This window comes from Scyliorhinus torazame, chromosome 7, assembly GCF_047496885.1.
Source record: "Scyliorhinus torazame isolate Kashiwa2021f chromosome 7, sScyTor2.1, whole genome shotgun sequence".
Lineage (NCBI taxonomy): Eukaryota > Metazoa > Chordata > Chondrichthyes > Carcharhiniformes > Scyliorhinidae > Scyliorhinus > Scyliorhinus torazame.
Genome location: NC_092713.1, coordinates 306,486,668 through 306,558,756, shown reverse-complemented (window position 1 = coordinate 306,558,756; position 72,089 = coordinate 306,486,668). Strand labels below are relative to the sequence as shown.

At 50.5% G+C, this 72,089-nt stretch overlaps 1 protein-coding gene across 1 annotated transcript; it reads left to right on the top strand.

Moving 5' to 3' along the window:
* Positions 1 to 27,894: 27,894 nt before the first annotated feature.
* LOC140427155 (arylsulfatase I-like) lies at positions 27,895 to 51,203 on the top strand. The gene is given in 3 exon segments (XM_072512708.1): positions 27,895 to 28,456; positions 49,621 to 50,218; positions 50,220 to 51,203. Coding segments are annotated over 3 exon segments (1,707 nt in total). The 5' UTR covers positions 27,895 to 28,145; the 3' UTR covers positions 51,018 to 51,203.
* The last annotated feature ends 20,886 nt before the right edge of the window (positions 51,204 to 72,089 follow it).

The window sequence follows — 72,089 nt, the reverse complement described above, 5'->3', positions numbered from 1 at the left end:
TACCACCCCTTACTGTGTGCGGCCTCGCGACCCTTAAGGTCGACCTACCTACCCTTTTTACAAACCTAACCCCGGATTGCAAACCCGTCACCACCAGGAGCTGACGGTACAGCGCCCAGGACAGGACCTTCATCAGGTCTGAAGTCCAGCGGCTGCTTCGGGAAGGCATCATCGAGGCCAGCAACAGCTCCTGGAGAGCCCCTGGAGTGGTCAAAACTGGGGAGAAGCACAGGATGGTCGTTGACTACAGTCAGACCATCAATCGGTACATGCAGCTCGACGCGTACCCCCTCCCACGCATATCTGATATGGTCAATCAGATTGCACAGTACCGGGTCTTCTCGACAGTAGACCTGAAATCTGCCTACCGCCAGCTCCCCATCCGCAAGGCGGACCGCCCATACACTGCACTCGAGGCACACGGCCACCTTTACCACTTTCTTAGGGTTCCCTTCGGCGTCACCAACGGGGTCTCGGTCTTCCAACGGGAGATGGACCGAATGGTTGACCGGTACGGGCTGCGGGCCACTTTCCCGTACCTGGACAATGTCACCATATGCGGCCACGATCAGCAGGACCATGACGCCAACCTTGCCAAATTTCTCCACACCGCCTCTCTCCTCAACCTCACGTATAACAAGAAGTGTGTGTTCAGCACAAACCGCTTAGCCATCCTCGGCTATGTGGTCACAAACGGAGCTCTGGGGCCCGACCCCGATCTCATGCACCCCCTCATGGAACTCCCCCTCCCCCACTGCGCCTAGGCCCTCAAACGATGCCTGGGGTTCTTTTCGTATTACGCCCAGTGGGTCACAAACTATGCGGACAAGGCCCGCCCACTCATTCAATCCACTGTTTTTCCTCTGACAGCCAAGGCTCACCAGGCCTTTAACCATATCAAGACCGACATCGCCAAGGCCGCGATGCACGCGGTCGACGAGACGCTCCCCTTCCAAGGCGAGAGCAATGCATCAGACGTCGCTCTGGCCGCCACCCTCAACCAGGCAGGCAGGCCCGTGGCATTCTTTTCCCGCACCCTCTATGCCTCCAACATTCGGCACTCCTCCGTTGAAAAAGAGGCCCAAGCCATTGTTGAAGCTGTGCGGCATTGGAGGCATTATCTGGCCGGCAGGAGATTCACTCTCCTCACTGACCAACGGGCGGTTGCCTTCATGTTTAACAACACACAGCGGGGCAAGATCAAAAACGATAAAATCTTGAGGTGGAGGATCGAGCTCTCCACCTACAATTACGAGATTTTGTATCGCCCTGGTAACCCAACGAGCCCCCCGATGCCCTATCCCGAGGTACATGTGCCAGCGCACAAGTGGACCGACTCCGGACCCTGCACGACAACCTCTGTCACCCAGGGGTCACACGGTTGTACCATTTCATTAAGGCCCGCAACCTGCCCTATTCCATCGAGGAAGTCAGGGCTATTACCAAAGACTGCCAGGTCTGCGCAGAGTGCAAACTGCACTTCTACCAGCCAGATCGTGCGCGCCTGGTGAAGGCCTCCCACCCCGTTGAATGCCTCAGCGTGGACGTCAAAGGGCCCCTCCCCTCCACCGACCGCAACACGTACTTTCTCAGTGTGGTCGATGAATATTCCCGATTCCCCTTCGCCATCCCATGCCCCGGCATGACGTCTGCTACCGTCATCTAAGCCCTCAGCACCATCTTCGCTGTGTTTGGTTTCCCCGCCTACATCCACAGCGACCGGGGATCCTCATTCCTGAGCGATGAGCTGCGCCAGTACCTGCTCAACAGGGGCATTGCCTCCAGCAGGACGACCAGCTACAACCCCAGGGGAAACGGGCAGGTGGAGAGGGAGAATGGGACGGTCTGGCGGGCCGTCCAGCTGGCCCTACGGTCCAGAAATCTCCCGGCCTCCCGCTGGCAGGAGGTCCTCCCCGACGCACTTCACTCCATTCGGTCGCTCCTGTGCACCGCGACAATGAAACCCCCCATGAACGTCTCTTTGCCTTCCCCAGGAAGTCCACTCCCAACATGGCTGGCAGCTCCAGGGCTCGCTCTCCTCCGTAGACACGTTTGACTCCACAAGGCGGACCCGTTGGTTGGGAGGGTACAGCTACTTCACGCCAACCCGCAATACGCCTACGTAGCGAACCCCAACGGCCGCCAAGACACAGTCTCCCTCAGGGACCTTGCACCAGCTGGTTCCACACACACACCCCCTCTGACGCGACGCCACCCTCCCTCCCCCTGGCGCACCCCGCCGCAGCCGCCGCTCCGAGACAACCCGTCCTCCCCTTGCTCACGCCCGGGGATGAAGAGGATTTCAACACGCTCCCGGAGTCACCGAAGACCAAGCCGCCGCCGGAGTCGCCACCAGCACTGCGGCGATCTCACCGACAGATCAAGGCACCGGACCGCCTGAATGTGTAATATTATCTGTACTTTTAAAACACAACTTTCTGTATATAGTTCTCCACCACCCCCGCCGGACTCATTTTTTTAACAGGGGTGAATGTGGTAGTCACCACTGATGTATATATTGTATATATAGGATGTTGAAATAGGTGCTTTACGGTAAGGTCCCTGTACTACAGGTATGGGGGTAGATCCCTGCCTGCTGGGCCCGCCATTCCATCAGCTGCTGTAGGAGGCCACACATCTCAGTGTAATAAAGCCTCGATTACATCCTACTCTCATCTTTGTGCAATTGATCGTGCATCACAGTGTGTTGCAGCTGAAGCCAGACAGAACAGGTGTACTGTTGATCTCTCTGCCATGAAGGACTATCTCTTGATCATTTGGTGAATTCAGAATTATAAATGTTCTCAGTAGTGAATGTAAACTCTGATGTGCTTCTGTTTAAAGGTTTGTTAAGTCTTCTGGGTGTTAAAAGGACAGCATACAGGTTACTTAGTGTTGTATTCTTTGGGGGGGGTGTTTGATTTACTGGCTGCTAAGATGTTCACTGTTTGTTTTAGAAAGGTTAACTTGAGTTCATAAAATAAACATTGTTTTGTTTTAAAAAATACTTTTCCATTTCTGCTGTACCACACCTGTAGAGTGGGCCGTGTGCTCCCCATACCACAATCTATGAAACGTTGTGGGTCAGGTGAACTCCGTGATACACTTTGGGGTTCTCTAAACCCTGGCCCATAACAATTATGAAGGGAGGCTGACGGGCCTGATCATTTGTGGAGCAAGTATTGTGGGCTCATAGAATTTCCCAGAAAATTTGAGTCGATTTCGGCGGGAGTGGAGCTAGTGAGTCAGTTTCAGCGGGAGCATTGCGGAAGGAGGTTGCTGGGAGGTAAGTCAACCTTTGAAAGCACTTGTCTTTGCAGGGGCAGGCCAGTCGATTTCGGCGTGAGAACAGCTGGTGAGTCAGTTTCAGCGGGAGCATTGCGGAAGGAGGTTGCTGGGAGGTAAGTCAACCTTTAACAGCACTTGTCTTTGCAGGGGCAGGCCAGTCGATTTGGGCGTGAGAACAGCTGGTGAGTCAGTTTCAGCGGGAGCATTGCGGAAGGAGGTTGCTGGGAGGTAAGTCAACCTTTGAAAGCACTTGTCTTTGCAGGGGCAGGCCAGTCGATTTGGGCGTGAGAACAGCTGGTGAGTCAGTTTCAGCGGGAGCATTGCGGAAGGAGGTTGCTGGGAGGTAAGTCAACCTTTAAAAGCACTTGTCTTTGCAGGGGCAGGCCAGTCGATTTCGGCGTGAGAACAGCTGGTGAGTCAGTTTCAGCGGGAGCATTGCGGAAGGAGGTTGCTGGGAGGTAAGTCAACCTTTAAAAGCACTTGTCTTTGCAGGGGCAGGCCAGTCGATTTCGGCGGGAGTGGAGCTGGCTGGTTAGTCAATTTCAGCAGGAGCTGAGAATTTTTCTTCTTTTTTTTAAATTAGTTTTTTAGGCGGGAACAGGAAGTCGACCCGCGGACGTCTGGGAAGACCCTCACCAATAAATTCTGGTGGAGAGGAAACCCGAGACACTACACGTGTAGTGTCTCCCACCCACCCTCCTCCTCTAACCTAATAATAAAACCCATTGGTCTGAGTTAAGTACCATATTTTATTATATTATTATTATTTTTTATAAAGATTTAATTTAGTTTTTAGCCAGATCTTGGTAGAAAGTTAGAGGAATGGCAGGGAAGGGAGTGCAATGTTCCTCCTGCAGGATGTTTGAGGTGAGGGATGCAGTTAGTGTCCCTGCTGATTTTACCTGCAGGAAGTGCTGCCATCTCCAGCTCCTCCAAGACCGAGTTAGGGAACTGGAGCTGGAGTTGGAAGAACTTCGGATCATTCGGGAGGCAGAAGGGGTCATAGATAGCAGCTTCAGGGAATTAGTTACACAAAAGATTGGAGATAGGTGGGTAACTGTAAGAGGGACTGGGAAAAAGCAGTCAGTGCAGGGATCCCCTGCGGTCGTTCCCCTGAGAAACAAGTATACCGCTTTGGATACTTGTGGGGGGGACGACTTACCAGGGGTAAGCCATGGGGTACGGGCCTCTGGCACGGAGTCTGTCCCTGTTGCTCAGAAGGGAAGGGGGGAGAGGAGCAGAGCATTAGTAATTGGGGACTCTATAGTCAGGGGCACAGATAGGAGATTTTGTGGGAGCGTGAGAGACTCGCGTTTGGTATGTTGCCTCCCAGGTGCAAGGGTACGCAATGTCTCGGATCGTGTTTTCCGGGTCCTTAGGGGGGAGGGGGAGCAGCCCCAAGTCGTGGTCCACATTGGCACTAACGACATAGGTAGGAAAGGGGACAAGGATGTCAGGCAGGCTTTCAGGGAGCTAGGATGGAAGCTCAGAACTAGAACAAACAGACTTGTTATCTCTGGGTTGTTGCCCGTGCCACGTGATAGTGAGATGAGGAATAGGGAGAGAGAGCATTTAAACACGTGGCTACAGGGATGGTGCAGGCGGGAGGGATTCAGATTTTTGGAGAACTGGGGCTCTTTCTGGGGAAGGTGGGACCTCTACAGACAGGATGGTCTACATCTGAACCTGAGGGGCACAAATATCCTGGGGGGGAGATTTGTTAGTGCTCTTTGGGGGGGTTTAAACTAATGCAGCAGGGGCATGGGAACCTGGATTGTAGTTTTAGGGTAAGGGAGAATGAGAGTATAGAGGTCAGGAGCACAGATTTGACGTCGCAGGAGGGGGCCAGTGTTCAGGTAGGTGGTTTGAAGTGTGTCTACTTCAATGCCAGGAGTATACGAAACAAGGTAGGGGAACTGGCAGCATGGGTTGGTACCTGGGACTTCGATGTTGTGGCCATTTCGGAGACATGGATAGAGCAGGGACAGGAATGGATGTTGCAGGTTCCGGGGTTTAGGTGTTTTAGTAAGCTCAGAGAAGGAGGCAAAAGAGGGGGAGGTGTGGCGCTGCTAGTCAAGAGCAGTATTACGGTGGCGGAGAGGATGCTAGATGGGGACTCTTCTTCCGAGGTAGTATGGGCTGAAGTTAGAAACAGGAAAGGAGAGGTCACCCTGTTGGGAGTTTTTTATAGGCCTCCTAATAGTTCTAGGGATGTAGAGGAAAGGATGGCGAAGATGATTCTGGATATGAGCGAAAGTAACAGGGTAGTTATTATGGGAGACTTTAACTTTCCAAATATTGACTGGAAAAGATATAGTTCGAGTACAATAGATGGGTCGTTTTTTGTACAGTGTGTGCAGGAGGGTTTCCTGAAACAATATGTTGACAGGCCAACAAGAGGCGAGGCCACGTTGGATTTGGTTTTGGGTAATGAACCAGGCCAGGTGTTGGATTTGGAGGTAGGAGAGCACTTTGGGGACAGTGACCACAATTCGGTGACGTTTACGTTAATGATGGAAAGGGATAAGTATACACCGCAGGGCAAGAGTTATAGCTGGGGGAAGGGCAATTATGATGCCATTAGACGTGACTTGGGGGGGATAAGGTGGAGAAGTAGGCTGCAAGTGTTGGGCACACTGGATAAGTGGGGCTTGTTCAAGGATCAGCTACTGCGTGTTCTTGATAAGTATGTACCGGTCAGACAGGGAGGAAGGCGTCGAGCGAGGGAACCGTGGTTTACCAAGGAAGTGGAATCTCTTGTTAAGAGGAAGAAGAAGGCCTATGTGAAGATGAAGTGTGAAGTTTCGGTTGGGGCGATGGATAGTTACAAGGTAGCGAGGAAGGATCTAAAGAGAGAGCTAAGACGAGCAAGGAGGGGACATGAGAAGTATTTGGCAGGGAGGATCAAGGAAAACCCAAAAGCTTTCTATAGGTATGTCAGGAATAAGCGAATGACTAGGGAAAGAGTAGGACCAGTCAAGGACAGGGATGGGAAATTGTGTGTGGAGTCTGAAGAGATAGGCGAGATACTAAATGAATATTTTTCGTCAGTATTCACTCAGGAAAAAGATAATGTTGTGGAGGAGAATGCTGAGCCCCAGGCTAATAGAATAGATGGCATTGAGGTACATAGGGAAGAGGTGTTGGCAATTCTGGACAGGCTGAAAATAGATAATTCCCCGGGACCTGATGGGATTTATCCTAGGATTCTCTGGGAGGCCAGGGAAGAGATTGCTGGACCTTTGGCTTTGATTTTTATGTCATCATTGGCTACAGGAATAGTGCCAAAGGACTGGAGGACAGCAAATGTGGTCCCTTTGTTCAAAAAGGGGAGCAGAGACAACCCCGGCAACTATAGACCGGTGAGCCTCACGTCTGTAGTGGGTAAAGTCTTGGAGGGGATTATAAGAGACAAGATTTATAATCATCTAGATAGGAATAATATGATCAGGGATAGTCAGCATGGCTTTGTGAAGGGTAGGTCATGCCTCACAAACCTTATTGAGTTCTTTGAGAAGGTGACTGAACAGGTAGACGAGGGTAGAGCAGTTGATGTGGTGTATATGGATTTCAGCAAAGCGTTTGATAAGGTTCCCCACGGTAGGCTATTGCAAAAAATACGGAGGCTGGGGATTGAGGGTGATTTAGAGATGTGGATCAGAAATTGGCTAGCTGAAAGAAGACAGAGGGTGGTGGTTGATGGGATATGTTCAGAATGGAGTACAGTCACAAGTGGAGTACCACAAGGATCTGTTCTGGGGCCGTTGCTGTTTGTCATTTTTATCAATGACCTAGAGGAAGGCGCAGAAGGGTGGGTGAGTAAATTTGCAGACGATACTAAAGTCGGTGGTGTTGTCGATAGTGTGGAAGGATGTAGCAGGTTACAGAGGGATATAGATAAGCTGCAGAGCTGGGCTGAGAGGTGGCAAATGGAGTTTAATGTAGAGAAGTGTGAGGTGATTCACTTTGGAAGGAATAACAGGAATGCGGAATATTTGGCTAATGGTAAAGTTCTTGAAAGTGTGGATGAGCAGAGGGATCTAGGTGTCCATGTACATAGATCCCTGAAAGTTGCCACCCAGGTTGATAGGGTTGTGAAGAAGGCCTATGGAGTGTTGGCCTTTATTGGTAGAGGGATTGAGTTCCGGAGTCGGGAGGTCATGTTGCAGCTGTACAGAACTCTGGTACGGCCGCATTTGGAGTATTGCGTACAGTTCAGGTCACCGCATTATAGGAAGGACGTGGAGGCTTTGGAGCGGGTGCAGAGGAGATTTACCAGGATGTTGCCTGGTATGGAGGGAAAATCTTATGAGGAAAGGCTGATGGACTTGAGGTTGTTTTCGTTGGAGAGAAGAAGGTTAAGAGGAGACTTAATAGAGGCATACAAAATGATCAGGGGGTTGGATAGGGTGGACAGTGAGAGCCTTCTCCCGCGGATGGATATGGCTGGCACGAGGGGACATAACTTTAAACTGAGGGGTAATAGATATAGGACAGAGGTCAGAGGTAGGTTCTTTACGCAAAGAGTAGTGAGGCCGTGGAATGCCCTACCTGCTACAGTAGTGAACTCGCCAACATTGAGGGCATTTAAAAGTTTATTGGATAAACATATGGATGATAATGGCATAATGTAGGTTAGATGGCTTTTGTTTCGGTGCAACATCGTGGGCCGAAGGGCCTGTACTGCGCTGTATTGTTCTATGTTCTATGTTCTAATATCACAAAGCTCAGCATTATGCCGGCCATGGGCGGGAGTTTTAATCATGCACGCACACATTGGAAATAGTCAAAGCACATTGAGATTTTGAGCTGCACAAGGGATTATCGGAAAGGCTCAATATCAATTAATTCAAGAGAATTAAGCTTACACACAAAATTGCTTAAAGTTTGAAAGACATTCTCGAGCATGGTTAATGTCCGGTAATTTGTTGTTTCTTTCTGCTTCATTAAAAAAAAGGTCGTTCTCAGGATGTCTCTCGCAAGGCCGACATTTATTGCCCGCCCCTCGATGCCCCGGGAAGGTGCTGATAGAAAATGAGTTACTGATTCGGACATTGAAATGAAATGAATGAAATGAAAATCGCTTATTGTCACAAGTAGGCTTCAAATGAAGTTACTGTGAAAAGCCCCTAGTCGCCACATTCCGGCGCCTGTTCGGGGAGGCTGTTGCTGAAGACAACTGAGCGTCGACCATGTTGGCATGGGACTGGAGTCCCACGAACGCCCATATCCCGTAAGGAGGTGGGTTACCTTCCCCACAGGAAATGAGTGGACTAGTTCCGAGCTGGCATTGTTGGTCATCAAGAGTGGCAGTGAAGGGGTCACATGAGGTGGAAAGGTCGAGGGAGTGGCTGCAAATAGGGTTGGAGGGTTTACGTGGTAGGAAGGTGTAGAAAGGATAATGAATTCAGAGCAGAGGGCCCCAAGGAGGAGCTGATATAGAAATTGATGACGTGTGACTTAGGACAAAGGATGAGGGTGGAAAGGAGAGATTGTGGGCGGGATTCTCCCAACGGGAGTCTAAGTGCCGATGCCGGAGTAAAAACCGGAGTGTTTTAATCCTCCCCCAGGCCGCCCTGCACAAACATGGCGGATGGATCCAGGCTCGCCGGCGGAAGAAAGGAGTCCCGCCAACAGAGGCCGGCCCGCCGACCGGTTGGTCCCGATCGCGTACCAGGCCACTCCGGAGGCCCCCCCCCCCCCCGGGATCGGAGCCTCCCCCCCTCAGGCCGCCCCCCCCCCCCCCCAAGCCTTTGCGACGAGTGCCCGCCGGCAGCGACCAGGTGTGGACGGTGCCGGTGGGACTAGGCCGTTTACGCGCGGCCGCTCGGACCATCCGGGCCGGAGAATCGCCGCTCGCTCGCCGTTTGCGGCGATTCTCCGAGCGGTTCGGCGCGATTCGCGCGGCGCTGGTTTCGGGGTGGGGGGTGGGAGAATCGCGTGCGGGGTTTGGGTCGGCGTGGCGTGGTTCGCGCGGCGCCCCGGCGATTCTCCCACCCAGCGGGGGGGGGGGGGGGGGGGGGGGAGAATATCGCCCAATGTCCGAGTGAAAAACTTTGGGCGAAATTCTCCTACCCGCCCCGCCACATTTCTGCGCCGACCGGCCGGCGGGAGTCTCCGTAACACCGGCCGGTCAATGGGGTTTCCCATTGTGAGGCAGCCCCACGCCGTCGGGAAACCTCCAAGCGCCGGCAGAACGGAGACTCCCGCCGGCGGAGAATGACGCCCTTTGTGTAAGGTTTGACCGTGTAGTAGACAACGAAGATTCTGAAGGAAAGATCAGAGGGATGAAACAAGATAAGATGCTTGAAGGAAGAGAACGTTCTAGAGGGGATGGTAGAGATGCCAAGGTATTATGTACTAATAACCACCGGGTGAGACAGAGAGTAGAAACTTTGTAAGGATCAAGGGGCGATCGCGATGTCCGCCGACTGGCGGCCAAAACGGCGCAAATCAGTCGGGCATCGCGCCGCCCCAAAGGTGCAGAATGCTCCGCATCTTTGGGGGCCGAGGCCCAACCTTGAGGGGCCGGACTGATTTACACCCCGCCAGCTGGCGGGAAAGGCCTTTGTTGCCCCGCCAGCTGGCGCGGAAATGACATCTCCGGGCGGCGCATGCGCGGGAGCGTTAGCGGCCGCTGACGGCATTCCCACGCATGCGCAGTGGAGGGGGTCTCTTCCGCCTCCGCCATGGTGGAGACCGTGGCGGAGGCGGAAGGGAAAGAGTGCCCCCACGGCACAGGCCCGCCCGCGGATCGGTGGGCCCCGATCGCGGGCCAGGCCACCGTGGGGGCACCCCCCGGGGCCAGATCGCCCCGCGCCCCCCCCCCAGGACCCCGGAGCCCGCCCTTGGTGTAATGTACCCGCCCGCCGCCTTGTCCCGCCGGTAAGGTAGGTGGTTTAATCTACGCCGGCGGGACAGGCATTTTAGCGGCGGGACTTCGGCCCATCCGGGCCGGAGAATCGCGGGGGGTGGCCCGCCAACCGGCGCGCCGTGTTTCCCGCCCCCGCCGAATATCCGGTGGTGGCAAATTTGGCAACCGGCGGGGGCGGGATTCACGCCAGCCCCCAGCGATTCTCCGACCCGGCGGGGAGGTCGGAGAATCTCACCCAAGTTCTTTTCCCGAGCATTCTATCCAGGATCTGGAGAAGTTGCTATGATCATCCCCAAAATGTTAGAATGAAGGAAGAGTCGCATTTCTAATACTCCTTGCCTGAGCTCAAGATGTTTGTACAGCCACCAAAATACTTTTGGAGATCAGTCACTGTTGGAATGTAGGAAGCGTGTCAGCTAACTTTGCACAGCAAGCTCCCACACACAACAATGCGATAACGAGCAGATAATCTGACTTTTAGCGAGGCTGGTTAAGGGGGAAATATTGTCCAGGGGAGAACTGCCTGCCCTTTTTCAAAATATGTCTTGGCATCTTTAACGCCAGTCTGCGAGAGGTAGACGAGGTCTCAGTTTAACGCCTTATCCAAATTTTTAATATAATCTTTATTGTCACAAGTAGGCTTACATTAACACTGCAATGAAGTTACTGTGAAAAGGCCCTAGTCGCCACATTCTGGCGCCTGTTCGGGTACATGGATGGAGAATTCAGAATGTCCAAATTACCAAACAAGCACGTCTTTCGGGACTTGTGGGAGGAAACCGGAGCGCCCGGAGGAAACCCACGGAGAGAATGTGCAGCCTCCGCACAGACAGTGACCCAAGCCAGGTAGCGAACCTGAGACCCTGGCACTGTGAAGCAACAGTACTACCCACTGTGCTACCGTGCTGCCCTCGTAATGTAATGTACCTAAATGACGGCACCCCCGACAGTACACTATTCTGTCAATCAGTCCTGGCACTGGGATTGTCAGCTCAGGTCATGTGCTCCAGCGCGTCTCTGGAGAGGATCCTGAATCTAAAACACTTTCACATGGAGGGCCAGGGAGAGTGTTACCCACTGAACCATTGTGGCACCTTGGGACATTTATTTCTGCATTATAAGCTTCACAAAAATGTCAGATGTGACAGCCCGTTGCCAGATATGTGATCACCGTCAGTTCTGTGCATTGTTACTGCATAACAGAGACAGGAATCTTTTAACATTTTAATTGTGATAATTTATCAAGTTTTTGGCTCTGTAGGGATTTGTGAATATTATTTCCTTACACACGAGGGCAAAGCACCTGCAAATAAATATTCATTGCCACTCACATCAAGATGATCCCGGTCTATGGTAGCAGAGGGGTTATGTTGCTTGACTAGTAATTCAGAATCATCCACCAAGGGCATGAATTCAAATCCCACCATGGGAGTGGGGAGATTTAAATTTAATTGATTAAAGGAATCTGGAATAATTTGCGCAATGGTAAACATGAAACTACTGGGTCGTTGTAAAAAAATACCCGGCTCGCTAATGTACATGAGGGGAAAAATGTGTCACGATGTGCTTGAGGCCTACGGCTGTGTGGTTGATTTTTAACTGCCCTCTGAAGTAAGTGCCACCATCAACTACTCGAGGGCAATAGGGTAAGGGCAGTTAAATATCGGTTTGACCAGTGTTGTACCCTCAATAACGACGCTTAGAGAGTAAACGGTAAAGAAGGCTTTATAAGCTAAGAACTAGCCTGGTGCCGAGATGGGTGCTTACTGGGTGCCTCCCTTATATACGGCTCCCAGGTGGGCGGAGCCAGAGGCGGAGTCCCCCAGGGTTCCCAGCCCGGTCTTAAAGGGGACATCACCTTACATGATGATAAGGGTACAGTAACACAGTAACCGTTCAGCACAACCAGTTAACGAACCAAAACAAAATGAGTAAATATTTCAGAAAAATGCGGTTCATGGAGCTGCCAGAAAAGACTTCTTTTTTTTTTCAAATGGACCCCAGGAGAAACTGAGCAAGGTTAACACCTTTGCGCCTGGCACTGTTACGCTGGACATTAGAAATGAAAACAGAGAAGGCTAGAAATTTGGAATGAAACCAATTTTCCATACAGAGGGTGGTCGAAATGGCCGACCAATCCCTTTCCCTGTTGTCAATTTGTGGAAAAAGCTGAGGACCGTGTGTGTATATGTGTTGTGTGTGTGTGTGTTTGTGTGTGGGGAGGGGTGACGGTAGAGAACGGTGTGCGGTGGGAACTGGGACTAATTAAGATTCCTCTTTCAAAGAGCTGACACAAGGACAATGGGCCGAATAGCCGCCTTTTTGGTGCCCAATGATTCAATTCTCAGATTCTGATAGCTTGCAGACTGATAATTGGAGGCATTCAAGGCTGAGATGTCTAGGCTTTTGTTGGGTAAGGGTATCTGTTTTTTTCACTTGTTTACGGGACGTGGGCATCACTGGCTAAGTAACATTTGTTGCCCACCCCTAACTGCCCTTGAGCTGCCTTCTTGAACCGCTGCAGTCCCTCGGGTGTAGGTACTCCCACAGTGCCGTTAGGGAGCGTGTTCCAGGATTTTGACCCAGTGGCAGTGAAGGAACGGAGATATATTTCCAAGTCAGTCTGGTGTGTGACTTGGAGAGGAATTTCCAGGTGGTGGTGTTACCAGGTATCTTCTGCCCCCGCCCCTCTAGATGGGCGCGACTTTCTCAAAAACTTTCTAAGTTAATTTGTGGTGGGTTTTTCAGGGGGTTTTCTGCCAGCGAGTTCCCCACCGCTATTCAATGACACTTAGTCACTTTTCTGGGCCCTGGGGAGTTTCTCACCAGTTTAGGTAACACTGAGAATATTTTTTTAGCACTGGGGAGCTGAACTCAGAGACCGGGCTGTCATTTTGAAAGGATGCCCTGATCTCTAAGTGAGTGTGTCCCCCCCACACCCCCCACCCATGGGCAATGTCATCCCCCACACACATGGGCACTGCCCCAGACCCCCCAAGTGAGGACACATCGCTATGGGATCCCCCCTCCTCAGGCCCCCCCAAGCCACCTTAAAGCACCCCTCCCTTCTAGGACCCCCACCCATCACCGACCCAACCTTCCAGAGGCGCCTACTTACCTGCCCTGCACTCTCCCACCGTTCAAAACCCCTCCACCCTCATTTCATGGGCATGGTCCCCCTCGTCCCCTGGCACCCAGGCAGTGCCACCCTGGCACCTGGGCACCCTTGTACTGCTAACCCAGCACCCACGCAGTGCTCCTGCTGGCTTGGTGCCAGGGTGGCAGTGCCAGGGTGCCATCTGGGCAGTGCCAAGGTGCCCTTGTTCCAGGGGGAGAGCCAAGGAGCCACCCAGCCCTGACCCTAACCACCCAGGGGTCCCCTCCGATGGCCCGGGGATCCCTCCGGGTGCAGTTCCACCTGGCCCACGTTTGTGTGGACTGGCATTGATCGGCCCCCGCCTGCAGCCTCGCTGGGGAGGCCGGAGAATCGAGGGAGGCCGGTGTATCCCGCGTAGGTAGGTCGTAAGTATTTCTGCATTTCATCTTATACTGAACATACTGTTACCATGGTGCCAGTGATGGAGGGAGTGCAGGTTTAAGGTGGTGCTTGTGGTGTGCGACAAGTGGGCTGCTTTGTCTTGGGTGGTGTTAAACATCTTGAGTGTTGCTGGAACTACCTCATCAAGGCTAGTGGGAAATATTTGAAGGGATCTGGAGCAAAGGCAGGTAAATAGAGTTGAAGCCCTGATCTCTTTGTTTGTTAAACCCCTTAACTTTAGTCAGGCAATGTTATGCCCTGAGTCAGTGATTTTAATTATTAGATACCAGGGCTCACCCTTAGACACTCCCCACATACTTGCCAATGCACACATTATCGAAGTCAACGCAACACGAGGGTGGGGAAGGAAATTGAAAGATTTCGCCTGGGCCACGGGTGGAAAATTCACATCATTTGCATGGCAAACACGGCACATTGATGGCTTTGGATGAGGCACTCCATTGTACTTCAAATGGGAATCACCAACATCTGCAAAAGAAGGCAACAACTACAGTGGCCATACTGAGGAAGAAAGACTTGCATTTCTGTAGCGCCTTTCAAACTGTAAGACATCCCAAGGCATTTTACAGCCCATCAGGTGCCTTTGTGAGGTGCAGTTGATGTCATGATGTAGGAAACATGGCAGCCAATTTGCACTCAGCAACATCTCACAAGCAGCAATGTGATAATGAGCAGGTAATTTATTTTAGTGACTGAGCGATGCTCGTGGACCTTGAGAGCCCAGCTGTTAATCACACCGTGAAACCACGTCCCTGAACTTGAATTTTTATGGCTCTTTCAATGAAATAAAGCGTCCCAAGTGATGCTCCCTCTGGTTGAGCGGCGCTGCGGAAGTCTCTGAGCAGACCGCAAACAAGTCGGACCCTTTAAATTCACGCACATGTGCAGGAGCACAAAAAAAACGCTTAAAGGGGCCACGCACTTAAACAAATCATCTGTGAACTCTGAGACAGCATTAGAGGGAACGTTGGTTCCAGACCTCTTCGTAGGAGGGTCGCTTGAAATTTCCAACGAGCCACGTAAGGCGATTGTAGGACAGGTGACCAAATGTTTGGTCAAAGGGGAAGGCCTTAAGCAGCATTTAAAGGAGGAGAGGTGGAGAGACAGGGGAGGGAATTTCAGAGTTTAGGCCCAGGCAACTAAAGATATGGCCATCGGCGATTGGAAGAAAGGAGACCAGGGACACGCAAGAGACCAGAATGGGAGGATGGGGAGAATAAAACGGGATTGTTGGAAATCGACGGCAAGTTGGCCAGCTTCAGAAAGAAGGACAACACGTTTTAACATTTGGGGAGCACATTTTCCATCATTGTACTGAATGATCATAGCCCCAGGACATCATTGTCTTGTCACATGAGGAGCGGTTGAGGACTCTGGGTCTGTACCCGTTGGAGTTCAGAAGGTATGAGGGGGGATCTTATTGAATCTTACAGGATACTGAGAGGCCTGGACAGAGTGGACGTGGAGAGGATGTTTCCATTTGTAGGAAAAACTAGAACCCGAGGGAACAGCCTCAGGCTGGAGGGGCAATCCTATAAAACAGAGATGAGGAGGAATTTCTTCAGCCAGAGGGTGGTGAATCTGTGGAACTCTTTGCCGCAGAAGGCTGTGGAGGCCAAATCACTGAGCGTCTTTAAGGCAGAGATAGATAGGTTCTTGATTAATAAGGGGATCAGGGGTTATGGGGAGAAGGCAGGAGAATGGGGATGAGAAACATATCAGTAGTGATCGAATAGCAGAGCAAACTCGATGGGCCGAGTGGCCTAATTCTGCTCCTATGTCTTATGGTCTGACCTTTCTCCTCCAAGAAGGTTTGAACCTTCTGCTCACTCTCTTCCTTTATTTTCCCATTGGTGAGGTGATCGAGGAAATCAGGGGACATGAGGTCGGGTGAGGAAGTGTTGGAAGATCAGCCATGATTGTACTTAATGGCAGAGCAGGCCCGAGGGACAGTTTAAACCCTGATTCTTGTTTTTATGTCCTGACAACCTTATAAAGACTCAGTGAAAGCAACATGAAACACATTAAAGTAACACATCGAAACAAATACACAACACAGGTTGAACACACTCGAATGAGGAGGATGGATGATACGTTCGAAAGGTGTTTTATTTTCTGAGTCCTTCACACCAGAAGAGGGTGCCCAGTTTGGTGAATTATAATGAGAATGAACAGATGTATTGGGAGAGCAGGTTGATTTGAAAAATATATTTTCTTCAAGAAAACCTGCTGAAATATTTTTTAAAAATTTCCTCTACACATAGTCATGGACATTTCCGGGTTTGTTTGAAGATTCACAAATCCTGCACAATCGCTAGAACCACTCACACCGTGCTTCACTTTGCCTAACTGTGATGGGATGTGGGTGTCGCTGGCTAGGCCGGAATTTAATGCCCGCCCTGAATTGCCCTTGAGAAAGTAACTGCGTCGCAGTGATGGACCAAAGCTCAGAGGTACGTGCGGGCAGATTGGATTTTTAAATAAGACACGTGTTTCCAAAAATGAACATGCACGTCAAAGATGGCCGAGGATGTAAATTCTGAGCGTGTAAAATTCAGCGACTATCTGAAAGTTTCCTGCGTGGCGACCCAGCGATGATGAAAAGACAGCTGACATATTTCCAAGTCAGGATGGTGTTTAATTTAGAAAGGAATCTGGAGGTGGCCATGTTCCCAATCCCAAATTTCCCTCGACGTTAGTGGTCCTGATTTTAATGCCGGGTAGGATTTGGGAGGGGGTGGGTGGGGAGGCATGTGAGTTGATCTCTGATAGCATCTTACACTGTGCAGTTTAACAGGTATTACCATGGAAAAGGATCGAGATACAGCAGGAGTACAAAATTTGACCTGGGGCAAGGCAGATTTTGCAGAAACGAGAAGGGACTTGGCTGAGGGGGACTGGCCAGATTTGCGAGAGGATAAATCAATGGAAAACCAGTGAGAAGCACTGAAAGCAGAGATCCTAAATGTACAAAGTAGACATGTCCCCTCCAAAAATAACAGTGGTACTGCCAAATCTAGACCCCCCTCTGGTCGTCTAGAGGAATTCAGGGGACGATCAAACAGGAAAAGAAAGCGTACGATAGGCACAAACAACTAAGGACTGCAGAGAGCCCAGACCCGTATAGGAAATGCAGGGATGAAGTCATAAAGGAAATAAGGAAACCAAAGAGAGGGCAAATTACTAGAATCAATCCTGAGAGATAGGATTAACTGTCACATAGAAAGGCATAGAATAGTTAGGGAAAGTCAGCATGAATTTGTTAAAGGAAGGTCTTGCACCACAAATTTGATTGAATTCTTTGAGGAAGTGACATGAAGGGTTAATGGAGGTAGTGCAGTGGATGTGGTGTATGTGGATTTTAGCAAAGCATTTGACAAAGTCCCACGCGGCAGATTGGTCAAGAAAGTGAAAGCCCATGTGATACAGGGCAATGTGGCGAATTGGATAAAAAGTTGGCTCAGTGACAGGAAATAAAGAGTAATAGTAGATGGCTGCCCTTGCAATTGGAAAGTTGTTTCAAATGGTGTTCCACAGGGCTGGGTGTTGGGACCCTTATTGTTTGTGTCATATAGTAATGATTTAGATGCGAACCTGCGGAGTACGATTGGGAAATTTGCAGACGACACAAAGATTGGCCGAGTGGTGGACAGAGTAGAGGATAGCTACAATCTCCAGAGTGATACAGCTGGGCGGTGGAGTGGGCGATAAAGTGGCAGATGGAATTTAACACAGAGAAGTGTGAGGTCACGCATTTAGGGAGGCCAAACAGTTATAGGCAGTAAAAAAATAAACGGGAATATACTAAGAGGGGTAGATGAAGTGAGAGATCTTGGCGTATAAGTTCACAGGTCCCTAAAGACAGCAGTTCAAGCAGACAAGGTTGTTCAGAAAGCAGATGGAATGTTCTCCTTCATTGGCACAAGTATAGAATATAAAAGTAAGGATATAATATTGAAATTGTATAAAACACTAATGGGGCCACAACTGGAGTATTATCTGCAGTTCCGGTCACCACATTATAGGATGGACGATATTGCTGTGGAGAGAGTGCAGAGGAGGTTTACAAGAATGTTGCCAGGGCTGGAAAAGTGTGGCTATGAGGAGAGATTGAGTAGGATAGGATTATTTTCTTTGGAACAAAGAAGGCTGAGGGGTGACTTAATTGAGGTGAACCAAATTATGAAGGGAAGAGATAGAGTGGACAAGGTAAAATTATTTCCCTTGGTGGAGAATTCGAGGGGACATAGATTCAAGATAAGAGGCAGAAGGTGTAGAGGGGACAGGAGGAAGAACTTTTTTTACGCAGAGGGTAGTGGGAGTCTGGAATTTGCTGCCCGAGTTGGTGGTGGAGACAGAGATCCGAAACTCTTTTTAAAAGTACCTGGATCTGCATCTTAAGTGCTGTAAGATACAGGGCTAAGGGTCGGGTACAGGAAGGTAGGATTAGAGAGGGCACCTGGGTGTCCTTGGGCTGGTACGGACACGAGGGGCTGAATGGCCTCCTTCTGTGCTGTAACTTTTCTATGATCCTCTATATCAAAAAGATAGTGAAGATGTCAATGGAGTTTAGAGTTGGCAACTCTCCAGAATTGGCCGGGAGTCTCCAGGATTTGAAGACCAATCTTCAGGACACTGCTGTGTTTAACCTTGGGAAAGCATCATCGGGACATATAACGAAGATTGCTTTCTTGCAATTTTATTTGAACATTTCTCTTTAGCAGATGCAGAAATATGAAAGTGGAAAAAAAAGGCTGTTTGGCTGACAGTCAAACATTATCCAATTGGGTATTGAGTCATTCTCCTTCCAATTGGCGTAGGAAGGCCATGCGTCACAGGGATGGATGAGTTGGCCAAATAATGGCTGGAGTGTGGGGGGACGAATCATGTGGTGAGACCTCCAGGAATACATTTAATCAGAATTGGGCAACCCGAATGCTGATAGAGGCTCTCGTTACGTTTAGGAACAAGAGGCATCACCTTAAAATTAGAACTAAGCTTTATTCACGGGTGATGTCAGGAAACACTTCTTGGCAGTGGATACCTGGAACTCTCTCCCCGGCAGAAATCTGTTGAGGTACAGGAGTCAACTGAAAACGACAAGACGGAGAGTGCTAGATTTTTGTTGGGTGCGGGGATTCAGATGTTACCGATAAAGAGTGGATAAATGGAGTTAAGATACAGATCAGCCACAATCTAATGGAATAGCAGAAAGGTTCGAAGGGCTGAATGGCCTCCTCCTGTTCCAAAATTCCTCAATTCAAGTGGCTCATTGGCCACTCTGCCCTCTATCTATTTGATTGAGTGTGTCGCACTCTCGTCTTCTCAGTTAAGTGGTTGTCAATGATTCACACCCCAGTGTGGAGAACTGGCCAGAAGTTGAAGGCCAACAACCCTGGTGCCACACTGGCCACAAATTAGCCCTCAAACAATGTCACAAAACTATTACGGGGTGAGTGTCGTATTGCTGTCTGTGGGAGGTTGCTGTACGCAAATTGATTGCCAGATTTCCTGGCAATGCAACAGGAAAAGAAAACCAGAAATTATTTCACCGTTCATAAAATGCTTTGTGCTAGCCCGCCGTTGTAAAAGGGGCTATAGAAATGCAGGTTTCGTTTCTGTCCTGTTGTACTGGACCACTGCCCATCCACCCTTCCTGTTATGTGGCTTCCTGGTGTTTTAATGTTCTTTGGTTCCTCCCAGTCAGCTGGGCTAAATGGTCAGCTGAGGAGGAACAGGCACCAATACAACATTGCCAATGTGTTCTTCAGTCATTTGCAGATTCGCGTTTCATCCCTTATTTCCAAGCACAAAGGGTCCTACAGCCAGAGGTTTCGCCCATTCTGCAGTTACTGGGGATTGGCGAGAATGAGAAAAATGAAAAAATGAAATGAAAATCGCTTATTGTCGCAAGTAGGCTTCAAATGAAGTTACTGTGAAAAGCCCCTCGTCGCCACATTCCGGCGCCTGTTCGGGGAGGCTGGTGCGGGAATTGAACCCGCGCTGCTGGCTGCCTTGGTCTGCTTTAAAAGCCAGCTATTTAGCCCTGTGCTAAACCAGCCCCTGCGTGTTCTATTGGTCCGAAAGATTCCACCCGCACCTTAAGCCGGCCACACGTTGCTCTCTCCTTTTGCCATGCAGTAATCTTCAGAAGATCCGCACGAGCAAATCTGAAAGGTTTCCTTCAAAGTTTTCCCCCTGCCCCCCTCCAATTCCATTTCTTTAGCGTCTCTCACAACCTAAGGTCCGTGGGGAAAAGTTTAGAAGAGATGTGCGAGGCAGGTTTTTTACGCAGAGGGTGGTGAGTGCCTGGAACCCGTTGCCAAGGGGGGTTGTGGAAGCAGATACATTAACGGGGTTCAAAAGGCACCTTGACAAACACATGGATAGGATGGGTATAGAGGGATACGGCACAAGGAAGTGCTGAGGGTTTTGGCAAAGGTTGGTATCATGGCCGGTACAGGCTTGGAGGGCCGAAGGGCCTGTTCCCGTGCTGTATCGCTCTTTGTTCATAACATCCCAAATAGCCCAACAGCCAATGAGGTGTTTGTTTTTTGCAGTGAAGCCTCTGTCGTAATTGGGGAAACCTGGCAGCCAATCGCACACAGCAAGCTTCCAAATAATGCCCACTTCCCCCAAAACAATGGCAAAATGAACAACAATTATCCCGTCCCTTTAAGTTCTTCTATACATACCAACCACCCAAGCTTTATGCAGGTACGGGACATCTTCATTGAAACATGGAAGATCTTGAGGGGCATTGACAGGGTGGATGTGGAGAGGATGTTTCCTCTTGGCGGAGAATCTAGAACTAGGGGGTCACTGTTTAAAAATAAGGGGTTGCCCATTTAAGACGAAGATGGCGAAATCTTTTCTCTTAGAAGTTAGTGAGTCTCTCTTCCTCAAAAGTCAGTGGGAACAGAGTCTTGGAATTTATTTCCAGCAGAGCTAACTCGATCCTTGAGTAACAAGGGGGTGAAAACTGGCGGCCGGGGAATGTGTGTGCGGGGGTTGAGGGGGTTTGTGCCCGGCCGATCGGGGGGGTTTCTTTTGTGGGTCCAGCTCCGCCGTCCGAGTCCGCCATGGAGCATGGCGCGGCCGCTGGAGGCCACCGCCCTGCCCATGCGCGGCCTCTGACCCGGACGTGCAGGGGCCCGTATCTGCAGCTAAAACTCCGAGATCTACTCCGGGTCCCTGCTCGCCCCCTGCAGGGCTGGGAATTCGCGTCCCTTTGATCCAGAATTTTCAGGCGTAAAACTCCACTGTTTTGGTTGGGCGTGGGGACATAGTCCCAATAATGGAAAATCCAGCCCAGCATGTTTTCAAGAAGCAGTTAGATTTAGCAATTAGGACGAAGGAGGTCAAAAGATATGGGGAAAGCGGGATTAGGCTATTGAGTAGATGATCAGCCATGATCATAATGAATGGCGGAGTGGGCTTGAAGGGCCGAATGGCCTCCTCCTGCTCTTATTTCTTCTATGTTTCTATGAATGGCCGAGCAGGCTTGATGGCCCAAGTTGCCGACTCCTGCGCTTTCTAATTCGTATGTTTGTAACTTTGTCTTTTGGGCCACCATCCATTCCTGTGATTAAAGTTGTCGCAAATTGACAAAGGAAATCAGGCCCGCAGTGGAGGATGGTATGCGGTGCGGCGGTGAGGGTGGTGATGGTGGTGGGTTGGGGGTGGAGGGGGGGGTGGAGGGTGGAACGGGGAGCCAGATAGGCCTGTGGGAGGGGCAGGGGTGGTGTTAGATGTGTGGTGGTGAGGGTATGCTCCGATGATGACATTCCACTGCTGAGGGGGTGCAGAGATGCCAGTCTGATGTGCGGGGGTGGGGGGGGGGGGTGGGGGGGGGGTGGGGGGGGGTGGGCATGGGACAAAATTCAGGCAGCTCTTTCAAAGAGGCATGATGGGTAAACAGCCTCCTTCTGCGCTGTACTCTATCTTTCTGTGGCAACTGGACAAAGGGGGGTGGGCCAGTTTGGTGGGGGTGAGAGGGGTGGTAGGGAACCCCTCATCCTTGCCGTCAATCGTCCTGGGGGGGGGGGGGGTCAGCCACATTTGAGGGACCACCTCTGAGATACCCTCAATTACAACTCAAGAGAGATGATTGGTAATACAAAGGCTTTAATTAGCAGAGAACCAGTCAGCTACTGAGAAGTGTGCTCACTGCACGCTGCCCACTGGACATTGCCTTATATATGGCTCCCTGAGGGGTGGAGCCGGATTGACCAGTGTCAATCACACACTGGTTCGCAGGCCTATCTGGCTCCCGGCTCGTCCTGAGGACTGGGCTCAGTCAGTATATCTTCATTTCCCGGCTTGCATCCACCTCCCTGTTACGTCAGACAAAGCTCCAATTCATCTAAATCACCCCTGCCCTCCAACGGACCACCGAACCCTCATTTCACTCCACCTCCTCTTCGTTCCCCCTCCAGTTCTCGTCATGTTAGAAATGTTGTCAATCTCTTCCAGTTCTGATGGAAGGTCCGAGCCCTAAATCGCTAACTCTGCCTCTATTGGCCTGCTGAGTGCTTCTCGCATTTTCTGTTTTTATTTGGAGAAAGAATCTGTTCTGCCCTTGTTTGGGTTCCAGTCCTGTCACGTCCATTGGTTCTAGACCATTCCCAACGCAGTCTCTTGGCTGAAGAGCACTCTCCTGGGACGGAAGGAAGTTTAAACTCCTGTCATCGGCCTGATTTATCACCAGCGCACACGATACTGGAAGCAGCAAACCTCAAAAAACTAAACATACGACACTTCGGTGTCACATTTGTAATAAGACTCCGTCAGCCCGGGAATCTCAATCCTTCAATTACCGGTTGCCTGCCAAATCGATCCTTCACCAAATCAACCTTTCACTTTCCAAACGAACGGTGGAGAGAGACAGAACGAATGAAAGGGAGAAACACAAATGAAAAGGAGATAATGAAAGATGAAGGGCGGGGCTCGGCGAGGAGCTGGGCACGGCGGGCGAAGCCCGGGAGAGCCCCAAATCTGTACTGGCGACCGGGCCGATCGCAAGTCACCTGACTCACCGCACCCAACGCGATCTGGATCTCGCGGCCGCTGGGCGTGATCCAGATAGTGAGATTAGGCTCATTTAAATACCCGGCACCTGGGAGTCAACGTGCCTGGGAGTTCTCAACCAGGCGCCGTTTAGCACTGCTTTCTACAAACATGGACCAGGCATGGTGGCACCCCCGGGGCGGGGGGGGGGGGGGGAGGGATCTCGCAGGCCATTAGAGACACCCGGGTGGCTGGGACAGGGCAAGGTTGTAACACCCTGGCACTACCCCTCACATTCAGGCACTTTGGCGCTTCCAGTCATGGCACCCTGGCAGTGCCAGCTGAGCAGTGTCAAGGTGCCCCGGTGCCAGGTTGGCACTGCCAAGGGGCGGTCCTGAGGGGGGGGGGGAGGGCCTTGCCCATGAGAGGAGGAGTGAGGGGGAGGGTTTGAGGTGCCATGAGAAGGTTGGGTGGTGAAGGCGGGGGTTCCTGAAGGGAGGGGATGAGGAGCAGAGATATCGGGGCTGCCGTTCAAAATGGCGCCCAGATGTGCGAGGAGCCGGTTCCTCAAAGATCTTTACAATCAAGCATATTTTTTAAGTGTCGGCACTGCTGTGACAGCAAACTCTCACCAACAGCAACGTGATAACAATGGTTGAGGCATAATAAGCATTGGCCAGGATACCAGAGGGAACTCCCTTGCTGCTTTATTCTCAGTGCCTGATCTTTTACCTGCGGTTGAGAGGGCAGAAGGGGCCTTGGTTTAATGTTTGACCCTAAAGGCAGCATCTCCAACAGCGTGGCACTCCCGTGGCATTACGCCAGAGTGCCAGCCGTGATTTTTGTGGTCAAGCCCTGGAGCAGGACTTAACCATCCAACCTTCTGACTCGGAGGTAAAAGGGCAACTCACCGAGGCACGTGGAAAGAAAGAGACAGAATAAGGAAAAGAAAAAAGTGCTCAGACCACTCAGTTACATTCATATAAATATAAACGACTTGCATTGGAGTACAAAATAAATTTTCAAAATGTGCCCATCATACCTAACTTAGAGGTGTGGCAAACAGCGGGGATGATTCCAGTCGACTGCCACAGGACATAGACGGGCTGGGAGAATGGGCAGACAGGCGGCAGAATGGGCAGGCAGGCGGCAGAATGGGCAGACAGGTGGCAGAATGGGAAGACAGGTGGCAGAATGGGCAGACAGGCGGCAGAATGGGCAGGCAGGTGGCAGAATGGGCAGGCAGGCGGCAGAATGGGCAGGCAGGTGGCAGAATGGGCAGACAGGCGGCAGAATGGGCAGACAGGCGGAAGAATGGCCAGACAGGTGGCAGAATGGGCAGGCAGGTGGCAGAATGGGCAGACAGGCGGAAGAACGGGCAGACAGGTGGCAGAATGGGCAGACAGGCGGAAGAATGGGCAGACAGGTGGCAGGATGGGCAGACAGGCGGCAGATGGAATTTAGTTCAGTGAAGAGTGAGGTGGTGCATTTTGACAGAAGGAATGGGGAGAGACAATATAGACTGTAGCTGCCGAGAGGTGGGGTTCAAGGAGCCTATAGGAATAGAGGGACCCGGGGGCTCACAGTGCATAGATCTTTGAAGGTGACCGGACATATTGTGAGAGTAGTTGGCAAAGTGTTTGTGATCTTGGGTTTCATAGATGGAGGAATTAAGTATAAAAACATGAGGTTTTGCCTTTGTTAGCCTCTGGTTAAGCCAGAAATAGAGTCTGGTTTGAGTCAGCACACTGTCAGAAGCATGTGAGGGATAGAGTGCAGGGGAGATTTACTAGAATGGCACGAGAGATTTCAGCGGCATGGTTCGGTTGGAGACGTTCGAGTTGTTCTCCTTGAAGCAAAAGCAGTAAAGAGGTGACTTGACAGAGATGTAGGGGCGGCACAGTAGCACAGTGGTTAGCACAGTTGCTTCACAGCTCCAGGGTCCCAGGTTCCATTCCGGCTTGGGTCACTGTCTGTGCGGAGTCTGCACATCCTCCCCGTGTCTGCGTGGGTTTCTTCCGGGTGCTCCGGTTTCCTCCCACAGTCCAAAGATGTGCGGGTTAGGTGGACTGGCCATGATAAATTGTCCTTAGTGTCCAAAAAGGTTAATTGGGGTTACTGGGTTAAGGGGGATTGGATGGAGGAGGTGAGTGCTTGAGTGGGGTGCTCTTTCCTACGGCCGGTGCAAACTCAATGGGCCGAATGGCCTCCTTCTGCACTGTAAATTCTATGATTCTATGAAGATTAGGGAAGGCTTAGATGAGGCAGGCAAAGAAAATCTATCTGCCTTGACTGATGGTACATGGAATAGTTGACACAGATTTAAGGTTTTAGGCAAGAGATAGAGGGGTGAGGAAGAGTGTTTTTTTACGCAGTGAGTGGTAATTACTGGAACGCCCGGCTCACGAGGGTGGTGGAAGCCGAGGTGATCAATTATTTCAATCGGCAATTGGAGGAGAACCTTCGGGAAACAAACTTCAGGGCTGCGTGGGTGGAGCAGGGTAATGCGACGGACTGGATTGCTCTACAGAGAACCAGCATAGACTCGATGGACGGAATGGTCTCCTCGGTATTGGTGATTCCACGAATTATCTCATTGACATTTGTGGGAAATTGTTGTCTGAGAATTGGCTGCCATGTTTCCCTCCATTACCGTTAAAAAGAACTTGATTGGCAAGAACGTAGGAATTAGGAGCGTGATAGGCTATTCGGCCCCTTGAGCTTACTGCACCATTCAATAAGCTCATGGCTGATCTGATTGCGGCCTCTATGGGAAGTTCTAAATTGATGAAGGACACCATTAAAATGCTCTCTTCATTTGCTGTTGTTTCCTTTTAGAACTGTTGATGGGACATGGGAGTTCCTTTATTGCTCATCCCAAGTTGTCCTTAGGAGGTGGCGGTGAGATGCTGTGGTGCACGTTGCCTCTGTATTCTTATTCAGGTTTTCTACAGTGGTTTTGGTGAAACTGTGTACAACACAATGCCAAATGCTGCAGACGCCAGCAATCTGAAATAAAACCACAGCAGGTCAGGCAGCGTGGGGGGAGAGAGAAACAGAATTAACGTTTCAGGTCGTGACCTTTCATTTGGACGGAGGGACCGGAAAATCCCACTGGCGGCCTGCCTCCGCCGCCGGAAAACACCCGGCGGGTGCTCGGTAAACCCCGCCCATTATATCTGTAAAAATGGCTCGGGTCCACGGGTGTGGTCATTGAGTGTGCAAACCATGGTCTGTAAATTAGTAACTGTAAGTCACCTGATCCATGCAGCTTCCATCGTGCTGTGCGACGGTTTGCGCCTTGGAGGTCAGATCCGTCCTCAACATCACCTAGTGTGGCTCAGGAACCCCATTCTGACACAGCAGCCCCGGCTGCATTAGCTACAGAGGAGAACAATAGAAAATGCCAGGTTTGCTGGCCTCTGTTTTTCCTGATCCATCAGGCTGTTAGTTCCAATAATTATACGTTGAGGAAGAATGAGCTGGAAACCAGCCTGGTATCTTAAAATAGTTTTTTCCAAGACAGCAGGGACAGGGCAGAAGTGGTTAGCACTGCTGCCTCACAGTTCCAGGGTCCCAGGTTCGATTCCGGCTTGGGTCACTGGCTGTGCGGAGTCTGCACGTTCTCCCCGTGTCTGCGTGGGTTTCCTCCGGGTGCTCCGGTTTCCTCCCACAGTCCAAAGACGTACAGGTTAGGTGGATTGCCTCAATCGTGTGGGCCACAATTGCGGGCCAGGTCCCATTGGAGGCCCCCCCCCCCCGCCCCCCTGGGGTTGGAGCCGACCCCACATGCTGCCCCCTGACCCTGCGCTCAGAGTTCCCGCCGGCTATGACCAGGTGTGGCCAGCGCCGGCGGTAGTCTACCTTTTTAGAGCGGCCGCTCGGCCCATCCGGGCCGGGAAATCGGCGGCCCGGCCGCATACAGCGGCCCGCGACCGGCACAGAGTGGAGAACCACGTGCCGGCGTTGGGGCGGCGTGGCCCGGTTGCGGGGATTCTCCGGCCCGGCCCCGGGCTGGGAAAAATCCCGCCCGGGGCAAGAACATGCAAACTCCACAGAGACAGTGACCAGAAGCCAGAATGGAACCCAGATCCCTGGCGCTGTGAGGCAGCAGTGCTCAGCACTGTGCTACCATGCCAAGCCCTTCTGGCCATCAGACCTGCACCAACAAAAAAAACTACTTTTATCTCCTGTGCTGTATGACTCCAGGACTCTGTCGGTGGTTAAGGAAGTGAATATTGAAGGCGTTGAATGGGATACCAAGCAAGCCGGGATGCTTTGATAGGTTTTAGTTTGAGATGTGCACTTTCTCCCCACGTCTGCGTGGGTTTCCTCCGGGTGCTCCGGTTCCCTCCCACAGTCCAAAGATGTGCAGGTTAGGTGGATTGGCCATGATAAATTGCCCTTGGTGTCCAGGGTTGTAATAATCTTTATTATTGTCACAAGTAGGCTGATATTAACACTGCAATGAAGTTACTGTGAAAATCCCCTTCGGCGCCTGTTCGGGTACAGTGAGGGAGAATTCAGAATGTCCAATCCACCTAACAAGCATGTCTTTCGGGACTTGTGGGAGGAAACCGGAACACCCGGAGGAAACCCACGCAGACACAGATAGAACGTGCGGACTCCGCACAGACAAGCCGGGAATCGAACCTGGGACCCTGCCGCTGTGAAGCATCCATACTAACCACTGCGCTACCGTGTGTTGGTTAGGTGGGGTTGCGGGGATAGGGCGGGGGGAGTGGGCCTGGGTTGGGTACTCTTTCAGAGGGTCGGTGCAGACTCCATCGGTCGAATTGCCTACTTCTGCACTGTAGGAATTCTCTGGTCCCAAATGACAAATACTATTCTCTCCCTATTTGAATAAAAAAGGACAGGTTCGGTCCCCTGTGACTCAATCACTTTGAGCCGGGCAGAGATTGGTTTTCTCTTGAAGCACATTCCATACACATGTGAATTCGCGACAAGAAGGCGGTGAGTATTTACACAGCTGAAAGCTCACCCTCACAAGCCCAGCTGAGTGAATGAAATGAATGAATGAATGGGCGACACTGACAGCTCCATCAGCCAATGGAGATTGGGCAGGAGGTGCCCGCCCACAGCCAGCACGCCAACCAGAGAGGAGGAGGGCGGACCGGGTTGCTCAATGCTGGAAGCAGGCGGGATGGGTCAGTGGAGAATCAGAGGCAGAGCTGATGCGGGGCTTTTTAAGTTAGAATCACAGCTTTTTAAGCTAGAATCTGACCCAGAGGCAGGATCGGCTTGGATCAAACCTCTGCTGCCGAGAAAAGTTACAATTTTCGGGGTTTTAAAGAAAAAAAGTCCTTGAAAAAAACTTTGGGAAAAGTTTGCAAAAACTTTTTTGGAACTTTTTCCTGGAGCAATGTTTGGGGGAGTGTGAGTGCGGGAGAAGCCATGGCTGTTTACACTCTCACCGGCTTCTCCCTGGTCAGTTTGCTGTCTTTTGGGTACTTGTCCTGGGACTGGATGAAAGCCGGGTCAGGCGGGGGCAAGGTGCCAGCCGTGGGCAGGGACGGTGCCAGGGGGAAACCCCCCCACATCATCTTCATCCTGGCCGATGACCTGGGCTTCCACGACGTCGGGTACCACAATTCGGACATCCACACCCCGACCATGGACCGGCTGGCCGCAGAGGGGGTTCAACTGGAGAACTACTACATTCAGCCCATCTGTACCCCATCCAGGAGTCAGCTCATCACAGGAAGGTGAGTTCTGGGATGGATGTGGAAGTCGTCCCAAATCCCCTCCATTCAACCTCTCTCACTGCTGCGGAATGGGGATTTTTATTTTAAAGGATAGAGCCTGGCTCAACCCCGGGGACGTCCCAAAGCGCTTTTTAGCTAATCTATTTCGATCATAGCATGGCTACTGCGCAGAAGGAGGCCATTAGGCCCAATGCGTCTGTGCTAGCCTCTCTGCAGGAGTGAGGTGCTGGGCCACACCATTGCAGGAGAGTTAAGAGTCAGCCACATTGCTGGGGTTCTGGTGTCACTTATAGGCCAGACCAGGTAAGGAAGGCAGATTTTCTTCACTAAAGCATAAAGAAGATGGGTTTTTTTGACAATAATACTTTCGCGGTCAATTGTTTCGTTGCTAATTGAATTTAAATTCCACTAGCTGCCGTGGTGGGATTTGAACCCTTGTCCCCCACAGCATTAGCCCCGACCTCTGGATCACCAGTCCAGTGACGATATCCCCACAAATGTTGGAGTTCGTTTGTCCATAGCTCCACCAACATGTATGTAAAAGTGCACGTTGCCACAGCCATGCGTACTCTGTGAATGAACGATAACATAACTACCATCATCATATCCAGCTTTCAGTAAGGGGTCTAAAGTTGTACACAGTACTCCAGGTCATTTCAGTACCTCTTTACTGTGACATTCCAATCCCTTTGTAATAAAGGCCAACAAATGATTTGCTTTCCAAATTTCTTGCTGTGCATGTTACCTTAATTTTCAGTAATCTGTGTACAGTGGTACCCAGGTCCTTTTCCCATCTCTCAAGCATTAAAAACAAAAATAGCAATTCTGCTTCTTTGTTTTTCTTACCACACGTCCTACATTTTTGTATTCCAGCTGGCATGTTGCCCACTCGCTTAACCTGTTCATATCCCTTTGCAGCCTCTTTATCGCAGCTTATTTTCCCATTGAGCTTAATATCGTCAGTAAACCTGGCCACGTTACGCTCAATCCCCTCATTTGAGCAATCTGGAACAGTGCTCCAACCTAGACGGCAGCATGAAGAGGACACATTTCAAAAGCAAACACAGCAACTAATGTTCAGAGTTCTTTAGCCAAAAGTGCAAGAAACACCTGGAATGGTTTGCTAATGACAGCACAAAGCCTGGGAACCATTCGAGGAAGCAGTCTGATGGGAAATGAGCAAAGTGTCTGATATTTCTACATTGCCTTCTTCAGCTGACCTATCCTGCTTGCTCAGAATTAAAATCTTTGAGCTGTTTGCGTGCGGGCTCTGTTGAGGGCACTGAATCATTCACAATGTCCTACTCCTGCCAAGTATATCCATCTGGAGACAGAGACACTCCTCTGAGCAGGCAAGGTTAAGAGGAGAAACAGAGTTAACATTTCAAGTCCAATGAACAGATTCGAGAAGAGTCATCTTGCATTCGAAAGGTTAACCGGGTTTCTCCACTGACAGATGTGCTGAGCTTTATCAGCACTTTCTGTTTATATTTCCGATCTCCAACATCCAACTGTATTTTGCTTTTATTTTAATGTTTGTTGAGAGGTGACAGATATCATGAAGAGTTTCGATAAAGCCAAGATGGAGAAAATGTGGGCGTGATTCAGCGACCCCGTCGCACACGGGTCGGATCCGGACGCAATGGGTGAATCATGCGCATGCCCCAAATCGGGCCCCGTGACGGGCGCGGAACCTCACACGTGTCATCCGACACGCTCTGCTGGCGCGATCTGGATCTCATCCTCGCCGGGCGAGATCCAGATCTCAATATTTAAATGAGCGTAATCGCTTATTTAAATACCCGGAGGCTGGATTCATAGAATCATATAGAATTTACAGTGCAGAAGAAGGCCATTCGGCCCATCGGGTCTGCACCGGCCCTTGGAAAGAGCACCCTACTTAAGCCCTCACCTCCACCCTGTAACCCCACCGAACCTTATTTTTGGACACTAAGGGGCAATTTAGCATGGCCAATCCACCTGACCTGCACATCTTTGGACTGTGGGAGGAAACCGGAGCACCCGGAGGAAACCCACGCACACACGGGGAGAGCGTGCAGACTCCGCGATCCATCCAGTGCTCGGGACTCAGCGGGCCCGCTTGGGAGACCTTGCCAGGGCGTTGTTTAATACTCGTCCACAGAAACGTGGTCCAGGTGTAACGGCACCTGGGGGGGGGGGGGGTCTTCCAGGTCATTGGAGACGTCCAGGTGGTGGGAGACAGAGCAGGGTGGTACGCTAGCACCTGGGAACCTTGGCGGGGTCAGGGGCACTGCCAGGGTGCCGGACTGGTACTGCCAGTCTGCCACATTAGCGCTGCCAGGGTTGATGCCCGTCTGTCCTTGCCACTTGAAGGGGGGATGAGGGGCACCCCGGGAACCTCCCCAAGGTTGGGGTTAAGGGGGGGGGTTAATAAAGCCGGGGGTGGGGGGGGGGGGGGTCGAAGGAGGGGGGTGGGGGGGGGCGGGAGTTTGGAGCAGTCGATCCTAGGAAATTCCTCTAAGGGCGGCCTTGGCGGAGAGAAACTCCCCGAGGGCAAAGAAAACGGCGACTTGCCTTCGGATCACGGGCTGCCACCACCCAGAAACACCCCGCTAAACGAGCCTGACAGCGGACTTAGTTTGAAGTCCGATGAATCGTGCCGAATATCTAGAAACAGGAAGGCATGTGAGCAAAAGGCTCGGATTGAAGGTAGCAAGCAAATGAATGAGGGGAAGAGGAGGTGAATTTGTTTATCATGGTGAGTTGTGAGCGAGAATGTGTTGGCCGGAAGAGTGGATTCAACAACTAGACTGAAAAGGAGAAATAGATAAATGCTTGAAAGGAGAAAATTGCGGGACTGTAGAGAAAGAGCAGGGAGAATTGTTCTTTCGAAGATCTAGCACAAGAAGCCTAAAGGACAGAATGCCTCCCCCATGCTGTATCTTATGATAAAGATGAAAAAATTAATTGTGACGTGCCGAGGATCAGTTTCTTCATCTTATTAAATTCAAGAGAGTAGTTGTAAACTCTGGAAATACTTCACCTAGTCACCCTGCATCAGTGATGAAGATCAAGATCATTCAGGGCGTCTAAGTCACCATCACTGCTACATACCCCTGGTTTAACATTATACTTCTGTTCATTTCATGTGATAGCAAATGCAAGTGCTCAGTAACCTAAGGGGAATCTCTCCTCTCCAGGCTGAAACCATGCACCTTGGTGAAGTTAGAAGTTAGTCAACCAGGGCCCAGGGAGACAAAGGGTCTTCTGGACTCGAAATGTTCGCTTTTTTCTCCCCCTCCAGATGTTGCCAGACCTGCTGAGATTTTTCAGCATTTTCTCTTCGGGCTCAGGGAGAAGGAGCCATTCACCTCAGAATGTTGTGGATCAAGCCATTCCAGACACTTAAACACATACTCCAGGTCACTCCAGGTGCATTATTGAGGGAGTGCTGCACTGTCGGAGGTGCTCTCTTTCAGATGAGCTGTTAAGCCAAGTCTGCCCTGCCTGCCCTCTTGGATGGAAGGGGAAGATCCCACGGTGCTTTTGGAAGAAGATCAGGGGAGTTCTCCCCGATGTTGTGACCAGTATTTATCTGTTAACCAGTGTTGATATGAATGGTGAACAAGGGATTTGTAAGATCTGTGTGAACCAGACGATCTGGCCATCGTTACGTTGCTGTTTGTGGGAACTTGCTGTGCACCAGTTTGGCTCCTACATTTCCGAAATCGCAACCGTGACTTCAAAATAATAATTATCTCCAAAGTACCTTGGGATCTCTACAGGCTGCGAATGGCACAATATAAATGTAAATTCTTTTCCTTCTCAGCCCCTTTCACTTTACAGAAATGGTAACACCTCCACCATTAAACAACCTTTTCCATGCGGATCCCAGTCCACTTATGTTCACTCATCCGTGTGGAAGTTGTAGATGTAGTTAACACAGGTCTGTGCCCCTGAATCTAACTCTATGGCTTGTACTTGTTATTTGTTCCACTTTAAAAAAAAAATTAGCTTGCATGAGGAGTGGGGAAGTTATGTCAGCCAGAACCTTTTTAAAAGTTTGTTCATGGGATGTGGGAGTTGCAGGCTGGGCCAACATTTATTGCCCATCCCTAATTGCCCTTTTGCTAGGCAATTCCCGAGGGCATTTTACGATTCAACCATGTTGCTGTGGGTCGGGAGTCACATGCAGGCCAGACCGGGTAAGGACGGCAGATTTCCTTCTCCAAAGGACGTTAGAGAACCAGAAGGGTTTTCACAGTGAGTTTCGTGGTCTTCATTCGACTTTTCATTCCAGATTTTTAAAATGAAATTCAAACATCACTGGTGCCTTGGTGGGGTTTGAACACGGGTTCCACGAGCGTTATCCTGGGTCGCTGCATTACTTGTCTAGGGACGATGCCACAACGCCATTGCAAGGGGGTGTGGGGGGGGGGGGGGGGGCGCGGTTGAGGTAGGTACAAATTTCTGCCCCTTTTTATTCTGACAAACTGATGATGAACAAGCTGGCAGACAATCCCCTCTGGAAATGTTACCACCCACTGCAGCACCTTGAAGGGTTTTGTGAGTCAGTGCCTTCCGAGTTGCCACATGTGATCTGAAATGAAATGAAATGAAAATCGCTTATTGTCACAAGTAGGCTTCAAATGAAGTTACTGTGAAAAGCCCCTAGTTGCCACATTCCGGCGCCTTTTCGGGGAGGCTGGTACGGGAATTGAACCGTGCTGCTGGCCTGCCTTGGTCTGCTTTAAAAGCCAGCGATTTAGCCCTGTGCTAAACAGCCCCTTGCATCGCTTTCAGTGATTGTTGCTACAAAGCCCGTGTGTGTGGATGTCTGAGGACAACGAGCCCTGCAGCATCCCCTGAAGAGAATAGTCCCTTCTCAGGTCAGGCTCGCCTATAAAGAGCGGAGACTGGCGAATTCACACACGAAAAGGGTAAGGGAGGAAATTTCAATTAAAAAAAAAAGTCTCTCAAGTTGTAAATTGAAGAAACGGTCGGAGGTGAGTAATAGCCACAGATACCGAGTGATTCATGTTGCTGAATGATTGAGCTGGCAAAGAGACAGCTTATTTCACAATGCTCGAAGCCTGAATTATACCCAGTAATCAAAATGAAAAGTACTTCTTGAAGTACTGCGGATCAAAACACGGCAAAAATGCATTTTGCCTTGAATAAAACTTTTAAAGTCTTTAGCTCTCTACGATGAGCTGGATGGACATCACATCGCCAGTGCTGGTTATATATAGCTTGTCACCTCCCACAGGCCTTTTCAGTCTTTGCATTGTTGGCCTTCTTTAAACTTTTTAATAAAGTTGTAAAATGACCCAAGAACTGTTATATTGCAATCGAATCCTCAACTCCCATTCCCTCCACCCATTTCGTATTTAATCAAGATTTAACCAACAACACAATACTCAGGTAGTGCTGCTTTATCCAAGGTGGCTTCCTCAGATGAGACCTTAAACTTAAGAATAGGAGTAGGCCATTCAGCCCGTCGATCCTGCACAATCACTGTTGCGGTGTGGGAAACCTGGCAGCCAATTTCATAGAATTATCATAGAATTTACAGTGCAGAAGGAGGCCATTCAGACCATCGAGTCTGCACCGGCTCTTGGAAAGTGCACCCTACCCAAGGTCAACACCTCCACCCTATCCCCATAACCCAGTAACCCCACCCAACACTAAGGGCATTTTTGGCCACTAAGGGCAATTTATCATGGCCAATCCACCTAACCTGCACATCTTTGGACTGTGGGAGTAAACCGGAGCACCCGGAGGAAACCCACGCACACACGGGGAGGATGTGCAGACTCCGCACAGACAGTGACCCAAGCTGGGAATCGAACCTGGGACCCTGGAGCTGTGAAGCAATTGTGATAACCACAATGCTATCATGCTGCCTTTGTACAAAGCAAGGCCCCACATACAGCACTGAAATGGCGATCACATCATCTGCTTTTAGTGATGTTTGTTGAGGGACAGATATTGGCCCCAGGGAAGAACCCTTTTGCTCTTCCCCAGATCCGTGCCATGGGACCTTTCATGACTACCTGAAAGAGACAGATGGAGCCTTTCAAACAACAGCACCTTGACATACCCTCAGCACGGCACTGGAGCATCAGCCTCCATTTTGTGTTCAAGTCTCCAGACCTGAACCCATGATGTCTGACTCTCGGGCAAGGACATTACCCATTGAGACTCGCCTGGCACTGAACAGCGAAACGGAAAGAGGCCAAACCGTGCCTTGAATCCTTTTCAACATTCAACTGGATAATGTTGTATCTGTACCTTGCTGTCATTTACCCACGTTTGCTCGCTAAGCTTTGATGCTCTTGTCCAACAAAAGTCTGTAAATCTCTAACGTGATAGCTCCAATTGGCCCTCAATATACGTAGCTTTTTGTGGGAGAGATTTCCACATACCTTTGTGTGAAAAGTAACAGTCTAAATGAGGTCAGCTCTAATTTTAAGACTGTGCCCTTATCTTGAACTCTCGCACCAGAGGAACCATTCTCTCTCTATCTACCTTACAAGTTAAATGAAGGCAATGCCGGCCTAGTCACATCACAAACCCATGGGGCACTATTTTGAAGAAGAACAGGAGAGTTCTCTCCGATGCCCTGGGTCAATATTTATCACTCCAGCAATGGCACTATAAACCGTGAACCCCCCTACCATCTTGCTGTGTGCAAATTGCTGCATAATTGCCGACAGGAGCAGTGGCTGCATTTCACAGTGCGCCACAAATTAACCAGTTTGAGATGTTTCTGAGACCAGCGATTGAAGTGCTCTACAGACGCAAGTTCCTCCTTTGTAAATCTTAACTGTTCTTTGGCTAATTATTTCCAAACGATGGGGCCAAGTGCCTGAATTAACTCTGCTATCTTACGTGTTTTACGGAGAAGCAGTGGTGGTTCTGATGATGGATGTTCCTGCATTACGTATTTTACTTGAAGAAGTTTAACCAGGATATCCTGATGGCCTTTCGCCAGGCTGTGATTCTGGAGCTCCTCTACTCAGTCGCGTTGTTCCAGTCTGCAGCCCCTCCTTAAGGATAATGCACGTTGCTTAGGACCTATTAAGTGAACATGCTCAAATTAAAATGATGCTTAAAGTGGCCATGCGCTGCTTAAAGTAATTGGGCCGTTAAAGCTGACTCAGTTAATTAAAAATCCCAATGGCAAAAACAACAGGAATAACAAAAGGAGGTGAAGCAAATTATTGAATTTTGTTTTTGGTTTGCATTTAATTTTCTATCATTAAATGGATTCCTAATCTTTAAGCATATTCATTTCTGTAACTTTGGTGTTCATTTCTGGACCATTCTCACTAAACTGGAGGCAAGTTTAAAAGGAAAATAACTTGGGTTTCAGGAGACGAAAACTTCGCCCCATCGGAGAGTCAAACTTCCATTTCCACGACCTTCCCTCAATAGATAAGAAATCAATATTTACAACAAACTGATGCATTCTCAAGTCCAACCAGAATGCTGAAAAAAAAAGACTAGAGCAAACACTGAAAGAGAAAAAGGATGAAGAGCTAAAGCTCTTGCCCAAAGTCTGTTACTGGCACAGAGAGACATTGCTGTGGGTCTGGAGTCACATAGAGGCCAGACCGGGTAAGGACGGCAGATTTCCTTCCCTGAAGGACAATCGTGAACCAGATTGGGTTTTTACGAGAACGGTTCATGGTTATCATTAGATGTTTAATTCCTGGTTTTCATTGAATTCAAACGGTGAGATTTTAACCCGGGTCCCCAGAGATCCTGGGTGTCTGGGTTAATACTCCACTGCCAATACCACCAGACCACTGCCTCGCTCTATGACCTTGCATCCATGAAACCTTTTGTCATTTAATCTCTCCCGCCCTCTCAAACCTTCTCTTTTTGTTCTTCTTCCCACCCTCCCTACTTTCATTTGCTCAAAACCTATTATATTTCCAACTTTTCCCAGTCCTACCGTAAGGTCACAGACCTGAAACATTAACTCTTCTTAATAATCTTTATTAGTGTGACAAGGAGGCTTACATTGACACTGCAATGAAGTTACTGTGAAAAGCCCCCAGTCGCCACACTCCGGCGCCTGTTCGGGTACACGCAGGGAGAATTCAGAATGTCCAAATTCACCTCATAAGGACTGTCGTGTTGGGTGTTCTGGTTCACAAACAAGCCAACAATGCTGGAAGTGGTGTAACGCTATTTTATTAACTGTTCAACTATGCTAACATACTGTAAACGTGGGTATGAGCAACACCAGCTTAACTGTGGACCCTTTCCTATCACTCGCTATGGTGAGGCACTCAGCACATGGTGAATGTCTGTGTTGCAGGCTGTGAGCTCTGTGCTCTGAGCTGGCTGCTGCTAGAATGCGCGGGAACTCTCCTGTCCCCTGTCTTTATAGTGCTTGTGCTCTCACTGGTGATTGGCTGCGGTGTTATGTATGCTGATTGGTCCCACTGCATGTCCATCAGTGTGTGTATGTGATTGCACCATAATGTACTGATGTATATTATGACAAGCACGTCTTTCAGGACTTGTGGGAGGAAACCGGAGCACCCGGAGGAAGCCCACACAGACACGGGGAGAACGCGCGGACTCCGCACAGACAGTGACCCAAGCTGGGAAGCGAACCTGGGATCCTGGCGCTGTGAGGCAACAGTGCTAACCACTGTGCTACCATGCCGCCCAACTCTCTTTCTGTCTCCACAGACGATGCCTACAGTTTCCAGGGAGTGAGATGGGGAATAGAGTTTGCTCTGGGGCCCAGTGTCAATGGCGTGGGTCTTCCCAATATTAAATCAGAGGAAACCTTTGCTCACCCAGTACCTGGTGTTGGATACGCAGTCTAGTAACGTAGTGACAGTGCTGGAGTGGAGAAGGGTGGTGAGATGGAGCTGGGTGTTGCCAGTGTATGCAAACCTTCAGATGATGCCATCGAGGGGCAGCAAATAAATGAAAGATTGAGGGGATGGAGGGTAGTAATGATGCAGGAGTGACTTTGAGCTGAAGCTCCTCAAGCTTGTCAATGAATCTGGCAGATCCTCTGCCCAAGTAGCTCACGGGCACCTTGAATAGGGCCAGGGTGGTACTGCCAAGGTGCCCAGGTGCCAGAGGGAGAGCCAGAGTGCCACCCTACCCTGTCCCTGACCACCCAGGGGCCTCCAATGGCCTGGGATACCCCCCAAGATACCGTTCCACCTGGTCCACGTTTATATTGGACCAGTACTAATTGGCGCCCGGGCGAACTCCCACCGGGGAGTCGGTTCGACCACGGCAGGCCGTTAGGTAGGGGATCCTTACCGTTAATGTTACGGAGATTGGCTTTAATTGGTGATAAATGGTTTCTCACCACATCTGGGCGGGATCCGGATCACGCCAACGGGAACGGGCCGGTTAGATCGGAAACCAAGCGGTGCCCGGCGCGGATCCCATGATCTCGCCCCGATCTGCGCTGGGTGTAAGGCGGCCGTTAAATCACACCCTACCTGTTCTGAGCAAAGGGACGAGCTGAAGCCAGGCACAGCAGAGCTTTAATTAACTCTTTCAGCTGCTGTTAGAGGATAGCTTGTCCTCCCCCTACTTTGGACCCTGGATGACGCTTACAAGCCAAACAATACTTGCAATTAAACGTTAAGCACATAGACAAACAATATTTCATTTTTCCAAAGGTATTTTAAATTTCCCTTGCCTCGCCAAACTTCCACGCTCTGTCCGAAGCCACACACGGTTGCCAGGCGGGAGTAGGTTCCGGGAAGTGCTGAAGTCCTCGAGAGAATTCAGCAGGAATTTTATCATTGGGACATGGCTGGTCCATGAGCCAATGGAAGTTGCTGAGCATAGGGGTGATGGGGGAACAGGAGTTGTAACCGAGGGACACGGATAGCAGCCGAATTTTGGACGAGCTCAATCTTATGGCAGGTACAAGATGGGAGACTTGCCAGGAGAGCTTTGGAATTGTTGGAACACAGCACAGCCTGAGGTCTGAACCTTTATGTTTTCCTGGCTAGTTTAGTTCCGCACCAGCATTACATTTACCTACTGGCCTAATTCGAAACATCACACTCCATTTATTGACTGGTTTACATTTCTAAAGAGCTGTTTACACATCGTAAGGTGAGTCGCATTCATAAATTAAGACCTGATTGGACATTCACCCTCCATGGCTAACAGAATGAGAGCATTGCGTTTTTAAAATTACTTTCCTCATCTCGGGGAATATTTGACTTCTGAACTCAATCAATAAATACAATCTCCCAACAGCATCAACTTGTCTGCCTTGGTGGCAGCATTCCTCTGTGAGCAGTATAGCCCGTAGCGCACAGATTCAAACATCATGCCAACTAATGAAGCTTTCCAGCAAAAGCTTCGGGGGGGGGGGGGGGGGCTCACAATGGCAGGAGGGCAGACTCTGGGAAGGAGCATCGGTTCCCAAGCAGGCGAGGGGTAAATGGCCTCCGAGACCCGGAAACACTTTGTGAATTAATGAGGTGATCGCTTTGGGGTGGATTGTCTGCTTCGCGACGTTGGAGACGCGAATTGCGATTGGGCGGACAATCGCGAGCAAGCCAAACAGCGAGGCTTGCGCCTGGCGCCGATTCCGATGGCATGCTCCCATCCGGCGCTGGCTGCGGTATCAATTGTTTATGGTCTGTTCCGGCAGATCCATGCAAAACGCACGCCTGCACGGATTTGAAAATCATTAGCAACTTGGACCCTGCGAATTCTTCACCCCTGCTCCTCTCCCCTCAGGTGGAAGTCCCACGGGCATGAATTAGTGCAAGTATTGACAAGCGGAGCCTGGGCGCCATGGCTGCGGAGAGGCAGCGCGAGGCTTAGAAACCCTGAAAAACCCTCAAGATTGTTGTGTTTGCTTGGGCTGGCTGTCTCGGCTGGGGCAGGTAGCAGCAAAGAACATGGTGGCAAACCCATGGTTCGGGGTTACACCCTCGGGATCGGGGTGGTCTGCCTCAGACCGTCATTGCTGTCTTTGGTGCTCCTCACAGGCTCCTGGCTGTTAACCCTGCTGAGTGCTGCCTGTATCCTTTAACTGTGAGCCTCTGGCCATCTGAGAGGCCACCCTTCCGGACATCCTCATACCGCAGTTGTTTCATCAAGGAGATAGGCATCAGCGGCCTGCCAGGTGTTGCCCCATTGCAGAGGAACCGGGGGGATCAGCAGATCTCACCCCAACCAGAGGACACCCGCACCGTGGCCTTTGAAGCCCTTCCTCATTCTCTGTCCCTCCAAATTTTGTTAGTTTCCTGAGGAAGTTGTGCTTTCTTGGTCGTAGCGTTGACGTGGGTGGACCAGGACAGATTATTGGTGATGTGCACACCTAGGAATTTGAAGCTGTCCACCATCTCCATCTCGGCCCCATTGATGCAGACAGGCTGGAGTCTGCAGCCCATCCTGGGGAAGAACGTGTCCCTCCGCTCCTCACTGGCATGGAGCTGTGGGTTCACCTCAACTCCCGACCTGGGGGGCGGGCGGTGGCGGTGGCGGGGGGGGGGGGTCCAGAATGTCCACTGGGCCTGGAATTGCTCTGAATTCGTGCTGGCAGATCCTGGCCAATTTGCATGTCCTGACTACCGGATAGAGCCCGCTTGGGAACGCTATTCAGTTCCAGCAGCAACACGAAATCTCCCAAACGGAGAACTCTGTCCATCATTTCAGTCTTAGATTCATCCCCCTTTTTAAAAAATTAATTCACGGGATGGGGCTAGGTCATCTGTTACGGCCTCCTGGGCTAGTGCGTGGTCAATTCCAGCCCCACTTGACCCGTATTCCATTACACTCCTGACATGTGCCTTGTCGATTGGTGGGCAGACTTTGGGGAGTCAGGAGGTGAGTTACACACCACAGGATTCCTAGTCTTTGACCTGCTCTTGTAGCCACAGTATTAATATGGCTAGTCCAGTTCAGTGTCTGGTCAATAATAACCCCCAGGATGTTGATAGTGGGGGATTCTGCGATGGTAATGCCATTGCATGGCAAGGGGAGATGGTTAGATCCTCTCTTGTTTGGTATCGCCACTGCCTGGCACCTGTGTGGCACAAATGTTACTTGCCACTTGTCACTCCTGCAGTTGCCACCCCTTCTGACCCATAATGACTGTGGCTGAGGAACAGACCCTATATAAGGGTACAACTCGCAAGATATCGACCCATGTGCTGGGGTGTCATTCGCATTCCAGATGTGGGAATAAGGTCCCAGATGTTGGTCAACATCAACCTGTGGTGGACAGCAATTACAGGTGTTTGGGAACTGTTCCAGATGTTGGACAGCAGTCCCCTCCTCTTAGTCAATTGGTCATCTTGCACAATGTAGACGGTGAAATTGATCTCCTTGAATCGCCCCATTTGGCACCAATCCTGCCCATCAGTGTCTACAGCAGTGGCGTGGAACCTGTGGCCCAGTGGCCACATGCGGCCTACCTGGGTTCTGAGTGTGGACCACGGGACATTTTGTTGCCCATTGCCCACACTCCAAAGTTGCAACATTCCACTGATTTCCACCAGTAATTTCTTTTCCAGCGTATTATTTTCCATATTAAATGTTTCCAATCTTATTCATGGGGTCACGGTCAGTGAACAATCCTGATTTCAATCTTGTGGTCCACTGAGATGAAGGAGGGCCAATCATGCGGCCCACTCACTAGCCGAGGTTACCTATCGCCGGCCTACACATATGCGCACCCATCTCACTTTTCCTAATCCTGGGGATTCTGAGGTTGGGAGCCACCTCCTCCTGCCCCCCAGCTTCAGAGAGTTTAACAGCAACAGAGGCAATGGATTGAACCTTTTGCCCTGTTGTGCCCTGAGTGACCACTTGTTCCACACCAGAGAGACTATCGACTCTCGATCCATGGAAGGAGCTTCACCCCTTTATGTCATAATGACCCTCTTCACCCTTATTACCGGTTGAATACTTAAGCCCCAAGCATCACAACGTTTTCTTAAAAGCCGTGTGATTTCGACTGAACAGATCCGTCACATCTCGGGGACCTCATCCTCTTGCTCAAAAGTAATGGCCTAGAAATTGGTGCACTGATTCTAGAGTGGGCCCCAGGGCACATCCTGTATTGGGCATTATTTAAACTGGCAGCTCACTGGCCATTTGACATTGGGTAAATTCGAAAGTTATCCATGGAAATATTTCAGTGAGCAAGCGGTCATTTGATAGATCAAGCTCCCTACAGGGAGACACCAGAGGCAGTTAGTCTAGATTCATTCCATTGCAATTTGATTGGCACTGGATGCAACTTGTGGTTAAAATTCTGCAATCTGTTGCGTTAATTTAAAAAGGGCCACGCCAGGAGCCTGCTCTCTTCCAAAACCTCCTCCCCCTCCACCGCATCCCCCAACACACACACATAGCCACTCTAGATTGAATTTACCACCAGGAGAATCTCGAATTGCCCCTGTCTGCGGGACACTCAAAATAATTAAGCTTTTTAAAAGATGGTTTAACATTAATGGGCAGCTTCTCAAGATTTGTATTAAGTTGACTAAAACTGACTGCTACACCAATGTAACTATTAAATGTTTCTGACGTTATTTTCAGTAACTCCTGGGTGTGGACTAGTCACAGAGTAAAATGCTTACATTTATGATGTGTACATTTTTAAGCTGTGTCAATGACGTTGTCCCAATTTAACACTCTTTAATTTTGTCAAGGAATATTTTTTAAAGCGAAATTTTTTAAAAAATGTTTTCACTCAAAAGAGTTGCCTGATTTTGCAAAATTAGATGATCACAGCTACCTCGGAGGGTAGTGGGGCCGGAGGAGATTAGGGAGACGGGGGAGGGTCAAGGATATGGAGGGATTTGAAAACCAGGCATGAGAATTTTAAAATCACCAGACTGTTTGGCCAGGCTGGGTCAGCGAACACAGGGGAATCCGACCGAATTCTGGAGTTAAAACATGGGCGGCAGAGTTTGGGATGACCTCAATTTACATGGGTGGAATGTTACAATAATAATAATAATAATAACCTTTTATTGTCACAAGGATGAGTTTACTGTGAAAAGCCTCTAGACGCCACATTCCGGCGCCTGTTCGGGGAGGCTGGTACAGGAATTGAACCCGCGCTGCTGGCCTTGTTCTGCATCACAAACCAGCTGTCAAGCCCACTGAGCTAAACCATCCCTTTTTAGTCAATAGTCAAACATTCAAAATAATTTGCGCATGCAATGTGGGTGTTGCTAGCACCAAGAAAAAATGAATTTAGCGCACCCAATTCATTTCTTTTCCAATTAAAGGGCAATTAAGCGTGGCCAGTCCACCCACCCTGCACATCTTTGGGTTGTGGGGCTGAGACCCACCCAGGCACGGGGAGGATGTGCAAACTCTACACAGACAGTGACCTGGGACCGGGACCGAACCCGGGCCCTCGGCGCCGTGAGGCAGCAGTGCTAACCACTGCGCCACCGTGCCCGGCTTTATTGCCCATCCCCGAGGGCAGTTAAGAGTCGACAACGTTGCTGTGGGTCCGGAGTCACGTGTAGGCCAGACCAGGTAAGGACGGCAGATTTCCTTGCCTAAAGGACACCAGTGAAACAGATGGGCTTTTACGACAATCGGCATCATGGTCGTCATTGGACTTTTCATTCCGGATTTTTACTGAATTCAAATTTCATCATCTGCCGTGGTGAGATTTGAACCTGTGCACCCAAACCATTACCCTGGGTCTCTGGATCACTAGTCCAGCAACAATACCACTACGCTACAGCCTCTCCATAAATGCAACGTTGGGCAGTGTTGTGTAGGGGGTGTCAGAGGTCTCAGTAACTGCTCTTAATACCTTTAGTTAACTCCCTATCAGTCTCAGAGTTAAAATGAACATTTGCCTAGTATCAGCTGCAGAAGAAGCTATTCCCACCCTTTGCATTTCGAACTGTATCCCAATTTCATTCCTGAAAAGCCTGACTCGAGTTTTCATGCCAATTTAACGCACAAGTCTCTCGTCTAAAGTTTTCTGTTCCCGTTCAGGTGCATGATCCAGACATCTAAGGAAAGAGAAATGACATTTTGTGGAATAACATTCCTGCTTTTTTGCAAATCGATGCCTTTTTCCAATGTCTCCCGTTGATTAAAATAAGACGCAATAACATTTTTCATTCGCCTCAGGGTTTGAAAGGCTCCCAACGTGCTGTGGAAATAAACTGCTTGAGGGGTGAACAAGTAAGTTCTTGATCAGAACAAAGCATTTGGAGCGTCCACTATCAGTTCTTCAGGAACTGTCTGTGTTTTAATCCGAGTTGGCGAGCAGAAAATGCGAAGGGGCTTTGTTATCCTTGTTTGCCCTCATAGTGCAAACTGTGCACCTTTGAAGGCCATGGTTTGAGAAAGGATTTCTTTCCCCATTCAGCGGCAGAATGTTGGTGTCACTGGCATTTATTGCCCATTCCCTATTCCTCTTGAGAGCGCGGTGGTAAACTCCCGCCCTCTAAACGGACTGAGTGGTTTGCTACAGGCCATTTCAGGGGGCGGCTAAGAGCCAACCACGTTGCCGTGGCAATGGAGTCTACAGGCCCAGACCAGCTAAGGACACATTAGTGAACCAGATGGATTTTTATGACAATCATGACTGGCGTTAGCTTTGTTTGTTTATTTAAATTCTAGGTTTATTGAATCAGCTGGATTTAAATTTCCCGGCTTCATTGTGGAATGATGAACCTGAGGCTCCAGGTTTTAATACTGGGCCTCTGATTGTGACTCCCTTTAAGGGGGGGGCAGGGAGGAAAGGAGAGAGAGATGGCGCGTGGTGGTAATGCCACAAAACTAATACTCTAGAGAGCCAGGCTAATGCTCGGAGGACATTGGTTCAATTCCTGACATCGCATGTTTGAAATTTAAATTCCGTTAATAAAACCTGGAATTGAAAGCCGTAATTGTGACCATAAAACTGCCGTTGATTGTGTTGTCATGATATGCAGTCATGCACATAATGAGATACAGACAGGCAGTGACAGACACCCAGTACAGTCAATCAACACACAGGACAGAACACAACCAATCACCAGGCAGAACACCAGAGGGCAGTCTCCTGCTATAAAACACACGAGGCATCAGCACTCTGCCTCTTTCCACTGGTGACAACTGTAGTGACAGTCAGGGTGCATATATTAGTTAGCACCTTCTACACGTGGCTCAGAGCTAGGCTGGTCTAGTTAGTTATAGTTCGCACGCTTAGATTAGAACAAAGAACAAAGAAAATTACAGCACAGGAACAGGCCCTTCGGCCCTCCCAGCCTGTGCCGATCCAGATCCTTTACCTAAGCCTGTCTTCTATTTTCCAAGGATCTACTTCCCTCTGTTCCCCGCCCGTTCATATATTTGTCTAGATGCATCTTAAATGATGCTATCGTGCCCACCTCTACCACCTCCGCTGGCAAAGTGTTCCAGGCACCCAACACCCCCTGCGTAAAAAACTTTCCACGCACATCTCCCTTAAACTTTCCCCCTCTCACCTTGAAATCGTGACCCCTTGTAATTGACACCCCCACTCTTGGAAAAAGCTTGTTGCTATCCACCCTGTCTATACCTCTCATAATTTTTTAGACCTCAATCAGGTCCCCCCTCAACCTCCGTCTTTCCAACGAAAATAATCCTAATCTACTCAACCTTTCTTCATAGTTAGCACCCTCCATACCAGGCAACATCCTGGTGAACCTCCTCTGCACCCTCTCTAAAGCATCCACATCCTTCTGGTAATGTGGTGACCAGAACTGCACGTAGTATTCCAAATGTGGCCTAACCAAAGTCCTATACAACTGTAACATGACCTGCCGACTCTTATACTCAATACCCCGTCCGATGAAGGCAAGCATACTGTATGCCTTCTTGACCACTCTATCAACCTGCGTTGCCACCCTCAGGGTACAATGGACCTGAACTCCCAGATCTCTCTGTACATCAATTTTCCCAGGACTCTTCCATTGACCGTATAGTCCGCTCTTGAATTAGATCTTCCAAAATGCATCACCTCGCATTTGCCTGGATTGAACTCCATCTGCCATTTCTCTGCCCAACTCTCCAATCTATCTATATTTTGCTGTATTCTCTGACAGTCCTCCTCGCTATCTGCAACTCCACCAATCTTAGTATCATCTGCAAACTTGCTAATCAGACCACCTATACCTTCGTCCAGATCATTTATGTATATCACAAACAACAGTGGTCAGAGCACGGATCCCTGTGGAATGCCACTAGTCACCTTTCTTCATTTTGAGACATTCCCTTCCACCACTACGCTCTGTCTCCTGTTGCCCAGCCAGTTCTTTATCCATCTAGCTAGTACACCTTGAACCCCATACGACTTCACTTTTTCCATCAACCTGCCATGGGAAACTTTATCAAACGCCTTACTGAAGTCCATGTAGATGACATCTACAGCCCTTCCCTCATCAATTAATTTTGTCACTTCCTCAAAGAATTCTAGTAGGTTTGTAAGACATGACCGTCCCTGCACAAAACCATGCTGCCTATCACTGATAAGTCTATTTTCTTCCAAATGTGAATAGAGTGTCAAACCCACAGCGAGCTGTGTGCACTGCTCAACAAGTTCAATAAAGTGTATTGAACTAACCTCAAAGTTTGGTGTCTACTTTCAAGTATAACTGCATCCAGTTGTAGTCCGTGTTACCCCAGGGTGAACAACACGACAGTTGTCATGTCCTTTAGGGAAGGAAATCTGCCACCCTACATGTGACTCCAGACCCACAGCAATGCGGTTGGCTCTTAAACTGCCCCCTGAAATGGTCGAGCGAGCCATTCAGCTCAAGGGCAATTAGGGCCGGGCAACTAATGTCGGCCCAGTCCATCGACGCCCACATTCCGCGAAAGAATAATCAGGAATTTTAGCTGTGCTGCTGGACCCCCGTCCCTCACTGACTGCATCTGGAGTCGAGATGTGAACCAGGAGCAATGCGCTTTTTAAAAATCAGAGTTAGTCTTGGAGCAACTGAAGCAGAACTCTGATGCGGCGCTGGTTTAGCACAGAGGGCTAAACAGCTGGCTTGTAATGCCGAACAAGGCCAGCAGCGCAGCTTGAATTCCCGTACCGGCCTCCCCGAACAGGTGCCGGAACGTGGCAACTAGGGGCTTTTCACAGTAACTTCATTGAAGCCTACTTGTGACAATAGGCGATTATTATTATTATGAATCGGGGCATGCTGGCCTGAAAAGATGCCAAAAAGGGATGATCCCAAAACTGGGAGGTTACACCCACCAGGAAGGGGTAAGCAGATGGGTCACGGGACCCTGTCTGTAAAGAAATGAAAACTGCTGGCGGCCTGATTGAGAACATTTCTGATGGTTTTTGAGAGGGTGGATTTTTCCACTTGAGACCAAATATAGGGGGCGCGATTCTCCACTCCCGCGCCGGTTGGGAGAATCGCCTGGGCCGCCAAAATTTCCCGTGACGCCGGTCCGACGCCCTCCCGCGATTCTCCCAAACGGCGGGAACGGCCCGGTCGAGTTCCGCGGGCAGCAGGCCGGAGAATCGCCCGAGACACCCAAAATGGGGATTCTCCAGCACCCCCGCTATTCTCAGGCCCGGATGGGCCGAGCGGCCAGCCCAAAACGGCGGGTTCCCCCCGGCGCCGTCCACACCTGGTCGCTGCCGGCGGGAACAGCGCGGGAACGCTGGGGGGGCGGCCTGCGGGGGGGGAGGGGGGGAGGGGGGATCCTGCACCGGGGGGGGTACCTCAAATGTGGGGTGGCCCGCGATCGGTGCCCACCGATCGTCGGGCCGTCCTCTCTGAAGGAGGACCTCCTTTCTTCTGCAGCCCCGCAAGATTCGTCTGCCATCTTCTTGCGGGGCGGACTCGGAGAGGACGGCAACCACGCATGCGCGGGTGACGCCAGTTATGCGGCGTCGGCTGCGTCATGTATGCGGCGCCGCCTTTACGCGGCGACAAGGCCTGGCGCGTGTAAATGACGCGGCCCCGCTCCTCGCCCATTATCGGGCCCTGAATCGGTCGGGATAGGGGCCGTTTCGCGCCGTCATGAACCTCGACGGCGTTCACGACGGCGTGGGCACTTCGGCGTGGGGGTGGAGAATCCCGCCCAGGATTCAATCGGAGCTTCAGGAGAAACCCCTTTTGTTCCGAGCATGAATCTCATGACCAAAAGGCGTAGTCGAGGAGGCTAGCACAGATACATTTAAGGGGAAGTTGGATAAACATCTGAAAGTATTATTTTTAGTCCTTGCAAGATAGTTGAGAGTTATCACTGTCTAACCCCAATCAAGATCAACCGTAATCAAAATGGTGCGATGTTAAGTTTGATCAGAGTTTAAGATGGAAGGTAGCAAAAAACATGCGACCGTGATCATTAGGAACTGTTCCAGATTGGGCAGGGTGGTCGACAAGTACGGATAGCTCCTTCTTTCTTTTCCCACTTCTCTTCCTGGTGCCCCAAGTCTTCTTGTCTTCTGTTATCCCTTCGGAATGTTTGACCAGAGCCTTCGTTCTCCGCCACCTAACAGCACTGAGCCCTTCCAAAGTCCCTCGCCGCATGCTGAAAGCAGAATGCTGCGGATACTGGGACCCCGCAAATGAAACCCGGAAAATGCTGGTGATACTCAGCGAGTCCGGCAGCTCTGGTGGAGAGTGAAGCAGAGCTCGCTGTTTCGAGTCTGTGGGACTCTTCAGAAACGGTCTAATTCAGCCTGATTATACACATTGAGCAAAGAGACTTCATTATCCTCAATCTCTTTCATAGCGCAAACTATACAGGGACGCCTCTTAGAGCCCACAGTTAGTTTGAGAAAAAGAATCTTTTTTTCCTATATCCACAGTGTGTGGGCAACACGGGCAGTGATTAATTTCTAAAATGAGGACGAAAGGAATAGAACTATATGCTGATAGGCTGAGAGGAAATGGGGGTGGGAGGAGGCTCGTGTGTAAACATAAACCAAAGGGGCCCAATGGCCTGTTTCTTATGAAATGAAATGAAAATCACTTGCTATCACAAGTAGGCTTCAAATGAAGTTACTGTGAAAAGCCCCTAGTCGCCACATTCCGGCGCCTGTTCGGGGAGGCTGGTACAGGAGTTGAACCAGGCTGCTGGCCTGCCTTGGTCTGCTTTCAAAGCCAGCGATTTAGCCCTGTGCTAAACAGTGGTGTGTGTGAGTGTTGAACCCTCAATAACGACGCTTAGAGAGTAAACGGTAAAGAAGGCTTTAATAAGATAAGAACTAGCCTGGTGCCGAGACGGGTGCTCACTGGGTGCCGCCCACAAGGCGGCCCCTTATACGACTCCCAGGTGGGCGGAGCCGGAGGCGGAGTCCCCCAGGGTTCCAAGCCCGGTCTTAAAGGGGACATCACCTGACATGATGATAAGGGTACAGTAACACAGTAACCGTTCATCACAGTGAGCGTTTCAGCTGGTGGTGGATGGGCTGCCAATCAAATGGGCTGATCTGCCTTGGGTGGTGTTGAAATGTCCTAGAGGTCTCCGCAATAACTCTGACCACAGCAACTATCTCCTGTGACAGAAATGTTGGGCGACCAGACTGCACTGGTTTACGATGGTTGACAAAAGAAGCAGAGGCACCTTGAAGTGTTTGCCCGACAAAATGGTGGAAGCAAACTCCACCGTAGCTGGTAAACGGGAGTTCGATTAATTTCTTTACACGGTTGTGGAGAACGAGCAATGCAGTGGGGCAGTTTGAATAGCTCTTTGCATCAGCTGGCACAAGTACGATGGGCCGAATGGACTCTTGCTTCACAAGGATGTGGTGCCATTCTATAATTGACAAGTGGTGGGGGCGGCACGGTAGCACAGTGGCTAGCACTGTTGCCTCACAGCACCAGGGTTCCAGATTCGATTCCCGGCTTGGGTCACTGATGTGCGGAGTCTGTACGTTCTCTCCGTGTCTGCGCGGGTTTCCTGCGGGTGCTCCGGTTTCTTCCCACAATTCCCAAAAGACGCTGTTAGGTGAATTGGGCATTCTGAATTCTCCGTCTGTGTACCCGAACAGGCGCGGGAGTGTGGCGACGAGGGGCTTTTCACAATAACTTCATTGCCGTGTTAATGTAAGCCTACTTGTGGCACGAGTAAAGATTATTATTACAAAGATTTGTTGCTGGTTCTATGTTGTAACAAGGCACTGTATGAAATCATTCCTTTACTCCTGCTTCAGTAATGGATTATTTTTGGCTCCTCTCCAGGTACCAGATACATACGGGCCTCCAGCACTCCATCATTCGTCCAAGGCAACCCAACTGCTTGCCGCTTGATCAGGTAACTCTACCCCAGAAGTTGCAAGAAGCTGGTTACTCTACACACATGATCGGAAAATGGCACCTGGGGTTCTACAAGAAGGAGTGCCTGCCCACCCGGCGAGGCTTCGACACGTTCTTTGGCACCCTGACTGGCAGCACGGACTACTATACCTACGACAACTGCGACGGCCCGGGAGTCTGTGGCTTTGACCTTCACGACGGAGAGAACGTGGCTTGGGAGTACAGCGGAAAATATTCCACCTCCCTCTACGCCAAGAAGGTGACCAAGGTCCTGGCCTCGCACAGTCCCAAGGAGCCTCTGTTCATCTACGTGGCCTTCCAGGCTGTACACACCCCCCTGCAGTCTCCGAAGGAATACATCTATCAGTACAGGTCCTTCGGGAATGTGGCTCGGAGGAAGTATGCGGCCATGGTCACCTGCATGGATGAAGCCATCAAGAACATCACCTTAGCCCTCAAAAAATATGGCTATTACAACAACAGCATCCTAATCTTCTCCACTGATAATGGGGGGCAGCCTTTCTGGGGGGGGTAACAACTGGCCTCTCCGAGGCCGCAAGGGCACCTACTGGGAAGGTGGCATCAGAGGCATTGGGTTCGTCCACAGCCCTCTGATCAAAAAGAAAAGACGGGTGAGCAAATCACTTGTGCACATCACTGACTGGTACCCCACCCTGGTGTCACTGGCACGGGGTAACATCACGGAGAGCCCCCCGCTTGATGGGTACAATCTATGGTCGACTATCAGCGAAGGCAAGAAATCGCCGCGGACCGAGATCCTGCACAACATTGACCCCTTACACAGCCACGCCAAGTTCGGCACTTGGGAGGAGGGGCACAGTCTCTGGAACACTGCCATCCAAGCTGGCATCAGGGTGGGCGATTGGAAACTACTGACCGGGGACCCAGGGTACAGCGACTGGGTCCCGCTGCAGACGCTGCCCACACTCCCCGGGAGCTGGTGGAACCTGGAGAGGCAGAGGGCAGGCCACCGGAGGTCGCTGTGGCTGTTCAACATCACGGCGGACCCGTACGAACGCGAGGAGGTCTCCAGCAAGCACCCCAAGGTGGTCAAGAGGCTGCTGGCCAGGCTGGCCTATTACGACAGCACCTCCATCCCGGTGCGGTACCCAGCCGAAGACCCCCGAGCTAACCCGGAGCTGAACGGGGGGGCCTGGGGCCCCTGGGCAAGTGAGGACGATGACGACCAAGGGGAGAGGGGGACAGTGAAACACAAGAGCAAGAAAAAGTCTTGCAAGATCTGCAAGCTGAAATCGTTCTTTAAGAAACTGAACACGAGGATAATGTCCAACAGGATATAGTGAATGACAAGAAATAGCAGAAAACAGGTCACTCATTGAGTCAACTGAAAGAGTTACGAACTGTGTATATATGTTTGCGAAAGACAGACATTAAACTCACTGTTATGGGGTTGTAAATAAAAGGTTGGGTTTGTCGTGACTCACTTCAGTTGGTGACCACGCGGCTCACTCTGCTCTTGACTGATATGCTCTTGCCGAATCTGGACTCTCCTACCCTGCTCCCTCCCCACTGCGCTCTCTCGGGCCCAGTACGAGGGCTAAACGGGTTGGTTCATCCAAGCATGTTGCATAGTCTAAGTTTGTGCTCCCTGGTGTTCCGGAGGTGGATGATCCGGGGGGGGGGGGGGGGGGGGGGTGCTTGAAACGTTTAAAGGAATTGGCAGGGTCGAGAAACTGTTTCCTCTGATGGTGGTGCGTAGGATTCGGGGTGGGGGTAGGGGTGCGGGGAGGGGTTGGAATCCAAAACAAGGAGACAGAGCCTTAAAATTAAACCGAGACCGGGGGTGGGGGGAGGGGGGTGGTGGTGGGGGGTGATAGCAGGACGCACTCGCTCACACAGAGGGCCATGGAAATCTGAAACTTTCACCCCCCAAAAAACTATTCCGGTTGAGGGGGGAGGGGAGGTTAAATTTGTAATTTCAAAACTGAGACAGATGGATTTTTGTTGGGTAAGGGCATTAATAATTTTGGAACAAGGGTCGGTTAATAGAGCTGGAATATAGATGGACCACGACCTAACTGAATGGTGGAATAGGCTCGAGGGACTGAATGACCTCCTCCAGTTCCTCTTTTTGGTCAGGAATTCTTTTCCTCTTTCTCTGCCTCCCAGTCTCTCTTGGATCATTCAAGGGGAGCCAGGTCGTGCCCTGGGTTCGGTTGGCATTTTCACTCCAGGACCACATCCAAGTGGCGAAAAGTCTCTTCTGTCCCATGGCCAAGCTGATCGACAACTGAACTGAAAACAGAAAATGCTGGAAATGCCCCAGCGTCTGTGGAGAGAGAAAGCGAGTTCATGTCTTAGATCCCCTGACCCTCGATTGGGTGCGCAGAATTGCAGGGTTTCCCAGTTTGGCGAACCCAACCTTTAAGGGTTGATTTTTAGTCGGGGAGATGGGGGAGGAGGGGGGGAGGGGGGCGGGGGGGCGGCATGTGGCTGGGTCATGGTGGGCCCAAATTGGGAGTGGGACGAATGACCCTGAAAGAAGTACGGGGGCTGTCAGAGTGGAGGCCTGGGTAGAAGACCTACATCTATGCATCCGTACGTATTTAAATAAAGAAAAGAACAAACTATAATCAAAAATAGCCATCATCCCATAACCCCCGCACACTATCTATGCCAACCTATGCCCTCTACTCGTCCCTATGGTCCCTTATATCCCCAATTCGACTTGGTGCTATCTCATACCATCCATGCCCTCCACCCACCACCTGTTGCCTTTACCCCCTCCAACTCAGCTGTTGCCCTTACACCCTCCATCCCAACTGGCCTGGTGTCCTTAGCCATTCCTTGACAGCTTTGACACTTCCTTGACAGCTGGACAGTCCTTTGAAACACAGATAGTTCCAATGAGTTTGTGTTTAAATCAAATTAAGTTCTAACTATTCCAAAGAGTGCCTTGCCTCTTCCAAAGGGTTTCCTCTCCAAAAGGTGCCATGGGACCCTATCCAAAGGGATGCCCTAGTTATCCAAATGAATACATATGAACATAAAAATTAGGAGCAAGAGTAGGCCACTCGCCTCCTCGAGCCTGCTCTGCCATTCAATAAGAACATGGCTGATCTGATTTTGACCTGAACTCCACACTCCATACAACCTGATCGCCTTTGACTCCCTTGCTAATCAAGAATCTTTTAACCTCTGCATTAAAAACTTCATTGACCCTGCCTTCACCACTCCCTAGGGATGAGATTAACAACCTTCCAAGAGAATAAATTTCTCCTCATCTCCATCTTAGTCATAGGGGACTCTATAGTCAGGGGCACAGATAGGCACTTCTGTGGACGCGAAAGAGACTCCAGGATGGTATGTTGCCTCCCTGGTGCCAGGGTCCAGGATGTCTCTGAATGGGTAGCGGGCAACCTGAAGGGGGAAGGCAAACAGGCAGAGGTCGTTGTACATATTGGTGCCAATTACATAGGCAGAAGGGGCATGAGGTCCTGCAGCAGGAGTTTGGGGAGCTAGGCAGAAAGTTAAAAGACAGGACCTCGAGGGTTGCAATCTTGGGATTACTCCCTGTGCCACGTGCCAGTGAAGCTAGAAATAGGAAGATAGAGCAGCTAAACACGTGGCTAAACAACTGGTGTAGGAGGGAGGGTTTCCATTATCTGGACCACTGGGAGCTCTTCCGGGGCAGGTGTGACCTGTACAAGAAGGACGGGTTGCATCCAAACTGGAGAGGCATAAATATCCTGGCCGCGAGGTTTGCTGGTGTCACACGGGAGGGTTTAAACTAGTATGGCAGGGGGTGGGTACCGGAGCGATCGGTCAGAAGGGGAGAAAATTGAGGGAGAACTAGGGAATAGGGCCAGTACGGCTCTGAGGAAGAGCAGACAGGGAGATGTTGCTGAAAACAGCGGGACTGGTGGCCTTAAGTGCATATGTTTTAATGCAAGAGGTATAACAGGTAAGGCAGATGAACCTAGAGCTTGGATTAGTACTTGGAACTATGATGTTGTTGCCATTACAGAGACCTGGTTGAGGGAAGGGCAGGATTGGCAGTTAAACGTTCCAGGATTTAGATGTTTCAGGTGGAATAGAGGGGGATGTAAAAGGGGTGGAGGGGTTGTGCTACTGGTTAGGGAGAATATCACAGCTGTACTGCGGGAGGACACCTCCGAGGGCAGCGAGGCTATATGGGTAGAGATCAGGAATAAGAAGGGTGCAGTCACAATGTTGGGGGTTTACTACAGGCCTCCCAACAGCCAGCGGGAGATAGAGGAGCAGATAGGTAGACAGATTTTGGAAAGGAGTAAAAGCAACAGGGTTGTGGTGATGGGAGACTTTGGGGGCAAGTTATCGCGCCGTTGCACAGGGGGCCAGCACGGCGCTGAAGCGGTTCATGCCGCTCCAGCCTCCGTATGCGGTGCCAAATAGGCACCGTGCCAACCCGCGCATGCGCAGTTGGGACAGCTAGAACCCGCGCATGCGCAGGGAACGTCTTGCGCGCGCCGGCCCCGACCCAACATGGGATCAGTGTTCAGGGGCTGGCCGCGCCAGGAAGCAGGCCCGGAGGTGGGGGGGGGGAGGAGAGGCCGGCCCGCCGATCGATGGGCCCCAATCGTGGGCCAGACACCATCGGAGGCCCCCCCCCGGTGAGGGAGCCCCCTCCCTCCACCAAAGGCCGCCCCCCGAGCGTTCCCGCAGAGTTCCCGCCGGCAGCGACTAGGGGTGAATGGCGCCGGCGGGACTCTGTCGAATCCGCGCGGCCGCTCGGCCCATCCGGGCTGGAGAATCGGCGGCCCCACCGATTCCAGCGGCCCGCGGCTGGCGCCGTGCCAAACACGTCGGCGCAAATGGCGCCGATTCTCCACACCTCGGAGAATCGCACGCCGGCGTCGGGGCGTCGTGTCGTGGTTGCTCCGATTTTCCAGCCCGGCGCGAGGCTTGGAGAATCGCCCCCTTTAACTTCCCCAATATTGACTGGAACTCACTTAGTGCCAGGGGCTTAGACGGGGCAGAGTTTGTAAGGAGCATCCAGGAGGGCTTCTTAAAACAATATGTAGACAGTCCAACTAGGGAAGGGGCTGTACTGGACCTGGTGTTGGGGAATGAGCCCTGCCAGGTTGTAGAGGTTTCGGTAGGGGAGCATTTCGGGAACAGTGACCACAATTCAGTAAGTTTTAAAGTGCTGGTGGACAAGGATAAGAGTGGTCCTAGGATGAATACGCTAAATTGGAGGAAGGCTAATTATAACAATATTAGGCAGGAATTGAAGAACCTAGATTGGGGGCGGATGTTTGAGGTAAATCAACTTCTGACATGTGGGAGGCTTTCAAATGTCAGTTGAAAGGAATTCAGGACCGGCATGTTCCTGTGCGGAAGAAGAATAAATACGGAAACTTGCGGGAACCATGGATAACGAGAGATATTGTAGGCCTCGTCAAAAAGAAAAAAGGAGACATTTGTCAGGGCTAGAAGGCTGGGAACAGACGAAGCCTGTGTGGAATATAAGGAAAGTAGGAAGGAACCTAAGCAAGGAGTCAGGAGGGCTAAAAGGGGTCACAAAAAGTCATTGGCAAATAGGGTTAAGGAAAATCCCAAGGCTTTTTACACGTACATAAAAAGCAAGAGGGTAGCCAGGGAAAGGGTTGGCCCACTGAAGGATAGGCAAGGGAATCTATGTGTGGAGCCAGAGGAAATGGGCGAGGTACTAAATGAATACTTTGCATCAGTATTCACCAAAGAGAAGGAATTGGTGGATAGTGACATTTTACGATAGTGACATTTAAGGGGCACCTTGACAAATACATGAATAGGATGGGAATAGAGGGATACGGACCCAGGAAGTGTAGAAGATTGTAGTTTAGTCGGGCAGCATGGTCGGCACGGGCTTGGAGGGCCGAAGGGCCTGTTCCTGTGCTGTACTTTTCTTTGTTCTTTGAGTCTGGAGAAGGGTGTGTAGATAGCCTGGGTCACATTGAGATCCAAAAAGATGAGATGTTGGGCGTCTTGAAAAATATTAAGATGGATAAGTCCCCAGGGCCTGATGGAATCTACCCCAGAATACTGAAGGAGGCTGGAGAGGAAATTGCTGAGGCCTTGACAGAAATCTTTGGATCCTCACTGTCTTCAGGTGATGTCCCGGAGGACTGGAGAATAGCCAATGTTGTTCCTTTGTTTAAGAAGGGTAGCAAGGATAATCCAGGGAACTACATGCTGGTGAGCCTTACGTCAGTGGTAGGGACATTACTGGAGAAAATTCTTCAAGACAGGATCTATTCCCATTTGGAAGCAAATGGACGTATTAGCGAGAGGCAGCACGGTTTTGTGACAGGGAGGTCGTGTCTCACCAACTTGACAGAGTTTTTCGAGGAGGTCACAAAGATGATTGATGCAGGTAGGGCAGTGGATGTTGTCAACATGGACTTCAGTAAGGCCTTTGACAAGGTCCCACATGGCAGACTGTACAAAAAGGTGAAGTCACACGGGATCAGGGGTGAGCTGGCAAGGTGGATATAGTACTGGCTTGGTCATAGAAGGCAGAGTCGCAATGGAAGGGTGCTTTTCTGATTGGAGGGCTGTGACTAGTGGTGTTCCGCAGGGATCAGTGCTGGGACCTTTGCTGTTCGTAGTATATATAAATGATTTGGAGGAAAATGTAACTGGTCTGATTAGTAAGTTTGCAGACGACACAAAGGTTGGTGGAATTGCGGATAGCGATGAGGACTGTCAGAGGATACAGTAGGATTTAGATCGTTTGGAGATTTGGGCGGAGAGATGGCAGATGGAGTTTAATCCGGACAAATGTGAGGTAATGCATTTTGGAAGGTCTAATGCATGTAGGGAATATACATTGGATGGTGGAACCCTCAAGAGTATTGAAAGTCAGAGAGATTTAGATGTACAGGTCCATAGGTCACTGAAAGGGGCAACACTGGCGGAGAAGGTAGTCAAGAAGGCATACGGCATGATTGCCTTCATTGGCCGGGGCATTGAGTATAAGAATTGTCAAGTCATGTTGCAGCTGTATAGAACCTTAGTTAGGCCACACTTGGAGTATAGTGTTCAATTCTGGTTGCCACACTACCAGAAGGATGTGGAGGCTTTAGAGAGGGTGCAGAAGAGATTTACCAGGATGTTGCCTGGTATGGAGGGCATTAGCTATGAGGAGATGCTGAATAAACTCAGTTTGATCTCACTGGAACGATGGTGGTTGAGGGGCGACCTGATAGAGGTCTCCAAAATTATGAGGGGCATAGACAGAGTGGATAGTCAGAGGCTTTTTCCCAGGGTAGAGGGGTCAATTACTCGGGGGCATAGGTTTAAGGTGTGAGGGGCAAGGTTTAGAGGAGATGTACGAGGCACGTTTTTTACACAGAGGGTAGTGGGTGCCTGGAACTCGCTGCCGGAGGAGGTGGTGGAAGCAGGGACGATAGTGCCGTTTAAGGGGCATCTTTACAAATACATGAATAGGATGGGAATAGAGGGATACGGACCCCGGAAGTGCAGAAGATTTTAGTTTAGACAGGCAGCATGGTCGGCACGGGCTTGGAGGGCCGAAGGGCCTGTTCCTGTGCTGTACTTTTCTTTGTTCTTTAAATGGGATACCTTCTATTTTTAACCTTTGTCCCCTAGGTCTAGTGTCAATCACAAGGGGAAACATCCTCTCATTATGCACCCTGCCAAGACCCCTCAGGATCATAACTGTTTCAATAGGATCACCTCTCATTCTGCTAAATTCCAATAGATACAAGCCCAGCGAATCCAACCATTCTCCAGTAGAAAACCCCTTCATTGCAGGTCGAGTGAACCTTCTCTGAACTGCTTCTAATCTAATGCATTTTTGGCCTTTATCAAATACGGAGACCAAAACTGTACACAGTGCTCCAGATGTGGTATCACCAATGCCGTGTACAACTGTGGCAAAACATCCCTACCTTTATAGTCCATTGTCCTCTGTGGTGTAGAGTACTGAAATCTCTCTCCATTTAAATACTGGGCAGGATTCTCTGATCCTGAGGCTAAGTGTTGATGCCGTTGTAAACGCCGTTGACTTTCTCGACGGCGTCAACATAGCCTCCGGAGCAGCGATTCTGACCCCTACAGGGGGCCAGCAAGGCACTGGAGCGACCCACGCCGCTCCAGCTGCCGATCTCCGGCGTCAGATGGGCGCCGCAGGTCTGCACATGCCCAGTGGGACCGGCGCCAATGCGCGCATGCGCAGTGGCTCCCTTCTCTGCGCCGGCCGCGACGTGACATGGCGCAGGGCTACAGGGGCCGGCGCGGAAAAAAAGAGGCCCCCAGCCCGAGAGGCCGGCCCGCCGATTGGTGGGCCCCGATCGCGGGCCAGGCCACAGCGGAGGCCTCCCCGGGATCGGATAACCCCCCCCCCCACCATCAGGCCGCCCCCGGATGTATCCACTCCGAGGACCCGCCGGGTAAGAGCAGGTGTGAACGGTCCCGGCGGGACTCAGGTTTTTCTGCGTGGCCGCTCAGCCCATTCCGGGTGGAGAATCGCTGGGGGGGACCGCGTAGAGGCAATGGCGCCGATTTTCCGCTCTCCGGAGAACCGGCGTCGGGGCAGCATCGCGTGATTCACGCCCTTCCCGATGATTCTCCGGCCCGGCCTGGGCTGAGAGAATCCCGCCCACTGTGCTGCATCTCTATTGTTCCTGCTAAAGTGGACAAGCTCACGGTTCTCCACATTATACCCACCTGCCTAACCTTTTCCCACTCGCTTACATGATCTATTTTCATTTTTGTAGACACCTTGGACGAAATCCTCTGTCCTTGTCTGCAGCTGGGATTTTCCATTGTCACTGAGAGTGAATGGAGTTTTGGCTGGAATGGCATGTATTCCGTTCTTGCCCACAATGGGTCCTGCCATGGATGAGATTGGAGAAACCTGCCTCTTATGTCCTCTTCACAACATACTTTCTGAACTATTTTTGTGTCATTAGCAAATTTAGCAACTATACGTTCAGTTCCTTCATCCAAGTCTTTCAGATGAAATGCAAATAATTGAGGCCCCATCATTGGTCCCTGTAGCACTCCCCTCATTACATCCTGACAACACAAAATAATTCATTTATTCCGACTCTCTGTTTCCTGTTAGCTAGCCAATCCTTTATCCATGCTCGTATATTACCCGCTGACACTCTGAGCTTTTATTTTGCATAGTTAGGTGATGTGGCACCTTACCAAATACCCTTTGAACATCCAAGTAGACCACATCTACAGGTTCCCCTTTATCCACATTGCTTGTTACTTCCTCCAATAACCCCCATAAATTAGTAAAAATGGTGGGATTTTCCGGAGAATCCCGGCCAAGATGAACGGACTTCTCCGTTGTCCGCGGCTCGCCCATGGCGTTCTTGCGGCGGGCGGGGCAAAAGAATCCAGCCCAATGATTTCCCTTTCACAAAAGTTTGTTGACTCTGTCTGACCGCGTTGAGGTTTTCTAAGTGCCCCCTATATTCTCCTTAATAGACTCCCAACAATTACCTTTCTTTCACCTCCTGATTCCCAATTATTTCTGGGATGTTATTTGTATTGTCTCGAGTGAAAACAGGTGCAAAATTTCTGTTCAGTTTGGCCGCCATTTCCTTGCTGTCCATTATTAATTCCCCACTCTCACTCTCTGGAGGGACCACGCTCACTATACTAATTCTTTTTCTTTTTAAATGCCCCCAGCAACCCGCACTATCTGTTCTTAGCTACCTACCTTTCTCTGGTAATTTCCCCCAACCTTATTAATATTTTAGTCATTCTTTGCAGTTCTTTATATTCTGTGCAATCTCCTAACTTGCCACTCATCTTTGCAAAATTATATCCTTTTTCTTTCATTTTGAGACTATTTTTAGTTTCTTTAGTTAACCCTTAGAGTCTTTCTTTCAATTGAGTGGTCTGAAACCTGAGTATTCTGAAATACCTCCTCAAATGTCTGCCGTTGCATCTCTACTGACCCTTAACTTAATTTCCCAGTTCAGTTTAGCCACTTGGGTTTAGAATCTGTCCGTTCCTGTCACAATCTGATTGCCATTTCCCTTATTCGTACTTTGTTCTTCTACCTTGTCTTCTCATCACTTCTTCCCAAACTGGTTCCTTTGCCCCCGCTATTTAGTTTAATGCCCTCTCTACTACCCTTGTTATATTATTCACCAGGACACTTGCCCCCACATGGTCAGGTGAAGTGCGTCCCAATGGTCCAGATCACACTTTCCCCTGCACTGGTGCCAGTATGCCATGAATCAGAACCCCTTTCCCCCACCACCCATCTCCATGCCATGCATTTAACTCTCTCATCTGATTTACCCGACGCCAATGTGCTCGTGGCTCAGGGATGATTACCTTTTGAGATTCCGCTCTTTATTTTAGCTCCTAGCTGCGCATACTCCCTCAGCAGAACATCTGACCTAGTTGAAACTATGCCCTTGGTACTTGCATTGACCAAGACTACTGGATCCTTCCCCCCTCCTCCGAATGCAGGTTTATCTCCTGGCACCGGGCAGGTAACTCAGCCGTCTGGACTCAAACGTGTGGCTGCAGAGAACTGTGTCTAGCCCCCTGACTATACTGTCCCCAAACACCATGACATTCCAATTAACTCCTCCCCCATGACTGAATGGCCTCCTGTAACATGGCGCCATGGTCACATTGCTCCTCCACCCTGAGGCCATCACTATTGCAGCAGTCACTTGTACAATTGCAACGGTTGAGACTCCTCCACTCCTCCCTTCTCGATCCCCATACCTGCCTCACCCGAGGTCACACCTTCCCTAACAGTCACCAAATCGGAAAAACTTATCCTGAGGGGTGTGACTGCCTCCTGGGGCAGTGTCCAGGTGACCTTACCCCCTCCTGGATTGATTGCAGTGTCTGCACCTCGGACTCCTTAAGCAGCAGACACTGACTGTAGACCTGTTTTCTCTTAATCCTCCCTGGGCCGGGATCCTCCCTTCTGGGGACGAAGTCTCCACGCCGGCGGGAAAACCGGCGCTAACCACTCCGTCGTCAACAGCCCCCGAAAGTGAGGAATTCTCAGAACGTTCAGGGGCAAGGTGGACGCCGGAGGGGTTGACGCCGTTCCAGCCGGTGCCGAAGGGTCGGCACGAGTTCACACATGCGAGGAACGGCCGGCGTGAGCTCGCACATGCGCGGACCAGCCGGCGTATTTCTGCGCGTGCGCAGACAGGCCAGCGTATTTACTCGCATGCGCGGGGGGTTCTCTTCTCTTAGCCGTCCCCCAGGCAATATGGCGGGGCCCTACAGGGGCCTGGCGCAGAGGAAAGAAGCCCCCTCATGGAACAAGCCCGCCCGCAGATCGGTAGGCCCCGATCGCGGGCCAGGCCACCGTGGAGGCCCCACCGGGGTCGGATCCCACTGCGCCCCCCCCCCCCCCCCCCGAGGACCGCCCCTGCCAGGTCTAGCCCTGCGTGAGGTGAGTAATACACGCCGGCGGCACGGGCCAAAACTGGACGACCGCTCGGCCCATCGGGGCCCGGAGAATCGCCGCTGCCCGAAAAACACCACCGGAGAATAGAGCAGCCGGCGTCGGGGCGTCGGGGCAGGATTCGCGCCACCCCCCCCTCCCCCACCCCCCCACCCCCCCCGAGGATCTTCCGACCTGGCGGGAGGTCGGAGAATCTCGGCCCTGGTGTCCAGGGGCTCTCACATTCTACAGTTGCAACACCTGCCCTGCCATTTGTATTATGTGTTAATTTATTCTTAATGTATAATTAATAAACACTGCTCTTCCAACAACCTTTACTATTGCTAGAAAACCTTACTATAACTGGGCAGCACGGTAACACAGTGGTTAGCACTGTTGCCTCACAGCACCAGAGGCCCAGGTTCGATTCCCGGCTTGGTTCACTGTCTGTGTGGAGTCTGCACGTTCTCCCCGTGTCGGCGTGGGTTTCCTCCGGGTGCTCCGGTTTCCTCCCACAGTCTGAAGATGTGCAGGTTAGGTGGATTGGCCATGATAAATTGCCCTTAAATGTCCATAAAAGGATTGGTTGACTGGCAATAAGTGGAGATAAAGGGGTCTTTTTCAGGATGGCAGCTGGTGACTAGCGGTGTTCCACAGAGCTCAGCGTTGGGCCGACAAGTTTTCACATTATACATTAATGATCTGGAAGAAGGAACTGAAGGCATTGTTGCTCTGTTTGCAGATGATACAAAGATATGCAGAGGGCCTGGTAGTGTTGAGGAAGCGGGGAGGCTTCAGAAGGACTTGAACAGGAGAGTGGGCAAAGAAGTGGTAAACAGAATTCAATGCGGAAAAGTATGAGGTTATGCAATTTAGTAGGGAGAATAAAGACTTGGATCTATTTTCTAAATGGGGAAAGGCTTCGTAAACCAGAAGCACAAAGGGTCTTGGGAGTCCTAGTTCAAGATTCTCTTAAGGTTAACGTGCAGGTTCAGTCAGCAGTTAGGAAGGCAAATGCAATGTTAGCATTCATGTCAAGAGGGCTAGAATACAAGACCAGGAATGTGCTTCTGAGGCTGTATAAGGCTCTGGTCAGATCCCATTTGGAGTATTGTGAGCAGTTTTGGGCCCCGTATCTAAGGAAGGATGTGCTGGCCTTGGAAAGGGTCCAGAGGAGGTTCACAAAAATGGTCCCTGGAATGAAGGACTTGTTGTATGAGGAACGTTTGAGAACTCTGGGTCTGTGCTCGATGAAATTTTGAAGGAGGAGGGCGGATGTTATTGAAATTTACAGGACTCTGCGAGGCCTGGATAGAGTGGACGTGGAGAGGATTTTTCCACTGGTAGGAGAGACTAGCACCCGAGGGCACAATCTCAGACTAAAGGGACGATCCTTTAAAACTGAGATGAGGAGGAATATCTTCAGCCAGAGGGTGGTGAATCTGTGGAACTCTTTGCTGCAGAAGGCTGTGGGAGCCAATTCACTGAGTTTCTTTAAAACCGAGATAGATAGGTTCTTGATTAATAAGGGGATCAGGGGTTATGGAGAGAAGGCAGGAGAATGGGGATGAGAAACATATCAGCCATGATTGAATGGCGGAGCAGACTTGATGGGCCGAGTGGCCTAATTCTGTTCCTTATGGTCTTGGGGTTCTTCCCTCTGACAGATTTCCACGTTGTCTTTCTTTCACCCGATCACTCACCTTACTTTTGTTCTTGTCCCACTCACTCCTTGCTCAAAACCTATTACATCTCTAACTTTACCAAGTTGTAATAAAGGATTACAGACCTGAAACATGTCTTTCTCGTTCTAACCTGTTCAGTTATTTCCAGCATTTTCTATTTTTATTCCTCGTTTTCAACACCAATATTGTTCCATATTTTGTTTATCAATGCCTGACCTGTTTGATGGAGACAGTGTGGAGGGAGCTTTACTCTGTATCTAACCCGGTGCTGTACCTGTCCTGGGAGTGTTTGATGGGGACAGTGTGGAGGGAGCTTTACTCTGTATCTAACCCGGTGCTGTACCTGTCCTGGGAGTATTTGATGGGGACAGTGCAGAGGGAGCTTTACTCTGTATCGAACCCCGTGCTGTACCTGTCCTGGGAGTGTTTGATGGGGACAGTGTCGAGGGAGCTTTACTCTGTATCTAACCCCGTGCTGTACCTGTCCTGGGAGTGTTTGATGGGGACAGTGTAGAGGGAGCTTTACTCTGTATCTAACCCCGTGCTGTACCTGTCCTGGGAGTGTTTGATGGGGACAGTGTAGAGGGAGCTTTACTCTGTATCTAACCCCGTGCTGTACCTGTCCTGGGAGTGTTTGATGGGTACAGTGTAGAGGGAGCTTTACTCTGTATCTAACCCCGTGCTGTACCTGTCCTGGGAGTGTTTGATGGGGACAGTGCAGAGGGAGCTTTACTCTGTATCTAACCCCGTGCTGTACCTGTCCTGGGAGTGTTTGATGGAGACAGTGTGGAGGGAGCTTTACTCTGTATCTAACCCGGTGCTGTACCTGTCCTGGGAGTGTTTGATGGGGACCGTGTAGAGGGAGCTTTACTCTATATCTAACCCCGTGCTGTACCTGTCCTGGGAGTGTTTGATGGGGACAGTGTGGAGGGAGCTTTACTCTGTATCTAACCCGGTGCTGTACCTGTCCTGGGAGTGTTTGATGGGGACAATGTAGAGAGAGCTTTACTCTGTATCTAACCCCGTGCTGTACCTGTCCTGGGAGTGTTTGATGGAGACAGTGTAGAGGGAGCTTTACTATGTATCTAACCCCGTGCTGTACCTGTCCTGGGAGTGTTTGATGGGGACAGTGTAGAGGGAGCTTTACTCTGTATCTAACCCCGTGCTGTACCTGTCCTGGGAGTGTTTGATGGGGACAGCGTAGAGGGAGCTTTACTCTGTATCAAACCCCGCGCTGTACCTGTCCTGGGAGTGTTTAATTGGATAGTGTAGAGGGAGCTTTACCCTGTATCTAACCCCGTGCTGTACCTGTCCTGGGAGTGTTTAATGGGGACAGTGGAGAGGGAGCTTTACTCTGTATCTAACCCCATGCTGTACCTGTCCTGGGAGTGTTTGATCGGACAGTGTAGAGGGAGCTTTACTATCCATTGATGTTATGCACTGTGAATATTTGACATTGACACCACGTGAACATTCTTGAACTTGATGAGCAGAAAAGAGTGTTGAGACCTGCTGCAATATGCCTGGTAAATAAAATGCTGCTATCAATATTTGACATCAAAGTAGCAATTTAACGTCATCCCATTGTCTGAGAGGCTTAACTTTGCCCAGAGACACATGTTTGTTCGATCAATCAAGGGGAATGCTTTTAAGCAAAAAGTAGTTGAAACACACGAACGATAGAGAAATAGAAGCTTACACTGATCAAGGTTATACATAGAGGAGTCAGAGGGGATACACACCTGTGTTGGGGCTGGTTTAGCTCACTTGGTTAGACAGCTGATTCATGATGCAGGGCAAGGCCAGCAACGTGGGTTCAATTCTCATACCGGATGAGGTTATTCATGAAGGCCCCGCCTTATTATTCTCAACCTTGCCCCTCGCCTGAGGTGTGGTGATCCTCTGGTTAAATTGCCACCAGTCAGCTCTCACACTTCAAAGCAGCCTATGGTCATCTGGGACTATGGTGACTTTACCTTTCCTTACACGCCAGTGTGAACCCGAATGACCTGTTCCTGTGCTGTAAATTGGATGTAGTTCCATATAATTTAGAATCTGCAAAGGGTAGAAGAAAGTCAGGATTGTGTTTTGTGGGTTTTTGCATTTTGGGGCTTGGCGTGAGTGAGTTTGGTTTGATTTGACTCGGCTTGGCATGCTGTGGTTGGGTTTAGATCGGCTCAGTTAGGTTTGGCAGGTTCAGACCTCTGGGGCGAAATTCTCCTACCCGCCCCGCCACATTTCTGCCCCGACCGGCCGGCGGGAGTCTCCGTAATACCGGCCGGTCAATGGGGTTTCCCATTGTGGGGCAGCCCCACGCCGTCGGGAAACCCCCGGGCGCCGGCAAAACGGAGACTCCCGCCGGCGGAGAATGACGCCCCTGATTCATGTGATTGCAGTATTTCCCCGCTTTATCCAGTGCACTCCCGTGGCTGTCTCTCTTTGTGACTGGAAGTCTAAACAGGCTGAAGCTCAAACGCAGTTGAGTGAACATTTCATTTTTAAAGTGGTAAAAACATAAGGGGCGAAATCCTCCGACCCCCCGCCGGGTCGGAGAATCGCCGGGGGCTGGCGTGAATCCCGCCCCCGCCGGTTGCCGAAGTCTCCGGCACCAGAGATTCGGCGGGGGCGGGAATCGCGCCGGTTGGCGGGCCCCCCCTCTCGATTCTCTGGCCCGGATGGGCCGAAGTCCCGCCGCTAGAATGCCTGTCCTGCCGGCGTAAATTGAACCACCTACCTTACCGGCGGGACAAGACGGCGCGGGCGGGCTCCGGGGTCCTGGGGGGGGCGCGGGGCGATCTGGCCCTTGGGGGTGCACCCACGGTGGCCTGGCCCGCGATCGGGGCCCACCGATCCGCGGGCGGGCCTGTGCCGTGGGGGCACTCTTTCCCTTCCGCCTCCACCACGGTCTCCACCATGGCGGAGGCGGAAGAGACTCCCTCCACTGCGCATGCGTGGGAAACTGTCAGCGGCCGCTGACGCTCCCGCGCATGCGCCGCCCGGAGATGTCATTTCCGCGCCAGCTGGCGGGGCACCAAAGGCCTTTTCCGCCAGCTGGCGGGGCGGAAATTCGACCGGCGCGGGCCTAGCCCCTCAATGTTGTGGCTCGGCCCCCAAAGATGCGGAGCATTCCGCACCTTTGGGCGATGCCCGTCTGATTTGCGCCGTTTTGGGCGCCAGTCGGCGGACATCGCGCCGTTTCTGGAGAATTTCGCCCAAGAAGTGCTTGGGAGGCAATAAAAAGATGGTTTCCTTAAGGAATGGGCTGAATATACAGCAACTAGAATTAACTAGTACTTCTGAGGCTGTGTATGGATCTGTATATGGAGTATTGTGAACAGTTTGGGGCCCCGTATCTAAGGAAGGATGTGCTGGCCTTGGAAAGGGTCCAGAGGAGGTTCACAAGAATGATCCCTGGAATGAAGAGCTTATTGTATGAGGAATGGTTGAGGACTCTGGGTCTGTATTCGGAGTTTAGAAGGATGAGGGGGGATCTTATTGAAAATTACTGGATACTGCGAGGCCTGGATAGAGTGTTTGTGGAGAGGATGTTTCCACTTGTAGGAAAACTAGAACCAGAGGACACAATCTCTGACTAAAAGGACGATCCTTTAATACAGAGATGAGGAGGAATTTCTTCAGCCAGAGGGTGGTGAATCTGTGGAACTCTTTGCCGCAGAAGGCTGTGGAGGCCAATTCACTGAGTGTCTTTAAGACAGAGATAGGTTCTTGATTAATAAGGGGATCAGGGGTTATGGGGAGAAGGCAGGAGAATGGGGATGAGAAAAATATCAGCCATAATTGAATGGTGGAGCAGACCCGATGACTGAGTGGCCTAATTCGGCTCCTATGTCAAGCAAATCCCAAAGGAAGGGAGAGAGGAACAGTTTGGGGAGTGAATTCCTGATTTTATTTTCTGGGCAGTTGTCGTTGTCGGTAGTGGTCTGCGCCTGAGTTGACTCCAGCCCCACTCCAACCTAGTTTACTCTCAACTGTCCTCTCGAGAAGCCTGGAAAGGTAGTGAGGAAATGTTACTGCACCACAGGAGTGATAACACTGGTCAGTAGACAGCCTTTATATTCAAACAAACTTTAAATTGAACTCTGAATTAAGCACATTAGCAACAAAGAAATAGTTTTACAGTTAACAGCTACAACATCTTAACTTGCTTGCTGAAACCTGACTTTACATTCCAATTAAACAAACCAATATATTTCACATACTAAGTTTTACTTGCTTATCTTGGTGCAGAGTCCTTGGAGGGAGACATCTTTTTTTTTAAGGACCAAGCTGAAAACCCTCTGCTCAGCTTGGAGTCCTTGGAAGACAGACCTAGCCCCTCCCATTATCTACACCAGCTGAATACCTGACAATCAACATCCTGGGGGTTACCATTGATCAGAAACTAAACTGGACCAGCCATATAAATACTGTGGCTACCAGGGCAGGTCAAAGGCTCGGAATCCTGCGGTGAGTATCTCACCTCCTGACCCCCCAAAGCCTGTCCAACATCTACAAGGCACGAGTCAGGAGTGTGATGGAATACTCCACACTTGCAGCTCCAACAACACGCAAGAAGCTCAACACCATTCAGGACAAAGCAGCCCATTTGATTGCTCCCTCTTCCACAAACATTCACCCCCTCCACCACCAACGAACAGTGGCAGCCGTATGTACCATCTACAAGATGCACTGCAGGAACTCGCGAAGGTTCCTTAGACAGCGCCTTCCACGCTCACGGCCATTACCATCTAGAAGGAGAAGAGCAGCAGATATCTGGGAGCACCACCACCTGGGCGTTCCCCTCCAAGTCACTCACCACCCTGACTTGGAAATATATCACCGTTCCTTCACTGTCACTGGGTTAAAATCCTGGAACCCCCTCCCTAACAGCTTGCTGGGTGTACCTACACCTCCAGGACTGCAGTGGTTCAAGAAGGCAGCTCAACATCACCTTCTGAAGAACAACTAGGAATGGGCAATAAATGCTGGCCTCCCCAATGATGCCCACATTAAAAATTATTTTTTATAAAAGAATTAATCAAAGTGCAATTGGAGGAGAATTTTGACCTTACACACCCCAAGAGTGAAACAAACAAAAAAACAGGACATTTGTTTTAACTTGGGTTGGAGTGAATGGGCTCATATAACTGATACTGGTTATATAGACAATGTTTAATTTATTGGCTAATGTACAGTAAAGTCCGGCGTTGTGACGAATGTGATATAAAATAGTTACTTTAGAGATATTAGTTACTGTAATGTAGAGATAGGCCAGTCTCATTCTGGTGAGTTCACAGACAAAGGATTTCAGATCGCATGGCAAAGCAAGGAGGAGGTGTGTCCACCAAAGGAGGAGAAAAGGATGCTGGGTAATAAGGGGGCCAGAGGAAGGGATTGGAAGTGAGCCAATTAGAGTGTATGGATAGGTCAGGAGGGGTATAGGATGACCTATGGGAATTGTGTATGTGAAACTTGATGCCAGTTGTGTGAGTAGTACAGACTCACTTGATTCCAGAGGTGTACGAAGCAAGATGTGTTTTGTACCGCTGTGAACCGAGTCAGGCTTGCAAGCCAAATAAAATAACTAATGCTGTACCTGCAAATCCATCTCGACTTTTATTGAGGCCAGACTGACGGGTAAAGAAATTTGGGATTTGTCAGTTGCACTCCATCCTTGTTCTCATGTTTGCTTAACCGCACTTAAGCCTTTGTACACAACATAGCAATTGTTTACTCATCCACATTTTCATTTTCCTCCCTCCTCTTCCTCCGAGGAGATGGAAGCTCTGACGGAGTAGAGAGCTCGGCAGGTTTTAACAGGGAGATGGTGTCCATTAGCTCTGGCCATGAACATTTAATTCTTTTTTTTTCCAAGCGGTGCCTGGAGTGGTGGCAGCTGAGGTGCAGCCTGAAGAGAGAGATTAACCTGGAAATGTTCGAACCTCTCACTCCAGAGCTATAATCATGGTCCTCTTCAATTTTGACATCCTTTCCTGCAACGTATGAGGTAGACAACGTTGGCCGAGTAGCCGGTGGGAACTGTTCTCACATGTAATGGTGGTACCCATGTTGATGATTTGGCATGTTTTGCAGAGATTGCCATGGCAGGGTTGTGTGGTGTCGTGGTCGCTCATTATATTGAAGGGAGGCATTTGATTATGTTTATTGACTCTTGTCATCCACTGAAGGTCTATGTAAAATTAACTGAACCAATTTGAATGGCGGTAGCTTTGTCTCTGCTTTGTCTTTCTTTCCACCTTTCTCTCCCTTCTCAAGAACAATTAGGGATGGTCAATAAATGTTGGCCGAAACAGCGACGCTCACATCCCAAGATGTGATACCAAAAAGGATGATTGCAGCTGCAATATGTAAGAACCTCGACGCTATCCAGGATAAATATTCTTGATCAGCAGTCCTGCTTCTGAGCTCAATGTCTGACCACTCCGTCATCGACTCACTGTGGCTGCAGTGCTCAGCAACTGCAGGATTTACCCGAGAAACTCCTGAACACTTTTCCCCTCCCTTCAGTTCTGAAGAAGAGCCGGAGGACTCGAAATGTGAACTGTTTCTCACACTGAATAGATGCTGAGTTTCCCCCATCCTCTGTTCTATTGGGGTCCGATTATGTAAGGCGGAGAGGCTTCTCCCCGTCCACCCCTGCACCCCCACAATTTTACCAGCTGCAGGTGTGCTGAGGGACTGCTCGTTGGCGAGTAGACTCATTAAGATCCTTCAGTGGGCAAGCAATGCGGTGGGGGAGGCCCATGCCTAGCAGACACCTCGGCAGGTATCTCTGCGTCCCTCCTTAATGCCCCCCCCCCCCCATTGGAGGGCTCTCCTTACAGGGTTTTACCCACCCCCCACTTAGTTTACCCTCCCCCTCTCAAAACACAGTCCCCTGCCCCCTCACCAAGGCCTGCCAGTCAGCCTGGCATCTGGCAAGAGCATCAAACACTTAACCAAATCCAGGGCCCAGCTCCAAACGTCTCTGCTTGAAGCACTGACGATACGGCGCCCTTTAATTGTCCAGCAGCTCTCCGAAAAAGAACATCCTGGGCGCAATTCTCCCATCGGGAGACTAAGTCCCGACGCCGGAGTGAAAACCGGAGTGTTTCACTCCGGCGTCTTGGCGGCGCGTAAATGACCCGCGCATGCGTGGTTGCCATCCTCCCCGCGGCCGCCCCGCAAGAAGATGGCAGATGGATCTTGCAGGGCAGCGGAGGAAAGGAGGTTGTCCTTTAGAGAGGCCGGCCCACCGATCGGTGGGCACCGATCGCGGGCCAGACCGTTTTTGATCCCCCTCCTGTCATGATATTCAAACACACACATCATGATAGACACACCAACAGACAAATCAGAACACACAACACCACAACCAATGACAGAAAGATATAAAAGCACAGACACGACCCCCGGTGGTCAGTATTAGCTGCAGAGGAGAACCAGGACACATCTGTTGCCAAACACACTTAGGGAGACAGCACGTGCAGAGTATCCAGAACGAACTGTATTATAAGAGTTAAAATAAAATAGAGTTGTACCACATACAACTGTGTTGGCTCATCTGTGCACCAGAGCACCCAACACCACATGGTACAGGAGTGGATCGATACCTGCCGGCATACCTCCGTGTACACAGACAACCAGCAGTGCCCAGGCATGATGTACGAGCTCCCGGTTCCGCAGCCGCTCCAGTGCCACGGCGACCTCCGCGAAAACTGGCGGCGATTCCGGCAAATGTTCGAATTGTTCCTGGTGGCAGCTGAACTCAAAGACCTGGATGATAGGGAAAAAATTGAATTTCTCCTCACCATCGCCGGTGCAAGGGCAAGAGAAATATTCAGAAGGTTCAGGTTCTTCAGGAGGCAGCAAAGGTACGATTACCAGGCAGTCCTGGGCAAATTCTCCAAGTACTGTGAAGAAAACGCAATCCAATCGGCACATAAAGGTAAGAAAAGCTGCAGTACTCACCTCGTGGCTGGGATCCCGGAGCCCGAATTCCCAGAGGCCGAAATCCCGGGCCTGAGAGAAGGCTGGGTCGAGGTCGGCAGCCATCTTGCTAAAGGTATAACGCTAGCACAGTTGCGCGAGAAGTGCGCAGAACCGGAAGTTTTGTGTGCGCATGCGCGAGATGCTGCGCATGCGCAGTCAAGAAAACGGCCATCGGTAAAGGAACAGCGATCTGAGCATGCGCAGTCGCTTCCTACGTGCTACATACCGAGCGTCAGGATGTCAGAGGCCCCAGACTGCACCAATTTAAAAGGGAAATGTCCCAAATCCAATTTAAAAGGGAAACGTCCCAAATCAAAAAAACAAAAATCTGTTAAAGCTGTAAAACAACCTTCCCTCGCCTGGAATGACAGCACAGTGCCGCAAATTGACCCAGGAGATGAATTTGACCTCCGAAGAACCCTCCGACAAGCAGTTACCTACGCACAAGCCGATGATTCCGACCTTGAATACTTCGATGACGATCTTTACAGTGTTTCCGGACCTCGCGAGCCCAATGATAGCTCCGTGGTCCTATATGACTATGACTCGGACGAACCTTTCGTGTTGCACATTGGCGGCCCCCACATTGAATCCGACGCAGATGCGGATTCATTTTTCGGATTTGAGGATCTTCAATCCAGCAGATATGACGTTCCAACTTATCAGTACCGGATGATGCTGCAGCCTGACATTAACAGACAGGGAGCGGTGCAAGCACACGGAGAGTGCCCTGCTGCCACACAGAGCGTGGTCCACGTCCCGCTCAACGTTCCCGACTCTATGAAAGAAGACATGCAAGACTCCAGAGTGCAGTCCTCGCATGAACCAGAAGTGACTCCAGTGTCACAAGCTTCCACAGCAAGCTCGTGGACAGACTCCACAATTGCAGAAACGCAAGACTCCAGAGCGCAGTCCTTGCACGAACAAAAAGTGACTCCAGTGTCACAAGCCTCCACAGAGAGCTCGTGGACAGCCTCCACGATAGAAGCAACGCAAGACTCCAGAGCGCAGTCCTTGCACGAACAAGAAGTGACTCCAGTGTCACAAGCCTCCACAGAGAGCTCGTGGACAGCCTCCACGATAGAAGCAACGCAAGACTCCAGAGCGCAGTCCTTGCACGAACAAGAAGTGACTCCAGTGTCACAAGCCTCCACAGAGAGCTCGTGGACGGACTCCACGATGGAAGGAACGCAAGACTCCAGAGCGCAGTCCTTGCAGGAACAAGACCATGAGGGTCTAGCAACCTCTCCTGACCAACCAGCGGCAGACGATGCAAGTCTGCCATGCTCACGTGAACAGCAAGA